General features: G+C 37.8%; 6 protein-coding genes and 1 long non-coding RNA gene across 9 annotated transcripts; 3 read left to right on the plus strand and 4 right to left on the minus strand.

Annotated features, from left to right (window-relative positions):
• The first annotated feature begins 2,704 nt into the window (after positions 1-2,704).
• LOC149102344 (uncharacterized) lies at positions 2,705-22,189 on the plus strand. Its single transcript, XM_089275269.1, has 2 exons — positions 2,705-3,016; positions 20,161-22,189. Exons 1-2 carry the CDS (start codon positions 2,711-2,713, stop codon positions 21,601-21,603), a joined length of 1,749 nt encoding a protein of 582 aa, XP_089131395.1. The 5' UTR covers positions 2,705-2,710; the 3' UTR covers positions 21,604-22,189.
• LOC149102345 (uncharacterized) lies at positions 3,642-7,270 on the minus strand. Its single transcript, XM_089275268.1, has 2 exons — positions 4,140-7,270; positions 3,642-3,933 (listed from the first exon to the last, which is right to left on the minus strand). Exons 1-2 carry the CDS (start codon positions 4,628-4,630, stop codon positions 3,918-3,920), a joined length of 507 nt encoding a protein of 168 aa, XP_089131394.1. The 5' UTR covers positions 4,631-7,270; the 3' UTR covers positions 3,642-3,917.
• LOC149102346 (uncharacterized) lies at positions 14,758-19,898 on the minus strand. The gene is made up of 2 exons (XR_016202543.1): positions 19,226-19,898; positions 14,758-14,923 (listed from the first exon to the last, which is right to left on the minus strand). It is a non-coding gene; the product is annotated as an uncharacterized LOC149102346 (long non-coding RNA).
• Positions 22,023-25,822, minus strand: LOC110064305 (matrilin-1-like). Of its 2 annotated transcripts, XM_020771341.2 has the most exons (6): positions 25,623-25,822; positions 24,741-24,774; positions 23,976-24,101; positions 23,425-23,664; positions 23,111-23,302; positions 22,023-22,578 (listed from the first exon to the last, which is right to left on the minus strand). In XM_020771341.2, exons 1-6 carry the CDS (start codon positions 25,710-25,712, stop codon positions 22,319-22,321), a joined length of 942 nt encoding a protein of 313 aa, XP_020627000.2. In that variant the 5' UTR covers positions 25,713-25,822; the 3' UTR covers positions 22,023-22,318. The 2 variants fall into 2 exon arrangements, with proteins under 2 accessions (XP_020627000.2, XP_089131396.1); XM_089275270.1 differs by lacking the exons at positions 23,976-24,101; positions 24,741-24,774; positions 25,623-25,822 and having other exon boundaries at positions 23,425-23,947.
• Positions 25,823-25,959: 137 nt separating this feature from the next.
• Positions 25,960-33,813, plus strand: LOC110064274 (uncharacterized). The gene is made up of 10 exons (XM_020771307.2): positions 25,960-26,018; positions 26,945-27,017; positions 27,842-27,921; positions 29,678-29,724; positions 30,095-30,165; positions 30,679-30,721; positions 31,200-31,265; positions 31,906-31,952; positions 32,824-33,011; positions 33,488-33,813. The coding sequence occupies exons 1-9, from the start codon at positions 25,997-25,999 to the stop codon at positions 33,008-33,010; spliced, it is 636 nt and encodes a 211-aa protein (XP_020626966.2). The 5' UTR covers positions 25,960-25,996; the 3' UTR covers position 33,011; positions 33,488-33,813.
• Positions 33,814-34,000: 187 nt separating this feature from the next.
• Positions 34,001-35,281, minus strand: LOC110064341 (histamine H2 receptor-like). Its single transcript, XM_020771384.2, has one exon. It carries the CDS (start codon positions 35,192-35,194, stop codon positions 34,145-34,147), a length of 1,050 nt encoding a protein of 349 aa, XP_020627043.2. The 5' UTR covers positions 35,195-35,281; the 3' UTR covers positions 34,001-34,144.
• Positions 35,282-38,511: 3,230 nt separating this feature from the next.
• LOC149102347 (uncharacterized) lies at positions 38,512-49,834 on the plus strand. 2 transcript variants are annotated; one of them, XM_089275432.1, is made up of 4 exons: positions 38,512-38,742; positions 47,853-48,025; positions 48,711-48,789; positions 49,424-49,834. In XM_089275432.1, exons 2-4 carry the CDS (start codon positions 47,879-47,881, stop codon positions 49,633-49,635), a joined length of 438 nt encoding a protein of 145 aa, XP_089131558.1. In that variant the 5' UTR covers positions 38,512-38,742; positions 47,853-47,878; the 3' UTR covers positions 49,636-49,834. The 2 variants fall into 2 exon arrangements, with proteins under 2 accessions (XP_089131558.1, XP_089131557.1); XM_089275431.1 differs by lacking the exon at positions 38,512-38,742 and adding an exon at positions 47,454-47,604.
• The last annotated feature ends 20,998 nt before the right edge of the window (positions 49,835-70,832 follow it).

Here is a 70,832-nt window from a genome sequence, read left to right on the forward strand (position 1 = left end):
TATATCTTTCAGTTTGAAAACTTGACGTCAACAGCAGTTATGCACGAGGAAACATCCATGCTCACATCAGCTGACATAAGCTAACCAGGTTGGAAAAAATTGCTTCCGAAAGAAAATTGTCTTTTTTTTGTGATTGACCAAGCTTGGAAGCTCAAGATGGCTGGACATTGACCGAACTTGATTCTTTTGGGTCTCTACGAAACTTGACTGCGTCTCGGTCCGTCACACGCAGACAGTACTTGGCCAAATATCCAGCTATATTAGCATCACACTTCAGTGGTAACCCCCTCTCCCTGATTTATTAGGGTAGGAGCAAACTGATGAGCAAATGAAGACAACGCAAATCTTTGGCGTGCGCAGTAGCAGTAGACACACTCCTTAGGCATGCCCTTTACAGCTTACGCAAAATATTGACTCTGATGTCTGCCAATCCAGACTTGCATATTTAACAGCACAGCATCCTTCAATAATATGATATAGGATCTTGTACTAAGCATAGAGATTACTTTCATTGAACTTTATTTACCTGTGGTTCCACTTGACTGATGTTGTATTCTCAGTTTCATCCGTAGAACACCTGAGTATCTTAGAGATTCTTACTGTACTTAATTAAAAAGTATTACAGTTATTTACATATCCCTCACTTAACAACGGCTACTGTGAAAAGGCACTTAAATCCGCTTTATTTCTTATTTTTGCCAGAAAGCAACGCACCAATAGAAATGTAAGCAACTAATTAAGTTCTTAACTTGAGCGAAAAGCTATTGAATGAACTATTAGCATATCAAAGAAGTTGACGATAGTTTGTGAAGAGCATGGTTAATTATAAAGAACGAACGGGCTCGTGCTATTTCATTTCAAGTGGCCGCGAATCTACAATTTATCTTTCGTGAGAGGACTCTACTGATGCCAAATACAGCAATTTAAGTTTGTTACCAAAGAAAATACCTTTTTTATTGTAGTGACAATACACAAGGCGCATTCAGAGTGAATTTAAAGAAGTTGGTTTGGTTTTTTATTCCGTACACTGTTGTCAGGTAAGTTGTTATGCAAACTTCAGAGTACAGTCTTTTCATACAAATGTTTGTTTTATTTTCAAGACTTTGCCGAAACAAAACATTTTTTGTAAAAGAAAAGTCCAGTGCAATGATTATAGGCTAAGGTTAGAATTAGTAAAAGATGACCGTGACTGTAAGCAGTATGATGTTGAGATGTGGTGTAAACAAAGGCTTGTAAAGTGAAGTTTAGAAAGTTACAAACTTACAGTGTTTTGGGTGGCCAATTTCTTGCGAATTTAGGGGAATGCGCATAGATCTCTGTAACGGACAGACTGATGAAGGTACTTTCTTGGTCATGTCAGTAATTAACTAAGTTTGTTTGCCAGACAAATATGTCTCGATAAAGAAATGACAATTCTCTTTGTGCCTGGCTGGTGCTAGCGATGAGATCAGTATTTGGACTTGCATAACGAGAAAATATTGCAATAACAAACAAATTAAGGGGAGCCTTACGCTATCAAGGGAAGAGATGATGGTAAAAGTACCAAGGAATATGTTTCACTGATCTACCATGCTGGTGCCACCGGCTCATAAACTATATTCTAATCTGCTAAGGACAATGTGAAGGGGAGACAAGTGTGAATGAATAATGGTAATAGGACTGAATGGAGTCCAATTCGGTCTGTAAGCATGCGAGTGATTAAGAAAATCGCCTGACATCCGCGAAGCGGGAGTCCGATTTGTTAATCACAAGTATGATTACAGACTGAATTAGACGACACGATGTCCTGTTACCAAATAATCATAACAATTACAATTTCCCACAAAAGTAAAAGTTTCATTTGAAGAAGAGCTTTTAATAGTCATTTTTACATATCACAATTGAAAATATGGAGAATAGCTTGCTAAATGGCTGTTAAGTTTCTTTCACAACAGTCACCGGAGATTAAACCTCCACAATTTTACAAAGCAAGTCTCTTGAATTGGTTACTAAAGTGATTGTAATCAATGTTGTGATTGGTGGATTTAGTGGAAAGGACTTTTCATTTTAAGAAAATGATTGGCTCCGATTACAGGTGTTCGATTACAGCCAACTGTCCAATTACACTGTCTGATTACACTGTTTACAGCGTAAACATTGCAGATTAATTAGAGCAAAATACTGTAATCTATCCACCAGTCATATCTGAGGAAACTGTAATTGTTATGATTAAAAGATGTAATAATTCACCAACTCATAATATACAGAAGGAACGACTGATCAGAGGGAAAATGAAGATCTGTACCATGGTAGTAAAATGAAAGACGGTGTTAAGAGAGAGTGTGATCTCTGTACCCCTAAACAGTGGGTTATTGATGCTCCTGTAAGGGACACGGTAGAGCACGTTAGCGCATTGGAGTCCGGCCGAAGCACTCCGAGTTCGAACCCTTACCTGCGTCACTGTACGCGTTGTGTTATAGGAAAAGACATTTAGCCGGGGTACCACTGTGATCTCTCATGGAAATCTGATGGGGGCTATCCTGCGATGGACTATAGCATCCCTTCTAGATCTAGGAGGAGCCTGTCTCTTCTTGCTATCGAAATCTGCATGGATATGCCCCAACACTGTCAGCCAGTAGCCCAAGTATTACTTAGCTTTCACTACTCAGTGTACTTAAAACGTTTATACAGAAACAAAAAATCTCGTTACGTTCCAATTTCAGGATCTAAAATGGCGGAGGAAGATCAAACAAGCCATTTTGACGATCCGGAAGAAGAACCTATTAAAGTGTTAGTGACGTTTAAACCACAAGAACAAGAAACGGACGAGAACCACAACAATTTTGATCAACCTTGCAATGCTGCCGAACCTTCCTCAGAGGAGCCACTAAAGAATGGTGACGACACATGTAATGACTCCGAGACTGAGGAGCCTAGCCTACCTGTCAATCCACCTGTCACTCCCATCCCTTCGTTTCTTGAAGCCGACAAAGCGAACAGCAGAGGCCATGACATAGAAAAACAGGAAGTACTTGAGGTAAACAGGTGTCAGTGGGAAATATCTTTGGATAAATCTTAGCTTGAAACTTTTTTATAGTCCACGTGTGGCCTGGTTAATTTATATTACCTGCTTTAGATGCTAAAATAATTCGCGACAAAGGATATGTAAAAATGTCTTCCAATGGACACAAAACAATGAAATTTTGCACAAAAAATAATATCACAGAGATTTAAACAGGCCTTCAAATTTTAAAGGACAAATGGCTTTATGGTCATTTACAGTCCAAAATCGGAAACAAGAAAAACGTGCTCTATTTAGTTTGTGCTATATTGCATACGTTAGTCCATAGGCCAAGACCCCCAAAAATGGTTTTTTTGTACCATGTGGAGGGACCAGTGCTATCACGTATTTTCTCAATCTACAATAACTGAAGTCTATTTTAAGGTATGATAGCAAGCTTCTATCAGTAGCTTTCTTGCTCTAAACATGTGATAAAATGACGTCATCTAAACTGCCTAATGACCACGGATCCCGTTAACAGCTTCAGATTCTGAGCGATGTCCATTGTACAATTCTCTTCAAACAACATTTTATACATTTTAGGCCTAGCAGAATAGGACATTGATTCAATTGCAAAAGAAGGAAATTTTTTTAAGGTGGTCTCGTTGCCATGGAGACGGAAATTGTCAGTGAGTCCACAACTGAAATAAAAGTCACTGAAAATAAGGCTTTTCACTTCCTAATTTTAAAAAATAACGGCAATATACGTTGTCAAAAAGTTCAATCATGTGTAGATCACTCTAGCACTGGCTTGGATTAAATATTCAGCTAATGAGTTTTAAACAGCTCCCTTAACGAGTCTTCTTTGTCCTGATATCATCCATTCTGAAGCCATACCAGTACCAAACACATTGGAGACTTGCCCTTTTCGCGTCAGTCAAGCATCATTTTCACTTAAATGTAAACAAAGACTCATGTTTAATTTCAGACAAAAACAACAGCTAAGTTATTTTAAAGCATTTAGCGGTTGCCATGACAACCAAAAACAGTTACTCGATACATTAAAAAGAGTACATCGCTCGAAACTAAACCTTACGAATGTAACAGCATGTATAAGAAAAGTTACTTCATATTTTTCCTATGGTTATGAGATTCTTACCTTTCGCTTTCTTCATCGTCATTGTCGTCAACGGATAAAACATCGTCGTCATCATCTGGTCTGTTTGTGCAATCTTGAAGCCGGCACATATCAGTACATTTCAGCCCATTGACAATACAGGAGCACGATGGAAGTTTGCAGGACCTACTGCACTGGCAAGATAGTAGTTCTAGAACAGCTTGCGGAGCTGGCTGACCACCCATCCAGTCTACGATCAGCTTGTCGTCTTCTATACACCAGCCAAATCCCACTGGTGATGGGATGGCTGGACATCTTTGTAAACTTCGTCTCCAGACAGCAGCCTGGAAGTTTGCTCGTAGCGAGTGTTTGTGCAGCGTATCATTGCAGGGTGGCAGCTGGTTGGAATCAACGTCTCCTCTCTTCAAACAGAACAGTCGATATCGCAGCTCATTGATGTCGCTTGTACCGGGGTTGCTGCAGTACATGGCACATGTAAATTTCTGAAGACTATGGTACAGGTGATCAGACATATTTCAGAACATACCCAAATGTTGGAACATCTCTTGAAATTCAGCATTTTGCTTTACAATTCGATAACCTGCAACCTTTCCCCGTCCGACAAAAGCACTAACAGTGTCGCACCCTGTGAATGCATGAAAGCCCGGCAGTGATCTGCATACACTTGCTCCAACCCTCTCAACTACTCTTGAGATATCGATGTACTTGACTCTGGTCTGTGAACCACTCTTAATGAATACTGAAGAAGGAATAAAGCTCTTGAAGGCCAAAAGAAGTACCAACACATCAGTGTCTTCGGATACTATGACGACCGAAGCAAACCTCGATTTAGCTGCATGGGCTGCATGTAAGATGACTCGGGTGTCAGCCTCCTCTTGGGTTGATTCGAGCTCACTGATAGGTTGCATTATTCCAGACGATAACTGGTAACATGTTTCGCCACACGTGACAACCAGAGTCTTTCCTGATAGCTTCTCTGTGTACTTTTCTTTCTTCCACTCGCTGGTTACAAACGCTATGAAAGCTTGTTTGTTCTTTGAGCTACACAGGAATCTTCTCCACTGTTTAACCTTGTGTTCGGCTTGAATATTGCGGTATTCGCTTCCTAAACCGTCACCCCTGTTCTCTCTTTCGGCGTTCTTTATGGATTCCTCTCTGTAATCATCGAAGACGACATCAATCCTGTCACTTGTTCCACCTTCGTTTAGAACTCTGCAAAGAAGAGTTTCAGCAACTGCCGCAAATGACTTCTTATCACCTTTCAAACACTGGACAAGAGCCATCCCATCTATTACACATGCTGAGGGTTGGGGAAGGGCATCTGCTGCTTCGACATTTTTATACAGTTCTTTAGCCAAGGACGCTTTGTTCGTCTTACGCATCAAGCCATCTGCGGTAGCTAATGACCAAGGGAGTGGTCCGAGAGGATGGGATAATACTTCTCTCATCTGTAAGTCTCTGCTCTCTGCGATGACAATCATTTGAGCAAACAGTCTTCTGTCGGCCTTGATGATCACTTCTTGGTTCTTACCAGCTTTAACTGATACCTTCTTGTTCAAGTGAGTAAAAGTCTTCAGCTTAGCTTTCGTGATTGAATCATGGAACTTGACTTTGGGTGGATTAGACTGAAGTCGTTGCTCTCGGAATGCTTTGTAGGCTTCCTCTCCTTTATCTTTAGCTTGTAGCAAGTCGTGCTCTACATCAGGAGTGGCAACTTTTCCTGTGGAAAGACAGACGAGGTCTTGAAGGTCAAGGCTGAATGGGTTGAGCCAAGTGTTTTCAAGAATTGACACTATGGATTGAACATCAGCTTCATCTCTTTGTATTCTTGTTGGTTGTAGATCTTTGTGTTGGGAACAAGAACTACTGATGTGCAATATATCTTTGAGTTGCCTCAGGAAGGTGCTCCGGTATTCAGCGACCAGGTAGAATTTGCTTACTGCATTAGGCCTTAGACTGAAACCTTTAGTTCCTCCTGACGTTTGAGTGTCTTTGTTGACAGTCTCCTCGCACGTCTGATCAACAGGTATTCTCCCAAAAGGGTTGTCTTCGCCAATCTGAACAGAAAATCCTCCAGATCGCAAGTATTCCAGGGTGTCCGGATGCTCTGCTGGTAGATGTGACATTTCATGCAGATATGCTGAAAGGTACCTGGCGTAGTTAAGGTTATCATATGCGAAACACCACGGGACAATTTCACTGATATATGAAAGGTGAAGATCCCAATCTCCCTCTCGAGATCCTCTTAACAGACCAAGTAATATTTCCACCATGTCAACATAAGACATCCAGAACTTCGATAGCTTCCCATTATGATGTCGGAGATAGCTCGTATACAAGCAGAACAGTTGCGATACTTCTTCAAATGAGGGACTCTCCACTGTGTCTTTGAATTCTTGTTCATATGTGTTATCACAGAGCGCTTTCAGTCCTTTTAAAAACGCATCAACAGTAGGCTTCTTCTCTTTATGATGTTCCTCAATCCAAGAGTTAAATCCCGTCCATGCTAGCCTGTTAAGAGCTTCATACATGAGCTTGTGAAATCGTACGGCGCGATTATATGTACGGCCTTCTAGAACACCAGCCACAGATCCTTCAGCAATTACTCCAGACTCGACTATTAGGTCTCTTAAACCAGCATCTTGGAAACGCTTTCCGATCACTGACAAGAAAGTACAAATGGTATGGAACACGCCCATTCTCAACACAAGGTCATTAAACTGTGCCCTGTGTTTCCACTTTATCTCAGTAGCTTTAGCATACAGTGCCTGATCAAACACAACAACTATGCTTTGGAGGTTTAAAGTTTCCTTAATCTGTAGGGACTTGGTGAGGACTTGGTACACAGCTGACATGTTCGTCGCTGGGGCATTGATTGTTGGAAGATAGCCCACGTTATCCTTGGCAACTTCGTAGTTATTACGCACCAAAATATTGAAACCAGTCCAACCAGGAACAGATTGCTTCTGACTTGCATGAATGCGTACTAAAACCCACAGCAAGTTCTTTCTCCATGCACATTCCATGATTTGATTTAACTTGACCTCCACATATCCTCTAGTATGGGGCCCACAGCGCTCGCCGGCATTATAGATAGGTACAGTTTCATCATCCACAGACTCGATACTTCTCCTCTTCGATTTCACAATGATTGGTTCTGAAGTTGACGGAGGCTGGGGACCAAAATGATTAGCTTGAACTGCAATTCCATTGATTCGGTGGGACGTGCCTTCACCAGACAAGGTCTCCTCGAGACGATCAATATTATCCCAGGCTAGAGTGGTACTGATGAATGGACGGATGTTGTGGGGGAGGGGAACTTCGCTGCATGAAGTTGCTGCCAACTTTTGAAGGCAAAGTGCAGTATTAATCTCTTCAAGTTGGGAGTACGCAATCCCGTGGCCACAGCGATTTAAAATTTGAATTAGTTCAACGTTGTTAGTAAGAGATTTTACAGCGTAAGGAAGCAGGACGTGCTTCGGGGGCTTCTGTCGTCCACCACTCACACCAAATACCAAGTCCTGTCCAAACGAGGTTATGAGGCGTTGAACGTTTTGAGAACAAGATTGCAAACCCGGAAATCCAGTGCTTCCAGTTAGCATAGTGAACAAAAACTCTTTGAGGTCATCTGGAATGGTCACGGCATTTTCAGATAGTTCGCAAGGTTGGGGTGGCCATGATGCCTTTATTTCTTGTTCCTGAATAGCTTTTCTGAGATGGAGGGCGGTCTTCGATATTTCCTTGGTACTATTTAAAGGACTAGTAGTTTCAGACTTCTCCATGACAAGTTTGGCTAAATCCAGTCGGGAAAGACTATGCGGAATAACAAAAACTCGCTTGTTGCCAGAAAGATCTTCAAAATCCAGTGTGCCTCTAAACTCCCCTTCAAGTTTCCTTCTGAAATGGGTTCTCGTAGATTCTTTGATTTCCATGTCTCCTTGAGATTTAAAAAAGGATGTAAATAAGGTGTACAGCTCAGCCATTCTAACAACCCTCGGGTTTTGCAGCAAATCTGTTTTGATGTAGGTAAACAGCATTTCATAGGCTTGTGATTCCGCATTAGTATATTGAAAACACTTATCTTCCTCTTTTGTATCACTGCTAAAAGCTTCTTGAATGTTTCGGATGTAGTCACGATAACAAGACTTGTGATAGCACGCTTCTGCCACGACAAGCTCTCTAGTGACAATAGCCAGTATTCGTGGATCGTTTTTACCCACAGCTGCTCTCCTGATCGTGTTATCAGCACGCAAGTCGATACATTGGACCAGTGCCTCTCTAGTTTTGGTTCCCCTGAGGTATTTGGTCTTCTCGCAAAATACACAAATTCGCTCATAGACTCTACTTTGCGTGGTCACGGTTTGTCGGACTGAAGATCTGCGGCTACTTGTGCCACGTTGTTCTTCAACTTTGAAACCAGAGTGAGACAAGTTTTGTAAATCCCTTTTCATCGTAAAGATACTGCGACATTTTCGATGATAGGAGATCTGGGGCACCTCTCCTTCCTTTAACGTTTTCGCGATATCGAGAACCTCTTCATAGTTACGAATAACCGCAGCATTCAGTAGTGATTTCCATGACTCAAGGTCTTTTAAAGAAGACAACTCTCCATTTTCGTCACTACAGTGAATTAAGCACTCGTTTCGTTTTCGTTGTCGCTTGTTATCTTCTGCATTGCTAATTTCTAGAGTTCTTCGTTTTGTTCCTTAAATGTTCAAAAAGAGGTAAAGTAAGGACAGTCAATTTAATATTGTTATTTTTTCTAGAAGAAATTGTTACACGCTTTAAAATGTTTGAAAGGCAGTTGAATTCAGAATTCATTAACACGGTGCATCAAAGTGTGGTGATATATACAAAGACTGAGCGACAGTAATATTTTACATAATTTGTGGTTCAAATTATCACAAGACAACCATCAAAACGCTGATTGTTTAGTTATGTAGCTACTTGTTATAGCTTTTATTGAGTTGTAAACACATACCGGCTTACAAACGATGAAAATTAATGATTAAGGCAACACAGTGCTGGGCTGTCGAGTCCATGTAGATCTCGAAGGACTGTAAGTTTTTATATAATTTGAGGTTCAAAATATCACTATATCGTCATAAAAATGCTTATTGTTTAGTTATACAGCTAATATTTTGTATATATTGTTGATTTCTAATCAGATCTCTACTTAAAGATTATCGAAATCAGTGAATAAATCAAACGTACTTACCTGCTATGAAGGTCGCCATCTTGAATTTCCCCATAATGCATTGCAACATTTGAAGTAATCCATAACTTACTATATCATCGCTTTTAAAGAGGTAAATTGAAATTTGGTTCTTCAAAAATGATTTGTGTTCTTTCTTGTTGTATTTACATGAGTGAAGACTATTTTTGATCCAGCTTAATATTTTTAATATGACTTTTGAAAACAAGCCTCGTTTTCATGCAGAAGCGAATTTCGGTGATATTTCAGCCAGGGGCGGGGGAGAACACTCTGCGATATGGGGCGCCGTTTGTAAATTTATTATTTAGACCGAATTTATGCCATTTTCCCCTTATTTATAAATAATTGGAAATGCCACAAAATTTGTTTATAAATAAGACACAAGAACTTGTCCGTTGATATGTAAATAATTATTTTAGGTACGTCCTGATTTATAAATAATCTTTTACCATAGAGTTATTATATATAAATAACAAACTAAACAACCTCAATTGTTTATAAATCAGATCATCTCTAAAATAGTTATTTACATATCATAAAGTTTGTAAATCCCATTATTTATAAAGAAATTACTTCGCCGGGAGTGTAAATTCATTATTTAGAAATAATAAATTTCACCTCGCCGAGTGTAAATTTATTATTTATAAATAATGAACTTCACTGAGTGTGTAAATTCATTATTTAGAAATAATGAATTTCACCTCGCCGAGTGTAAATTTATTATTTATAAATAATGAACTTCACTGAGTGTGTAAATTCATTATTTAGAAATAATAAATTTCACCTCGCCGACTGTAAATTTATTATTTATAAATAATGAACTTCTCTGAGTGTGTAAATTCATTATTTAGAAATAATGAAGGTTCACCTCGCCGACTGTAAATTTATCATTTAGAAATAATGAATTTAACCGTGTGTGTAAATTTATTATTTAGAAATTCATTATTTAGAAATAATGAAGTTTCATCTCGCCGAGTGTAAATTTATTACTTAGAAATAATGAACTTCACTGAATATGTAAATTCATTATTTGGAAATAATGAAAGTATGAAAGGCTGACCCAGCGTCTCTTGCCCGATCGATTTCGGAGGCTGTTTCTCGCGATATAAGTGAGACAGTTAATGCTGCCCTTGCTCAGGTAGGTATGCAGCCTGAAATTCAGCAGTGGCGGATCTGGATGAGGGGCCCGGGGGCGGGTTCCCCCCACCCCACCCCACGCCTCAAATATCTATTATGTCGTTCTTATTCACTCAACAATTCAGCAGCTCACGCTGCAACAGGAACAACTACTCAAAGGCCGAGGTAACAGGTAAATTTTAAGAAAAGAAACTGCTGCACGAAGAAAGTAAAAATCGCTTGGCGTGTTAAGTGAAAGGTCTGATTTCTATTGAAATAGACCTTTTTCGCTTGGGCGGTTTGTTGTTCCATTACAGACCACGTGATATTCTCTAGAGAATTGTTTTTTTATTCATCTAAAAATTATTTTTTCATATACGCGCAACTATTTGAAAATTTGAAAGGAAGAATTCTCAAGAGTATCATCACATGGTCTGAAATGGGGCAACAAACCGCCCAGTCGAAAAAGGTCTATTCAACAATGGTTTAAACGTAAATTAATTTAGCTTTCTACGTGTACGATCTTTGGACTTGCCTGGAATAGACATGTCTAGCCGTGACTTGATCAAGCCAAACAAAGTGTGTCACACAGCTATCCGTCCAAAGGTCACAAAGGTCACAAAGAATTTTTAAAACCTGCGAGCAGGCTCACGTTTGAGTCAAACGCGCGAGTGACGAAGAGGAATAGCGATCGGCGGGAAAGAGACGCCAAGAAGTGACTTTCTCCTCTTGCGGCTTCGCCCGTCGATTTCTCGCTCTCAGCTACGCCGAGCGCGTTTGTGCTCCAACGTGGGCCTGTTCGCAGGCTACAAAAAATTATTTAAGCAAGTAAATACATTATTCGATTTCCCGATTTTAAAAGCTCTGCATTTTCTTCATGCAGCAATTTCTTGTCTTAAAATTTACCTGTTACCTCGGCCTTTGAGTAGTTGTTGTCGTTGTCGTTGTCGTTGTCGTTGTTCCTGTTGCAGTGTGAGCTGCCGAATTGTTGAGTGAATAAGAACTACACAATAGATATTTGAAGCGTGATTCTCGTTTAAACGCAATTATTCAAAATAAGGGGAGGGGGGGGGGGGGGGGAGCCTCCCCTAGATCTGTCACTGTTGAATTTCAGGCTGCATACCTACCTGAGCAAGGGCAGCATTAACTGTCTCACTTATAGTGCGAGAAACAGCCTCCGAAATCGATCGGGCAAGAGACGCTGGGTCAGCCTTTCATACTTTCATTATTTCTAAATAATGAATTTACACACTCAGTGAAGTTCATTATTTCTAAGTAATAAATTTACACTCGGCGAGATGAAACTTCATTATTTCTAAATAATGAATTTCTAAATAATAAATTTACACACACGGTTAAATTCATTATTTCTAAATGATAAATTTACAGTCGGCGAGATGAACCTTCATTATTTCTAAATAATGAATTTACACACTCAGAGAAGTTCATTATTTATAAATAATAAATTTACAGTCGGTGAGGTGAAATTCATTATTTCTAAATAGTGAATTTACACACTCAGTGAAGTTCATTATTTATAAATAATAAATTTACACTCGGCGAGGTGAAATTCATTATTTCTAAATAATGAATTTACACACTCAGTAAAGTTGATTATTTATAAATAATAAATTTACACTCGGCGAGGTGAAATTTATTATTTCTAAATAATGAATTTACACTCCCGGCGAAGTAATTTCTTTATAAATAATGGGATTTACAAACTTTATGATATGTAAATAACTATTTTAGAGATGACCTAATTTGTAAATAATTGAGGTTGTTTAGTTTGTTATTTATATATAATAACTCTATGGTAAAAGATTATTTATAAATCAGGACGTACCTAAAATAACTATTTACATATCAACGGACAAGTTCTTGTGTCTTATTTATAAACAAATTTTGTGGCATTTCCAATTATTTATAAATAAGGGGAAAATGGCATAAATTCGGTCTAAATAATAAATTTACAAACGGCGCCCCATACTGCGACGCCTGGCACTTTTTGCGTATCTGAATCATCCAACAAAAAATGACGTCACATCCGGTGAAAAAGAGCGCTGAGCGGCGAAATCAAATTTGAATATGGCATAATCGTTCTCTCAGTAAGTAAAATGGCAATATTTTGCAATCGGCCGGATATTTTTAACGTTTTGTTTGGCCACGATAAACAAAATCTTGTCTTCTTTCTCGTCATATCGGTTTGTTTGAAGGACAGGGTAATCATTTATTCAAAAACACGCTGTTTTGAAGGCGGTTTTTTTACGAAATGTCGCCATTTTTTCCTCGCTGAATTCCACAGGAGTCATCGTTTGTGCGGAAATAATGAATTCTAGGTAAGTTGCACTCAATTCAAATATCCTATTCTCTAACGTAAGCATCTAACTAAGAAAAATGCACAATGACAGGTTTCTAGACATGGGGGAACCTTATTAACAGAAGCGCATTTTTTAAAATTTACTGTTGCCAACACTCGAGAGTATTTTGAGTGCTGTTAATCGTATCACTGCAAGAATAGACCCACACACATAACGCGCTTTGCAGAACTTTCTTGCCGATCAACACTAACACAAACTCATGTGTTTGCTCATGACTCAAACTGATGCCATAAAATATGTTACGATTGGTTAAGAACCTTAAACAAGATATGTTTTCCCTAAGCAATCCCTTAATTAATAAACGCTTCGTTACAGGCAGACCGTGAACCCTTAAAAAAAGCAAGAGGATTAGTTTTACCGGCGATGAAGTAATTTGGACATGTCGTGGTTTTTTCTCATTTATAATCAAATTTATTTTTCCGTTTCAACAGTGTTAAACGTCAGCAACACTAAGTTCCAATACCCCCCCCCCCCCCCACCCTCCACTGAGGTCCGGCATGCACCTTTTAGTTCTTCAAACCCTCTCATTTGCCCTGTTTGCAGACCAAGTTCCTTATTTATTAATCCCTGTCATATTGGCAACCTATTTCGAAAGGTTACTAAAAAATTGTGCATTATATTTCAGTGTGCTTTCTCTATGTAATCTTACATCAAGATATTTCAATCCCTAAGGGAATGAGAGAACACTAGCAATACTGACAATTTTCAGTAATTCATCACTCTTTCAATATGCCATCTAAACAAATTGTTCGTAAACAGTAGTGAAATTTCATGCCCCTACATCTAGTCATAAAAGGAAGTCTGGGAACAGGCACTAGCAACAGTGACACTGCCAGGCTGGTGAATTTTACAAGCTAATGAACTCATGTCTAACAATGATGAGTGATGATGAAGCATGGTGCAGTGAAACTGAAGAATCAGACTGTGAGTGACATTGATAGAGTCAGTGTCATGAGGGTGATGCTAGTGTCTGTGAACTTGGATCAGATCAGCAAAGAAAAGGTTTCCTACTAGAAATTTACAGAGAGTAACAAGTTTGTGCTAAAAAACTGAAGCTGGCTCAGACCAGTCTAGAGGCCAGCTTCATCACTACTTACAGTACTTGTCAAGAGTTCCTGACTTGTGTATGTGGGAAGGCTCTCTGTAATGACCTATATGGGGAGACTCAGCTCAAGATGAGTACCTTTTTCAGGCTTCAGGTATAAAATGATAGGTATTTCACAAGTTGAGGTGTATGAAAGGGTAGGAAAATCTGTCATTTAGGGATTCCATTCTTCTGGTTCTAAAATGTTGGTGAAAAGCTCTCATTTACTCTACTCAGCCAGAATGAAGAGATTCTATAATATTGTTTATTAACTTCTTTCCAAGGGAATAGAAAAGGGATGCAGTATTCTTAAATAGATTTGTTAAAGGGGTACATTTACCCTTTTGCAATGTAAGGTCAACAAAAGAGGTGCCATTTCTATGAAAATGGTACAAATGTATACAAAAGGGTAAGGGGTATTGGACCTTGAGATAAGGCCTTTCCATTTAAAACTTTGTAGAATACCCCTTCCCCCCCCCCCCCCAGCTTGTGTAACAAAGATGTTCAAATTATTGTTTTGTGAAAAAAGGCAATTATTAAAAAACAAAACAGTGCCAAGAGACTAAGTGATTGTCAATGCAAGTTTCCATTTGTATTTTGAATTAAAATGGGTATAACATTATCCTCAAGTATACTTTGCAGCTTTACAGAGAGGCCCAAACTGATAATGTAAACATATGTTTTAACACTTAAAGTTCTGTTTTTGCCCCTTCCCTTGCACCTTGTCATCTTTGTAGGGAAATTCTGAAAAAAGGTTTTGTACACCTGATCTTACAGAGTGCAACCTTTGGTTTAACTGGTTCACTTTACTGTTAAGGAATAATTAAATAAATCACACCAGAGTGGCTTTGTATCTTTATTATAATTCTCATTATCAGTAGAGAAATCACACTTGTACACTGGTCCACTGATACCCTTATGTGTATGTTAAACATGGGAAAGCAGTTTACATCATCTAAATCATAGCATTGTATGCCTGTGTGGGGTGTATATGCCAGGAGGTAACCACCTAAGAAAAGACAAACATAAATTATGTCATTGTTTCAATGACTCACTGTAAGTGGGTATTTGCTCATTTAAAGTATAATTTTTACCTCCACTTTAAACTTTTCAAACCTACAGTTTGTTTTCACTTTCAGAGAGGTTCTTAAATTCACAAGCACACCACCCACCTCCCTGAGACCCCATTCCTACTCTCCCATACCCAGGATCCCATTTCAACCTTCCAACATTTCCATAATCACATTAAATCAGTAATTTTTTTTCTAATTTTGGTCTGACTTAGATTCATCTCCACTCAGCCATGAAAGCAATGGTGGCAGATTTCTGTATATTTGTTGGTTTTCTATTGCTCTCAGATTCCCACCTCCCTTTTGACAGAATTAAATTTGGTTAAAAAATAAACAGTAGTTTAATCAAATTAATGCAGAGGCAAACACTGAACCAGAAAATTACTATAATTTTGGTATGAATGATACCTAAGTATAACTTACATAATTAATATCACATCTTTTCTATTGTAATTTAAGACAGTGTAGCTACTAATAGATTGACCACAAAAACCTAAAAACATGACTTTAGAAACACAGGTAAGTGAGAATATTGCCTGAGTTTTGCTTTTGCCACCAACCACTCTGCTTTTAAAAAAAATACATGGAAGATAATGACAAAGCAATAACAAAACCAGCCAAGCAACCTCTGGCAATTCAATAAACATACCAAATTCCCCTCCAAAATTCTCTTCAACACCTTACAGCACACGTAAATGTCAGCAGCATAAATTCAACTCAATGATTTGGCATGCTACTATCATCACATTTTTACCCCTTGATTCAGAATTTTTAGGAGTATCAAAGAGAATTCCACTATAGATTACAAATGCTGTTTACCTTAACAAATATCTGCATTAGTTCTGGAGATATTTCAGTTTAAAATGTGTAAAATAAATGCAAATGAGAAGACTGATGATGTCATACACCAAACCCAATATTACATCAAGTGCAGACCATATATACAGCAGAGATCATTGAAACTTGGTAGCCTTATAGTTCTACAGGCAACACACTAATATGGCTATAAAAATATGTTACCAATTGGCAACTCAATCTTTTCCAGTCCCCTCTAACCCAATTTCAATAATGCAGTGATTTTCAGCTTGAAAAACATTAATCAAGGCCATGCCTTCGACCTTACAATTCAATAGGCTTGCTGGATCATGCAGATGAAGCACCATTGGCAAATATCAAAATGGAACTCCAAAGGTGGCCAGAAAAGCCTAGAATATCAGGGAAGGTCTGAAATGCAGTCTGTTGCCATGGTAACAAAACTGTTAAGCTCATATTATGTAGCACTCTACAAATTGCATTGTAATAGCACTGTCCCTTCTGGAGCCCATGGTTCAGTAGTTTACTTGGACAATAAATTTCATAACTTTCCTGGGGGACTGGATGATCTAAATGGTATGTGGGAGACTCCCAGAATATTTGCAAGAATGTATGACTATCTCTTTACAGGTATTCATTAATAAATAAATAAATAAATAAATAAATAAATAAATAAATAAATAAATAAATAAATAAATAAATAGACACTAACACTACTAACATGATTGAGTCTGGAAAATATATATATTTGTTTAGTTTATGATATTTTGAAAAATTCACCTCTCCCATCTAACATGCTGATCCTCTTTAATTTGGTACTTGAAATTGACAACAAGGATGCTACACCTTGGCAACTCGTTGGCCAGGATATGTTGCACAGTCTTCACATCAGATAATGGGTCTGTACATATCATTTATGTATTTATTAAACAGAGATCTCCCCATCCCATCACTATGGAAATTCCAATTTTGATTAATACTTTTCTTTAAAAAGTTTGGCTTTTGAGACCCTCCCCATCCTTGGAATTTCCAATAATCTCCTTGGGGTGGGTATGGACATTTTCTAGAACCACACAATAAAACAAATAGACAAACTTTAAGATAGAATGTTAAAGTATAAGTCAGTGGGACATATATACATTGATTAACTTATAAAGACATGATTGATCATTGCAACTATACACAACTTAAGCAAAGGTGAAATTATAGCCTGAAAAAAAAATTAGGTGTGAACTGGATTCCAACCCATGACCTCTGTGATACCGGTACAATAACTTAATTAATTAAAGTTCTATGCTACAACATACCAAACTGCTAATTTATTATGAAGAGACACAGCTAAAGGAGAGTTGTCAAGATATCAACTTTTTTGTGAATTCTAAAAGATCAATATGAGTCTTCTAAATTTAAGACTATTATACCTAACAAAAGACATACAGTAGGGCACTGCACTGTGTGCTCTCTCTACACACTCTTCCAGGCAGGATAGTAATATATATATGTCTTTTTTTTTTTTTTTTGGAATGGTTACTGCATGGTCATGCAAGAGGTACTAGTTGCTGCTGAGTAGTCTTAAAACAAGTGAACTAAGTGTGACAAAATATAATGTATATTAAATCTGCACCAGTTCAGTACAATTTAATACTAAATTTTAATCAGCCGCAAAAAAATATTATTGTTAGCACCTGATATTACATGTACTTTGTGAAGGCTTCTGGAGGGGTTATACCTTTATAAAGTACCTGGCAGCAAGTACTATTTTGATTTACTAAAGCAAGACTGTAGTAACTGCTAAGAAAATGTGTTTGGTACATCCCAGAAAAACTGAGTGGGGTTCAGTGCGGCCCTCTTCACAAAAGTTAAACCCTTAACCTATTTATGACCATAATCTGCGATTTTCCCTACCCCATTTAGGACTGTTTTGACTGCTACAGTTGCCCTAAACATAAGTTTTGAAGGACTTTTGCTGATGGTCTTATCGGTAATGATGAAAATTGAGGTAGCTTATTCTAAAAAAACATACAAAATTAAAGACTAGAGGGCAAAAACCTTACCCTAGAGTATTTATGACCAAAACGGCTGAATAACCATACCCTTTGGGGCTGCACATAGCTATATATAGCATATAGAGGAGAGTTCCCCCCACCTCCCGCTGGAACAGGAATCAAAATATTACTACCTTGATAACATAATAAAGATAAAATCTCAAAATAATCAAGAGTTACATGTATGCATGGCACTTCACTATCAAAATGATGCCTGTTGCTTACTGTAAATTGCATAAATTACTCCTACAATGTACCAGAATTCTGTAAATCTGGTCACCAACAGGCCACAAAAATCTAACTGTATAATTAATAAATAAGAAAATGACCAACTGAGCTAGTTTTGTTTTAGCCAGAATAGAGTGGCCATAATAATGAGGTGGCTGTGTTAACGGGGGTGGCTGTCAGGTAAGGTAAATTCCACAGTAGTGATAAAGATGACACTCTCTAACACCAGTACCCATAAAGATTTTGGACAGTTTATTTCGCATAATCAGTTGGAAGAGGAAGAGGGAAAATTGAAATAATATAGAATGGCTCTTGTGTGCCAGAGACAACCCTTTCCCCAAGTTACCCTGGTGGAGCTAACTTTTCACTTATTTCTTTGCAAAATTCAACCAACCATTTACATTAGGATCACGAACCAGACTTGAGGGCGAGACAATTCAGGTGGGCAAGATGACTCGCCTTGGCAGGTAAAGTAACCAACAACTTTTCTTTGAGTATACATAAACACTTTGGCTCGCCTAACTGGAACAACTCTCGACATGGCAAGTGTCCCACAATGCCTAGATTTAAGATTTAAAGCAGCAATTTGTATCAAAGAAGAGAAAAGTAACTCAGCAAAACCCACTGTGATTAATTGACTGAGGGAAACTTAAACAAATAGGGGTAGTTGCACATTTGATTATTCAATAACAGTTACAAATAATCATGCAGGGTCAACTTTTACTCGGCCTACAGGGGTTACATTTTCACATACAAACACTTGATAAAGGTGCCTCAGGGGGAGGGTTATCTCGGGTACCCGAGACCACATAAATGGGATCTGCGTTGCCTCAAAGAACACCCCTTCGATTTTCAAAGGGGAAGGTCCTTAAACAGAACCTTAACTTAGGGCAGCTTCAATGGCAGATTTCCTCTGATGGCTTGGATTTGAATAATTGATTTAATTACTTTTAAAGAGGACTAGAACTTAAAAATCTTGCTCGAATTTCGATCCAGCGAGACATAAGCTTCCACGCCGTGAATCAAGTTTTTACTGGGCGTCTTAAATGCACTCAAGAGAAAGAGACTGATGACCCCAAAGTACCAATATATATGTACTGTATCTTACTGAAAACAACAATCTTTAACGAGAGATGTAAGAATGTGGGTACTGACCTGCAGCATGCGATCCAGCTTGTCTCTTCTACCAATGCACGTGAGCCAAGAGCAACAAAAGCTCTGGTGACAGCGACTTTCGGAGCTAAACGGCTTCTGTTAATTATGTTCCCGTAGTACACAGTGCAAACTATGGCCAGAAATACTTCATCCAGGTTGTTGTTAACATTATAGGCTATTGCACTTATTGTTATCACTAAATCACGAACAACAACAACCAAAAGTCGGAACAACACCAGTTTTGCAAATGTGTAAAATTCGCCCGACGATGACGGAAGGCTCTCCGTTATTTTGCTTCAAAACAATAATAAACTTTTCTCTTTTCCCGAAATTTTTGCTTAAAAAGTCGAAGTAATGTGTCTGCAATATCTTTCCATCCTCAATATAAAATGAAACGAAACTGATGGTTTACAAATAGAGGGAAATCGCGAGTAATCGAAACGCCATTTTCTCGCTTTGTGAAACGAGCCGCGAAGCGCAGTTTAAACCGGATGTGACGTCATTTTTTGTTGGATGATGCCTATACGTAAATTTCAGGAGTCTTCTGCCCCGCCCCTGTATTTCAGCCAATAAAATATACAAGAAAGCTACTCTTCAGGGGTTGCTATCATAACATTTTGTAATCACCCCCAACTTAGCTTCAAATTTGTCACACTCTCAGCTGGTCCCTCTGAGTGGTACATCTGAAAGGGTCTGGCCCATGGACTACGTAGGGCGGGGTCCCTCTGATGTCGGTTTTCTTGTAACCATCAAAACCCAAAAGCGATTTCGTTGCAACAGCGATGAGAAGTCATTCACTACTGCTGTGGGCTATTGTGTGTTTTGAATTTCATAGCCCATAGTATTAAGTTCAGAACACTACCAATTAAAATGGTTAACATGGCGAGCCCCATACAGCGAGTTAAAACTGATGCCGTTTTCTCTTTTATTTTTAGGGGTGGACAGGCTACAGTAAAAACATCTACATCCAGCCAATCATAGTTAACCATGCCACTTGCGAAGAGTGTCATTGTCAAACCAATAACAAAGCAAAGCGAAGACTCACGAGTGAAGATTTGAGAAAGCAGATGCGCCTTCGAGAAGCCAACAACTGGATCACGAAACACAACGAGCGAATACGCAGCACGGGAACGTTACGAACTAAAGCTCAATATCGGCAAGTAAAACAGATATCACAGCAAGAGGGAAAAGAAATTCCAAAACTGACAAAAGAAAAAGACACCGCAAAATTAAAACAGAGAAAATCTAAAACCAAACTTCATAAAGGATTTGTTTGCAGGACATGGGCTACAAATTACTTGTCGAAGGACGATCAAAAGAACGAAGACGACGAATTCATCCCATTCTTTGTACGAAAATATGTAGATAAATCAAAATCCAACACTCCCGATACAGACAAAAAGACTAGTAGTCCTACTGAAGAAGAAAACAGAAACAATTCAGCAACTACTTCGACTCAGATAGAGTCTGAAGATGCATTATCACAGAATATTGCAGAAGAATTTAAAACTAAAGAATTCAAATTACAAGAACAACCTTACTTTAATGCGCTCGACAATCGGGAGAAAGTAAGGCGTATTAAAACCAGCTCAGGCCGACTCCAGAACTCATCAAGAGATTCTTATGAATTTATCTGCTCCTGTGGACAAGCAATAACTCATAATAAAGAAATGGACAATTCTAGTAAGTCTGGAACTAAGCATCTTCGTAATGAAAGATCGCGGAATTCTAAGGTGAGGTTTTCGGTGGCGCTACCTATCAAGCAGTTTCCTCCTATAAATCCACTTCAGGAGATGAAGAAACCAAACTTTCCAGCCAGAAGAAAGCGGGAAGTTTTACCAACTCGCAGGCCACATACGGTGGATACTGCGCTTCTGTCAAAAGGAACCATCTTGGTGAACGGTCATCATAACTTGCCAAATTTCCGAATCGTAAGCCAACCAGCTTTAAACAGACAATACTGTGGTCAAAGAGTAACTGCATCATCGCTTGAAAACCTCAGCAAGGAAGGGCAGATATTTTCTCGTGTTAAATCTGAACAAAACCGTGGTAATGGGAGTAAGAGATTTGAAGAAGAACATAATAGTGGAGGAAAGTGTTGTCGACATCATTCTTTGAGTGACCCCAGAGCAAACGCCAAATCTTCGTCAAAGGACCTTGGCGAAAATGAACACAGTTTATATCAGGAGAGCGTGGAGTGCTTCACAGCTAACTGGCGTCGCGTGAGAACACCACCACACTCGTTAAACAGCGAAGATAACGATTCCAACACTGATTCAAACGACACTGGTTTGGGCAGTGAAATTGAATATTCCTTTGATGGTTTGGCGAAGCTAGATGTTTACCTCCAGTCCAGGCGTACACTGAAGTCTCCATGATTGATAACAAGCATTACCATGGCACAGTATAGTAGGTGTTAAGAGAAAGCAAACTTTACTTTACCACCATCTAGGATTTGACTGAACGCCGTAAACACCTGGAAACGACACTAGGAGCAAAAAAGTCAACACTAAACAAAGAGGAACTGGGGACGAGAAAAGGAAATCGCGCACAGTAGAGTTAGCTTTTGATTTCTTCATCACTGCTTTTTTTGTGTTTTTGAAATGTTTCCTTTTGAAATTGTTCTCACTGACAATTTTTGTTATGTGAGGAGAACTTAAGCCTGGCTAACCTGATAATCTCGGCATCTAGAAACAGCCCCTCAACCTATATATACACTTTATTCAAAGTTCTGTCTGTTGTGTATTCGGACAAGAGAACCGGAGTAATACTATAGATTACGCAGTGAATCGGGGCAAGTGTTCTGCACAACTGCTTTACTAGAACTGAACAAAACTAATCTATGTACAACGATATAATATTATAATCACGTGACTGCGGTTTAGGGTGAGCTAACCAATGATTACTGGATTACAGATTATCGAACAACTAAGGTATTCATATTAAAAATAAGAAAAAACACTACGCTGACAATCAATCATACTTGTTAACATGTAATAGGTAATAAGAAACTATTTACTGAAATGTTAGTTGATTAATGTTTATCAAATCTCATTGTGTATACTCTTTGAGAGAAAAAAAAAAGGTTGATTGTCACGCTCGCAGAAATTCCAACTCGAAGTAGACAGATCCATGATCAAACATGAAATCCCCTGGGAAGTCGATTCTCTTGGCGTTGCTGAGCTCGCAGAGACGAGAAGATGTGTGGAAATTGAATGAGTAGCATGATTTATGCCTGATGCACAGAAGTGCACATTTAAAATCGTCTGTTGTAGTACGTGACAGTACGGTGTGCTGCACAAGTGAGTGTTGTGTGACCACAGGAAAGATGATTGCGTTTGACGGTCTGGCAACTTAAAAATAAATAAAGAAGATAACAAAACAAACTGTTAAAATGATTCTCGTTTCAATTTGCTTTGCCTTACTCAACATTCAGGTTGATCAGATATGGGACGCCAAGTATATAAATTGTTTCAGCCGCTTCTAAAGTTCTGATATTACGATATCGTTGTTAAAAAAATAATAATAATAAAATGTGAACCAAGTCAAAGGGTAGTATATTGAGATCCTCTCTAACTTCAGTAAGCTGGATTCTCCTTTATAACAAACTGCTCGATTGATCCGAATTCTGCACAAATAAAAATGAATTTCTTTTTAGTAACATAGTTCCATAAACAAGTTGGACAACCTGTCACCTTCAAACTGCTATCTAGGCTATCTAGTCTACTCTCGTACCAAGATCTAGCAATATACGCCTACTGTTTTGAACTTCATAGCCGATTAACCAATTTTCAAGTCTAGGAGGACGTAAAGAGGTCGATAGCTAGAGATGGTACCTAGCGAGGTTTTTACTGGTATGATAACTCATCACAACTTATTGAGTACCTGAACAAAGAGCCAGTGCGATTTTTAAAGCGTTATCTGTCGGTGACATTTCCCTGAATGACGCGAAACGAAACACATGACTCTCGTCGGAGGCCAAAGCTTTGAGTTCAGCCGCGTCAACCTTGGAACCAATTCCCAATGCAAAGATGACTACCCCATCATCCTTCAGCTGTTTCGACTGTTGTTCATAACCTGCGCAAACAATTTAAAAGATTAGAGACAAGACGGCAAATACGCCCGATTTTATTTTGTTAAAGATACTGTTTAACGTACTGATCAGCTGTCTAATCTACTGGACATAAACATTTTCTCACCCTGATTGCTTTTTCCATCAGTAATCGCTAACAAGACATCGGGCATATTCTTTCTCCTTTCACCTTGTTTAGAAAATAACACTTCTCGAGTCTCTTTGAGTCCCAGGTCCATCCGCGTAGACCCACCGTCATAATCCATTTTCCTCACGATCGACTTAATTATTTCGACGTTTTGCCGAGACGTGAATGAAATCTCTGTTCTTGCGCTAGAACTGAAACTAACCACACCAACGTTTGTGTCTGAAAAGAACACAAAGAAGTGGCCGTAATAACGAGGTGACCGTAAGGGGGTGGGGTTCCACTGTGTATTAAGGGTAAAATTGAACCGCAACATACAAACACAAGAAAAACCTAATGGAGTCATCTCGTGAGGACAATTTTTGTAGGGATACTATGTCTCCTCGTATGAACAGTACATGATTTTATCTCTGCTGCATATGTCATAATGTCAACAACATGATTCCTCGTGAATACCTCACAGTTTAGGGACATTGAAAGCAAACTGATTTAAATGGATAGAATTGTAATCATCTTAGTTCTTCTTTAATTACCTGTGGGCGAGATTTGAAAACAATCAATAACTTCGTTAATAAATGTTTTCATATCTTGGTAGCTGACATTACCAATACTGCCTGATGAGTCTAACAAGAAAGCAATATCCAGTGCAAAGGGACAAACTGAAACAAAACACATAAGAATGAAATTTTATTCTAAGTTGTGGAAATTAATAACACTACTATAAAACAAAATTTTTGATTTATTAACATAGAAGCAATTGATATTGTAAATTGTTTTATTTATTCTTTGTATGTTAAACTTTTGATATTGACGCTGAAGGCCCTTCATCTGCTTAAACAGTATTTTCTTGGCGACCTTTATGATGGGCAATAAGCTTCAGCATTTTCGAATTGTCAATTTCAGAAATGCTTTCCAAATTTCATCTGAAACTTAGGAGAAATTCACTGATGTGAAAAGTGATCTAAAGATTTAAAAACTTTTTTAAAACTGGCTCATTGGATAACACAATTTAAGCGTTTTTATCGCCTTAGCCATAACGGTATATGAGCCATTATACCATGCCCTACAAATATGGATCAATATGATAAGCGTGCGCGTAATTTTTTGGGGCGTTTTTAATGAAAGAATTATTCCACTCACGCTTGTTGGATATGAGACTGATGATTAGGTATCTGTCATCTCATATCCAACACGCGCTCGTGGAATAATTTTTAAAAGCTGATCAGCATAGTGACTGAGCGATCAAAAGGCCGTATGAGTTGAAAAAAAAAGTGTTCATTAAAATTGTTGATTCCTACCTGCAGCAGATGTGTTCATAAACGTTACTTGAAGCTAGGAAAGAGAAAAGAGAAAACAAGTGGCAAAAATAAATAAATAATAAAAAAAAATGACTGGTGTAATTGTTGTTTCTGGCTTCAGTTGCCTTAAAGACTTGTCCCTGGTAGTCATTACGCTCTAATCTGCGATCAGACGTTCTTTTTTCGGCGAGACATGTGCCACAGACATGGGTCTCAATCCGCAGAGCGAAATTAATAATAACGGAAATGAAAGTTCCTCATGAAAACAGTGATAAATCCGAAAACTGGGCAATAGAACCAAGCTAAGATTAAAAAAAAAATAGTTGTTGATGGTCTCTTCAAACCGCTGAGTTTATGAATGGTAAATGCGGATGACTTTGATGTTTTTTAGAGAGAGAAAAATACCCAACGAAAGAGGCTGTCGAGTTTATAAGAAAACCTAACTGGACCTGACGGGAGATGCGCGCGGGAGTTGAGTAAATGTAAATCAAAATCTAAAAATCAGCAAAGCTGATCGAACAACATGCTTAGCTTTTTGTGTGTTTTTCAAAGCTCCATTGGAGTGAACAGTTTGCACTCTAAAGAGTAATCGAATTGGTTCTACTGCTGTGTAGTTTTGGGACCGCTCAAAAACCAAATAGTCGTCTTAAAGGTTGTCTGATCACTGAAAGTAGCAAATTACTTTTTTCAGCAACAACTTTTTTTCACTATCTGTAACAAAAGATGCAATGATAAGTTATATTATCTTCTGATGAGATCTCCAAATTTCACTCGCTCGAAACTGCTAAAGAATTTTTCTAGAAAATATAAACGAACGTCTCTGAAATATCATCTAAGTTGTTTGATTAAGGATCGAAGTGGCTTAGTTTTCTTACCACTGACCTGCAAAAGGAAGAGTGCTTTTTTCAAAGTCGCTTTAAATATGTCCATTTTGCATCCTGTTTTGGTGCAAGGCCTTCGATATTGTTGCATTGTTATTTGAACTGCTCGATGGACGCGAAGCAAAATCGAATAAACACATTAGTGCGTTTCCTTTGTATTGATACGCTGCAGTGTAATTCAGCTGCTTAAACTCAAGAAAAATCATAAAAGCAATTTGAAAAGGTGCGATTTCGAAGTGATTTGTATGTCAAACCCTGATTGGAGGGGTGTCAATTTCACATAGACAGTTCATTTACCTCTTTATGACGTATCAAACCCATTCCTTCACACGACATTACTTGTAATCGAGGCTGTTATGTAATGTAATATTCAAGATGGCGGTCGCGCTGTGGAGAGGTAAGTGGGGTTGCGTTCGTTGGTTTTTGGGTTTTAAAATGTGCTCCAATTTCCCACGATACAAAATTTAATATTTGGTTGCTAATGTAATAATTTTTGTATTAATACTGAACTCTGATTCTGCTACTGGTGATTTAGTCGATGTTTTGTCTGGTCTATGTGATCTGCTCTTTATCAGTAAGATTTTATGTGTTACGTATGTTCATACATGCTCGTTTAGTTAAGTTACTGACCACTTATTTAGGTATATTTTCCTCTCTTTTTGCTTATGTTATGTTTTTAACCACAGCTCGAATACCTTAAAGCCAAATATTACGCGATATTTCAGCTTTCTGGTGCCTTCTTGGCATGGGAAGAGAGTCAAAACACTGCTAAAATATCAAACTAATTTTTGATGCATATATAACAAACCCATGTCAGTGAGGCACAGGGAAGTAGGTATTATTGAAAACCTCGTAAATGGCCAGTGTTTTGAATCGCAATTTGTCATGTGTAACTTTTAATCTGCTTAAAACTGGTCAAAAACCATTACTTTTTAAAATTAATTTGTCCTTGACTGTGGAAGGTGGCTGATTAAGTGGTAGAGCCATTAGAGCAGAGTTTACATCTGGTTTCTCAATGATTTTAAAGAGAAGGGAATTTTTGTCGTGCAGGGTAGATGTTTGTAAACCATATCTCTAAAGTTTTTATTGGTTTTGAAGGCTGTAGTGTAGCTGTTAGAGCCTGAATACAGTGTATGTTTTCTTCGTTTGGAGAAATTAATCCCTGGGCTTATGTTTGCTATCAAAATGGGGTATAATTACGTAGCTTTAAAGAGTACTGTTTCAATCCCATACACCATTCATTGTTATTTTAGCAAAAGATGTCCTCGAGGCAATTCTTTTACCTGTACATGTATCTGAATCCCTGCTTCTCTATCATGCCAGGTCGCGGTGGCTTGCCAGCTTTAAGCCAGGGATTCTTGAACAGTGTAATGCTATGGAGGGCAGGCCCACAAGGGTAAGTGTGGTATTGAAAGGTTATAGTTTAGAGGTCACATTTTTCCAAAGTTGAAATACATTTCTTACATGCAGATGCTCACAACTGAAGTGGCATGGTTTTGGCTTTCAGTGGCAGAATAAGTATATTTTAAAACATCCCAAATTCTTTACGTTATCTTTTGTATGACTTGTTACCTCATCCCTGAAGTTTAAGTTGCTGGACCTTCCATGTTGTAACACAGTGTTTCATCACAGAATCAGAAATGTTTGGTTTTGCTTGTTCTCTGCATTGTGCAGGTCCAGAAAATATCCCTACTCCCCCACAGAAGGGATTGGAATTTCCCTGGGGGGTGGGGGATTCTGTAAGACCAAAAATTTAAAGAAATGTGTGAAGCTTTATTGGAATTTCCAGAGGGGTGGGGGGTCTTAGAAAAAATCCCTTCCATGAGGGAGGCATGGATATTTTCTGGAACTACACATTGTCAAATAATCCATGCTCCTATTTGCTGGTAATTTTTTAATTTATGTGAAATACAAAAATTCTATAAATTAGTTATTTTTTTCCATTGTGTATCCCCCTGTTGTCATTTGTACTGGAATAAAAATCAGTCAAACTTTCTTCTTTGTTTTTACTGAATCGAGCTCAGTCATTCTCCATACACAGTAGAATACTTTTCTGTATTTCCACACTGACATGTACTGTACCTTTCTTAGCTTTACACGGATGTTGCGGCATGATGTCCTAGAGCTCTCTCTCTCTCTCTTTGCGACAGCTACATGTAGTCCTCTTCAGCTTAAACTTGAAATCCCTCCGATGATCAGATTTTTATCATCTTTCTACAGACTAGTGGTTGTGAATAAAAAGCAGAGTATAACAACTGGTTTTTCTGCAAAGCCAAAAGGAAAGTTGGACAATGCTGCAGGTACATGTAGAGTTTTTGTTATTAATTTGGTATTGTATTAAATGCACTTCAATGCTATTTAACAAAGTTAACAACAAGGAGCTCAAGTCTTACCTTTGTGGTCAGCATTGTCTTGCTATGCACATGTGGCAGGATTCCTTGTGTTCTTGGACCAAAGGGCATTGTAGCAGTTTGCATGTAGTCAGCGTTTTCTTGAGCATTATCATTTCTTGGGTGTGGAGGCTCCTCTCAGAAGCTGTTCCACCCACCTACCACTCTGTTTCCCTCCCTTTTTTTCCCCACTGTTTTATCAGTGTGTTTGGTGCCTGTTTTTCCCCTTCCATGTGGGGGCCCATTGCTGGGTTGTTAGTATTTCAGTGATCCATCTAGAAAAAGGTACATGTATCAGTGAGTGCAGGGACTCACACAACCAAAAACATGTGAGACCCACACACAGGAGTGTTAGTCCCACACTCATCATTATATAAGTTGCACCTATGAATAACACAATCAATTAAATGAGCTTTGTATTTTGTTAGTTACTTTTTTTACCTTGGAGGGCCATCTTGTGTCCGAGGAGACCAGCATGCCAATTTAGAGTGGTGTTTGAAAGCTTCGTTACTCATTCCGTCCGATTTCCTAGCCTCCAAGCAGACTTTACAATACATATAATTTCCATTTTTCTCGTAGACCAGCCACAAATATGTTTTGAGCCACAGCTCGAAAAATCTTTGTTCCTTAGATTTCGCAGATTTTGCTTGTGCTGATTCTTCATTGTCTTCATTCGCTTTTGCATCATCCTCCTCTACTGCAGTTGCTGTTTCTTGCTCTTGATGTTTACTCACTTCAGGCCGTTTTGCAAATGAGAGCTGTGTTTGCCCCTCCAGGGGCTTAAGTTTTTTCTTCGGTCCCATATAACTGGAATAACAATGTCTGTCTTACGAAAGCAAGCAGGAAGAGACAGAAAACACGTGTATGGAATCGAAAACCATACACTTCTGTAAAATACCGCTGATCATTAAAATTGAGCCTGCAATGACCAGAACATAATGGCGTTCGCTTTACGATCACGCATTGCTTACTTTGATACGTATTTTGAGATTTTTCATAAATAGAGAAGAAAAGTCATCAAGTCATGACTGTAATAGAGAGAGGGTAATTTTTTTGCCTCTAATGGGATGCATCTGGGACGAAATTTGTGCATCTTTTAGGAAAATTAGGAGTCTGAGACGCGGGACGCGCAGGTAGATGGATCACTGTATTTGCCAGACATGGGAGTGGTCACTATCTAGGAGCTGGCTTTCAGTAGTGGAAACTCCTGGATGTCTCTGGCACTCAACCTTCATTTTGCAAGGCAGTTTTTTAATGATTGCATTTTTCATTCACAGCACTACAGTGTATGTCTGAAATATTTCAGAAATGACTTTCTATCAGTAATAATACTGTCCATGTGGCAAATAGGGTTTTCATTGTTAAATCTTGTAATAAAAGTGACAAAATTAGTAGTGAAAGATCTTTAAATCATGGAATTACATGTAGCCATGCAAATGCTGGCGCAGGCTTAAGAGCGAGGACAAATGTTTTTTGCTCTATTAGCTTTCGTAATCCAAATCCATGTCTTCTGAGATCTGAGTTAAATCCAGTCTCGGATGCAATAATCAGTACGACAGGTATGAAATTACATATAACCTGTATATTTTACATGTGAAATATTGTTATGTACATGTAGTGTGACTCTACTAGTATAATTATACATGTTTTTGGTTGTGTTCTGCAGAATATGTTATTGCCAGAGTTGATGACGTAGTGAACTGGGCTCGCAGGGTAAGCTGTCAAAATCAACAGCACAAATTAGTAGATATATATGTAGTTTGCTAGTACTTACTAATTTTTTTTTCAAAGGAACATATTTTTCGGATGAGAATTATGGTAATTTCGAGACCCCCTTTTAGGCATGTTCATACCATATTTTCTTGATAAGCTACTGTTGACATTGTCATTGAAATTTGGCCTTGTGGACTTGGCTTTTGTTTCACTTCAGTTGAGTCAAGGCAGATATTTATTTGAAAGGGTTTTCATTCAATATTTTTGGTGCAGCTCTATGTAAATGTATCTAGTCATTACACTAACAAGTACATTGTGAAGGTCATGAATAAGACAGTATTTAAAAGTTACTTTCTGTTTTTTTTTGAAGGGCTCTTTGTGGCCGATGACATTTGGTCTTGCCTGTTGTGCAGTTGAAATGATGCACTTTGCTGCACCAAGGTACAGCCTAAATAACTTCAACTTTTATATGATAAGTGCTATTGGAACTCATCAACAAACTGCTAAAGGAAAGATGAACAGCCAGCACAGAAACTAAATATTTGTATGTTCACAAACCTGTACTGGAGAAGTCAGGAAAATAAATGCTGGGTTTGACAAATATTGATAATCATGTTGAATCAATTATTCCTATCCAGTCAAAGATTAGCAACCTCCACCCTGAGAATACTTAGAAAGTTGTCATGTCATCATGATACAATCCATTTCTGTATAGCTTAAAGATGAAAAACTGCATGTTAAATCCATTCTTGGACCCTAGAATGTACCATCATCTGATTCTTGTTCCTCCAACCTTAGTGCTGTTTGTGCTAGTGTTAGAGCCCTGACCGAGGCCCTTGTGTTCTAGTTTTGGTAAAGATTTTTACTCTTAGTTCACAAACCATAAGTTGAAAAGTACAATAACCAAGTTTTTGCATATATATGTGCAACTTTTTTCTTTCTCTTTTTTCATAGATATGACATGGACAGGTTTGGTGTTGTGTTTAGAGCAAGCCCTGTAAGTACATTGTATTTGACATGTACACGTAAGAATACATAAGTTATCATATGTTGTGTGCATCCTGTTCATAATATCTATAAATGCTAGTACAAAATGTTTGGGCATCATCTTGTCACCATTATCAAAATTATGCAGATTTTTAAGTAGCCCAGTTTGGATATATATTAGTTTAGGTGTGAAAGAGTCCTAAATAATATTCATGTATGTATATCCAATCCATGTGACTTAAAATCTGCATTTGACAATGGCGACAAGATAACACCGAAACATCATGTACTGGCGTTCATGTTTCTTTGAAAGTGGTTCTCTATATCGTATTTAATCAAAACAGCCATAAACAATATTTTATGGTTGTACTGTACCAGGCATCCACATTCACATGTAATTTTTACAATAATTATTACTGTAAAAATTCAGTCTCTTTGTGGATGCTTAGTACTTATACATATTTATTTCAAACTTTTGCTTTGTTTAGCGCCAAGCTGATGTGATGATTGTGGCTGGAACTCTGACTAACAAAATGGCCCCAGCTTTGAGAAAGGTAAGGGAGCAGTGTGGTAACTCATTGTATCAATGGAAGGTGATATGCTTACAATGTAAAAGCAGTTCATTAAATTTGATTTTGCATAACAATGCTTCCTCTCTTGTACAAGTGCTGTCAAGGGTTTGCCCTCTTGTGAGTGTCATTTTAATTCCCCTGGACTGAAGAAAAAGTACAGGTCTCCATTTTAGTCATTGTAACCCTTAAACTTCCCTGTACTAACTGATAAAGAAAAGCTGCAAAGGCAACTTTGCAAAGGACTTTTTATCAACAGTCCTGTGACATTAATCAGTTTCTGGCTAGATAATAAAAATTATCTTAATGCATTCCAAAATTCTCAGTTTGCTGATATCCACAAGACCCTTGTTGATTTTAGAGACAGGTAGTGTGTTGGACTCTGGATTAAAAACTTCAAGGGCTAGCTGAGGAAGGTCTCGGACAAGACACTCTCTCAGTGCTTGTATCCGAACTTAACATAAAACCAGTTTCCCATCCAGGGCTAATGACAGTACTTTTAGCTCATGGTACAGAAAGCATGATAAGCTTCAGCAGTGTGTGCTGGTTTCTCCAAAGTGTGATTTTAATGTCCTTTTGCAAGAATCTCAGTGAGCAGCATTTAACCCAAATTTTGTACATTTAGGTATATGACCAGATGCCTGAACCACGCTGGGTTATCTCCATGGGAAGGTATATAGTCTTCATGTACATTTTGTGTTTTACTGGAGAAAGTTTTCCAACTACATGTATGCTAAACCTCTGCAGCTGTATGATCTCTGTGTTTCCACCTGTTTTTACAGTAGCTGTCATTTACTTTGATTTGTTTCATCGTACAGTGTACATACTGTATGCGGTGTCTTAAACTGGCTGAAAATTGTAAATGTAAAATGTAAACAAGTAATCGTTGATTTACATGTAAATTTTCCAGGAAGAATAACCTTTCAAAAACAGGTCCCTGAAAGTTTCCATACTATCATAGGTAAAGTCTGCATGCGAGCCTTATCCCGGTTTCTGTAGCATGAAGCGACTAGGAGTATTTCTACTCCCCCCTGGATGGGATGCTAGTCCCCCAGCATTAAGTTTGCCGGTACCCATTTATACACCTGGGTGGAGAGAGGCACTGTGAGTGTGTCTTACCCAAGAACACAACACAATGTCCCCGGCCAGGGCTCGAACCCGGAGACGAGCGCACTAACCATGAGGCCACCGCATGGCAATATAAAATCAGTATGCAGCATATTGCCCAGTTCATTTTGAGACACCGTGAGTTTCCTTGATAGCAGAATGCATAAAAAATAGGGGCAAATTGTCGTGTCCCCATCTTTAATACGTTGCTTTGTGGACCAATTGAAAAATTTCAATGAGACAGGCCAACCGTCAACTTTCTCTAAGAGTGGGCCGTGTGGCTCAAGCTGTCCAATTCAGAGAGGCTTCCCCCTTAAATATTTAGTAACTGTATAGAGAAACAACTGTCCACTTTTCAATGGTGTCTGCTTAAGAGAGTTGATTGTACATATATTTATTACTGACATATTTCATGCTCCTATTTTGGTCTCATCAGTTGCGCTAATGGCGGAGGCTATTATCACTACTCCTACGCAGTAGTCCGCGGCTGTGACAGGATTGTTCCAGTAGATATCTATGTCCCAGGCTGCCCTCCTACAGCCGAGGCACTGCTGTATGGAGTCCTGCAGCTGCAGAAGAAGATTCGCCGTAGTAAGCCCATCAGGATGTGGTACCGAAAGTGAGGTGTGTAGAAGTGTTTACAGTGGTAGCAGTACAATCGCTGGCTTGTACAGCTGTGCTAGTGAGCAACCCTGGAGGGAAAGACGATGGGGGAAGGCGAGATTCCCACATAATAGTGTTTACATATACATGTACGACAGAAACAAGTTGTCGGTAAGAAGTGGTTCTTAGGGGGTGAAAATGAACTAATGCTGTGTCCATAAAGACGCTATTTTGGTGCCTCGCGGGGCCCTTTCAAAATTTTCAAAGATCACCCTTGTCAATTTTATGTCCTGGTTCTCCCTCCCGTTATTATTCAAATCGTCTTAGTCTGTTTTATATTAATCCCAATACGTCAACAAGAAACCAGTAATTCAGAGAGAGACACGGATGGTTGTGAGAATGGAGGATTACGCAGAAATAAACATAAAATAAAATTAGACTTAATTTTTCGAAAAGCGCCATAATTTTCATTTATTTTTATTTTTTTGTTATTACAGGCGACGTTTTGGAATCAAATTGATCCTGTACTACGCGACCGTCAGTTTTTCAAATATTTTTTTGTATTGTAAATACAAGCACTTGTGGTCAGTTACTAACAAAGCGTATCAAAGACCTTGCTGATTTTGTAAAGTATTGTAGTCATTCCCTCCTGTAATTTCCATGTTAAGGATGTTGTGTTGAAAAAAAAAAATCGCTTCCTGATAATGTCGGGCGTATTGTAATGGGAAAAAAACTTGTAACTCGTGAATGACCAGTTACAGTTGCGCGAGCTAAGTGTCTCAATCTGTGGAAAAAGAAGTGTTACAATAAATAATGAACTGTATCATGAGTCTTCCAGAAGAAACGAAACGACAGTAATTTCGCTTTTCAAACAGGCCTTTGCCTTAAAACGGTTAATCTCTCATGCTAAATTTGATGCTTTCACAGCGTAAGATGAGAAAGCAACAGTGTTGCGCTTGACAGTTGGGCTCTTGTGTCAAGATCGCACGAATCCCGACTTTGCTGCGCATCCGGGTCGCATATTTTCGACTGTTTTAGTTCCAACCGCACTGTTAACATTGTGCTAAACGATGGATGCATTTTCCATAAGAGTTTTATGGCAATGTACTGAGAGTTTAACATCAGTGTTGGATTCCATATGAAATGGAAAGACTTTACAGGGGAGAAGTAGAAAGCCTCGGTTTTGGAGCGCGCAAGTTTCTTTTCTCTATTTCTGCAATCTCGAAGACGATAGTGCAGTTGGAAGGTTTCTGGAGTGAGTAAACAACTCCTTGTGTGGTGTCCCTATCCAGTGTTACGTGACACCTGCATCCGGGCATCAAAATCCTCAGCGCGTGGCGAAAGCTGGGAAGGCGCCAAGCGTATAGGAATGGGTTGATGGCAGAATTGCAAGTCACCGCTAAAAACGTCGAGTCCCGCAACCAATGGATAGTATTACAAGAGCACTTGGTGCATAAATTCATTGTATAAATTAAGAGGCATGGTGTCACGTAGCAAATTGCAAACAGAATCAGAATCGAAGTAAACGTTCGGGTCAGTTTTTCTTCGTACAGCGTCACTTGTCGGTTGGCAATAAACAGCCCCTGTAAGCTGTCCTGGCGAATGTTTTTCCTGCGTTGAATCGTCTTGATAATCTTGAAATAAGCGTAAATCACAGTACACAATGTAATTAAGATCACGACATTGGCGAACACCAACGAAAAAACACGATAGCCCATCACAAAGTACGGCGTTATAAACCCGGGCGACAAAATCCATATCATACCCGACGCCAGAAGTACTCTAGAGTTTGTCACACTCTGCCTGTACTTGAAGGGTTTAGAAATGGCATAGAATCGCTCTAGGGTTAATGCCAAAATGCTTAACACGGAAACCGTGCATGTGAGAAAGTAGAGCACTTGTAAAAGCCTGACTAAACTTGGCGAAGAAACAGACCTCGCTTCCATGAGGTGATACACCACTGAAATCGGCTCCGTGGCTGCTCCGACGAGAAGATCTGTCAGAGCGAGGTTCAGTATGAAGTAGGTGAAAGGCGTGCGGAGTTTTTTTAATCTGGGCGGGCTTCTTAGAATGACCAGACACACCAAGATGTTACAAGGAACAGTCACAAGCGCTACAACACCGGACACTGCGGCGGTGAAGAGAGACAGAGTTGTGGACGCTGGCACCGCCGCGCAATCATCTTTAACTTCCATCTCAAACATGTCGTCGCAACTTTTATCATCGACTATTGTAGCGATTAAATGTTATGCTAGTCGCGAGAGGTCTCTGAAGACTGCGTCAAATGTGTTGTTGCCTTTGTATTCGGAGGGCTGTGCGTTTAGTGAGTGAATATAACAAACTGTTCTCCTGACATCCAGCTTCCGTTATAAGCGAGTTTTCGCAAGTGACTCAGATTTTGGTCGTTATAAGCCTTTCTTCAAAGCAGGTTTTACTCCGGATACAATCTTCAAGGCTTAAAACATGTTCCATGTAATCCCCCCTGGGGCATTTCCAATTTTTCATGTTAAACGTTTTAAACAAATCGTCTGAACAGCACGTACTCTAAAAGCCGATTTCGTGACCATCACTACATGAAAGCATAATCATTACTGACCGTTTTAACACATACGTTCTCTCAAAAAACTGTCATTTAAAAGCTTTTACTAGTAACTTTACCGACAGACTATCGTTTGGTGAATCTGTAAACAGATCGTATCAACTTTGTCATTTCCATAGGCTAGGTCTCCTCTTGTTCAAAAACGTGTTCAAGATCAGTTCGGCTGAATAGTAGCGCTTATTTTATTATATGAATATGGATCAGTGTAGCGCTTGATAGTGCTTTTAAGACAGTTTGGCGCTAAATCGCTGTATACGTGGGCCATAATTCCTTTTTTTGGTTCAATTAAAAATTTCCTTGAATCAATTAAGGTTGGAATGGCTGCAGTTTCCTCTCGTGTAAGGACCATAACTTCCTATCCGTGGGTATTTTGAGAGTTTACTCTTCAGACTTAATTTGTTAGTTGTTGTAAAATTGAAAATGGCCTACCAGCCAATTTAAATTGGCATTAAGTCCATGTGACAGCAAACATCGTATACAAGACATCCGTTAAAAGTTAAAACACATTTTAGAATGAAATATTATACTTCATCATCTAGGTATTCCAATGTTTTTAAAAAGCCACGAATATTTAAATTACTAAAACTCCTTTTTCAAGCTTCTGGGTAAGCTTGAGGGAATTTAAACCAATTTTTAGGGAAAATATTATGTTAATCATTGCGTACCACAAGTCATTTTCTTTTTCAACCAAAGGAGCCGAATGTAATCATATGAAAACTTTGGTTCGTCTTCTTTGATTATGAAGATAAAAGCGCACAGCTATCAAATAAACGGCTGAATGCAGCTGTGCTCTGTTTGCTTTTTCAACAAGGGTTTTCTTGTCATTCGCCCCCAAAAATATCTCGTTAACGAATCAATTAACACGTTTTTTTTTTTTTAAAAAGGATGCTATAAACTCCTCCCTCCCCACGGTATAAAGCCTCACCCAAGAACAAAAATAAAATAGCGCCACTTTTTTTAATTTGTGAGGCCAGAAGCGTGCGGTTTGGGAGTCACGTGAAGCCATTTGTTTTTCTTTTTCTCAATTGTGGTTTGAAATATTTTTCCGGTAGAAAATGTACGTCGTCTTTCGATAGAGCAAATAAACGAAAATGATTCTTGGTAGATGTCTTTCAGCTATAGGATATTGCAGGGAAAGGAGTCAATAACAAATAATTAGCCAAAATTGCGCCCCAGACAGAGAAAGCTACTTACTCTGCACCTAAAATACACCTTCCGCTTGCAAGCTCTCCTTAAGATAAGCCCCCCATTCTTTTCAACAAACACACGCTAATAGTTTTTCTTTCCCTTTTCCCGTAATTTTGTGGGTAAACACGTTTGCTTCTTGAAGTTGGTCGCACAGTAACTGTACTGAGGTATCGGTTCGTAGTTTATGTCGTACCCAGACCCTCTGACCCTTCAGGAGCTAAACTTGAGAAATCCACAGAGTTTTACGAAAAAGTGGAAAAGCGAACAAGCAATTCAAAAACATTGAATTTGACAAGGTGGCCAAACATCAGACAGACAGTGCTAACTCGTGTTTGTTGAAAGAAAACAATGAATAACAAGTTTTCTTTTATGTGGCAGCTGTCGCAGTCCAGTTGGACGGGAAGAACGAGAGTCTGGAAACGATGGGAAGTATCTGTGCATGCCCGCAAATGATCTTTCTAGAGCCCGCGTTACCCTTATCCAGCGAGCTTCTCCTTTCGTGCCCAGAGTCCTTCGTTTCGTTTAGTCTTGTAACCCTGACAACCCTGGGTACCGAATGACACGTTACCAGGAATATGTACAAAAACGGTCACAAAAACGGTGGAGTGAGAAGAGTTTATTCTGGAATAGTCTTTTGCATCCCCGCGTAACGACCATTGTTTATCATATACCCATCTTTGCTTGTTGTAAGGATATCAGAAGTCCTGTAAATCAACGAACTGACAATGAAACAAAGCAAGATTTTCGCGATAACACGAGATGACTCTAATACTTCAGCTATATGCGCTATCCCTTCTTCTATCGTGATTTTATTGATTTCTTCGTTAGATCAGCAGTCTATCGAGCGATATCTCTCGCGCTGGCGGAATCGAAACGCCTTTAGCGCCATTAACCTTTTTAAAATGTGTGTACAGATTCTCAGGAAAAGTGTCGCCTTACAAATCACACATTTGAAAGTGCAAGTCTCTCTCTCTTGGTTGTGTGAACCTCGACGATAATCAATAGACATTTTTCAGGACTATGCTCGCCTTCCACTTCTCGGTTCCTTAATAGCTTGGTTTCCTTCTTTTCTGAGTTCTCATTGTCTCAACGATTAATTTTATCACCTCATAAAATGCAATTGTTCAACAATTTAGGTACCGTTTTGAATGAACCTTTTATGAGTAGATGACTAATTTATTTTTTCAATAGTACCGTCGGAGTATTGTCTCGTGTATCCCCCCCAAAAGAAATGAACTGCTAAATTTTTAACTTGTTTGAAGGACGGCAAGAAACTTAATGCAAGTTGAGAGTTGTTTGATGGTAATTTTGTAAATGATTACAGACGCGTAGACACTACTAGTCAAAATATCTGTTGTGTCGTAATTGACGTGTGCGTCCAACTGTTAATCCTAGGGTGATCGAAGTCAAATTTCTCCTGACAGTATCATGCACTCAAGAAGATAAATACTGACACTTGTAACTGACGTTAATAAGAGTAAATGTTTGTACTTGGACCTGAAAAGTTAAAAATTGAAGATAATATAATCGAAGTGGTAGATTTGAAAGTTTTATTCTCACGAAACTTGATTTTCGCTTACACAAATTGAAATTTTACACTTCCTGTTGCAAGTTTAGAGAATTCAGTTTACTAATTAATTAAGCATTAAGAAGACGTGATAGAAATGAAATGCAAATTCGGTCACAGACTCTTTAATTTGTTTATGCTTGGAGTGAATAGTATTTGTGTAAAGTTTAATTATTGTCAATAGTGATCTACATTCGTTGGCAAACAAACTTCGTGTGTTAAGCGGTCTAATCTCCAAAAAGAATTAGCGTCTACAGTAATGTCAGTGTTGAAAACTGTAGGAAGAGTTTTATGTTCGAGTTGTCAAGCCTCTAAGTTCGATAGACATGTTTCAAATCCATCTTAACGTCGTCCATCGCGCAGCGACCGTGGTGCTGGAAGTGATGTTGTATACTCAGGTATGTCTTTACTGTTTGTCTCGCACAGTCGGTGACTCTTCTGTCAATTGTTCTCAATCCATTTTCGGCGGAACCGAGTGACAGTCGGAAATACGTCTGCTTTCGCAGGTTAGGAAGTCTTAAATCATATTTTCAAAACACTGTTACTGTAGCACTGTACTTAACATATCCACTAAGGCAGTGCTTCTGAACAATTTGGCGATGTTTCTATTCTCGTTCTTAACATTTCGGCTTCTTTTTAAAGGAGCAATGTTGAGGATAGATGGCGGAAGTTCATATCGACACCAATTCTCAGTTATATGTCAGTTGTTTGCATTGTAGGGACGCCGTTAAGCATAAGAATTCCGGAGCATTCGTCTTTTACCGAGCTTAACTGACCTAGTTTCGGACAAAGCCAAAATTTGTCGCCACCTAGTGTAACAATTTTAGGCCCTTTCTGTGCAGTCGTAGGATGGAGTTCAAACTGATCTCGGTGGTTTTATTCAGTTGGATTATGTAATTGCCAGTAATTTGTTGGTTTAACTTTTAGCCGTTTGTTGGCTCGGAAAAAACCCAATTTTTCGTTTTGCCAAGTTTTTGAAATATATCTTTAGCTTCGATGATGAAATATATTAATCTAGAATACCTGAAGTTTGTTTGAGTTTAACCACCTGAAACTGTTGCCACATTAAAATGTCTGGCTTTCGATTTAATTTCTTTTCAGATTCAATTTTCTCCAAGAAAATTTCGGACTCTCTTTAGACAAAAGTGCTGAATCAACTTTTGGTCTCTTGGGGAGTTAGTATTCAAATCATCTCGAAATCGCATTGAAGTGAAGGAAGGAAGTGGGCTAAATTTCAGTTAGGTTGATGAGGTTATTGGCATTTTTTCCGTTAAAATTCGGCTGATTCAGTGCTGTACTTGGGCCATTTGTCTGCTGTGCTAGTCGATGGCACGTTAGGCAGGTTTTCAGTTTGGAAAGTGGCTTTTATTGCTTGTAATTTTGCAGTTAAATGTAGTTGATCTGGATGGCGAATTACTGACATTTTAGCACTTGCAATTTTTATTTTGGTTAGTTAACGAATTCGAAGCAGATATCTTTTCGTGTATAGAAAAAATTCAGACTATATTAGACTAACAAAATACACGATGTTTCGCAGTGGATGTTTAGTATAGGCTATATTTTGTGCCATAGAACATCTTTTCAAGCGTTTTCAAGTTCAGCAGCTTGTTTGAAAGTTAGCTTATTTATTTTGATTGCACTTTCGTGTTTGTCATGCTTGGCTGATAAACTGGTCATTTTGGAGCGACAAATGTCCACCGCGTAATGAGCGACAACTGGCGAAAATTTGCTAGTTTTAAATAAAACGTCTTGTTAATGACCGTTATCCGTGTTAGGTTATCCGTGCTAGGTTAAAAAAGTGTTAAAAATACGGTTGATATCATTTGATCGAAGGAATCTAGGGGTGCGTCTCTTTGGGATGATCCAAGAACATTCAGATCATGCAGCATATAAATGAACCGGCGACGAATCCACTCTGGGCACGGATTCATCGATTCCTTTGGTGTACCATGATCCAACTGACTGATCTTGATCACTGGTACAAGTCTGAATCATTTCAAAGAAACGTAGCCAAAAAATCCCACCACATTCTCAAAGTTAAAAGTAGACTGTTGATATGTCTATCTCTACGCCACGCGTTCGAGTCTCTTTCGTGGTCTCATTTTCAAGAAGCAGATCTAATGACGAGATCAGGGCCGATGACACTTATTTTGAAATCAGTATAATTTTACAGTTTGCCAGCATGAAAAACAAAAACAAAAAAAAACAAAACAAAAAAAAAAAAGAAAAGAAAAAGAAGTAAATAAATAAATCACTGCGACTTGATAGTATGTGCCAGTTGCAACGCCATTAGATTTCTTGGTAAATGCGATTATTGTTTATTTAGTAGCAACATAATTTGCTCAAGGAAACTTAGTTTTCAGTGGCAAGTTCTGTGAATTGTTTTATTCTCTTTAAAACCATGAATTAGCTTATTTACCTTACCGTTTTGTTCAGAATGTTGAACTTGAACTAAATAAAAAATTGTGTTCGGCGTACCTCTGCTAGCTGGCCGATTTTATAACTCACATGCTAATTGAGTGGAATGAGAAATCAGTACAAATTTTATTTGTTACTGCTCTTCAAGTTAAAAACTATTTGGTTGAGCATGTTTCTAAAACCGTTCACTGATTGCGCATCGTTATATTTCTTTCCAAATAGCGACGAAAAAGGTGTCCGAATTCTAGGATTGCAAAAGAAGTCCATCAGTTGTCATCCCATCTCTCTTATTGTTAAGGAGGTCCCCCATATAATGGAAATTTCTCGTTTTTAGGTAGCAAACCGAATTGAACAAGGCCCGCCCAAAATACACTGGACGTAACAAGCCATCTTTAACGCCGACTGATTCAAACGGCATTTCTGAAGGGAGGGAGAAACTAGTTTAGTCACATTTTTAACAAGTTCAGTTGATAACAAATTTTGGCCATTTGCGCTTATTTCACAAGGAACAATAGCGTATCTTTGAAAAACATTTCTTGTTCATGATTAAATAACTATAAGTGCACTACTCCTAGAGATCAACAGTCAACACAAAGCGTTAACTGATTTGCGATCGCGCGCGGTGACTCTCCTCGAAGCCTCTTTATTTTATCACACCCAGGCCATCGGGGTTATTTCTCACAAATGAAAATGTAAAATGTATTGTTTTGTAAAAGATAAAACCTACCAAAACTCGACATGCAATGCATCCCAAAAAATACTGAAAAAATATTTTTTTGGATCAGTCACCACTGGATTCGCTTATGGTTTAAATTTTTCTTTATTTACAACCACGTGCACACATATATTTGCTTCAAATATACTGTTGTCCCTATCAAAACTGTGCCTTAAATGTTTCCAGAGGACTAAAACAACTGGTAGGCTGATGGGTAAACTACTGCTTCGACTCGATCGTTGATAATTGAATAATATTTTAGAAGCCCAACATGTATGATTTAGGCCAAGGTTTCCTGCTGACCTAAGTAGAGTTGCCAAGTAAAAATTTCTGTTGTTTGCCTGTTTTCAGTTATAAAAACACATTTTCAGTAATTCTCATTTCATCGTTTAAAAATGCTCGTATATTTTTTCGGTTTATATGGAAAAATAAATGGCACAGTATTCGAGTTCAGAGGCGTTCGTCTATCACGAGTTTTCTTAATTTGCCCTTGATCGGAGTTGTGATGATTTCGGTTTCCATATACTCGTACTATATTGTGAATATTATTTTTAGAGCTTAACATTTTGAACCATTTCTCTGTAGTTGTTAGTTTATTAGTCGAGTTGGCAAAGATTTGATTTTTTCCCAGGAAGGAAAAGATAACTCAGCCGTGCGGCATGGCCTGATATGTAGCGCCTTCCGGCCCTAAGGTTACGCGGTGTTACGTAGAATGCAAGCAGGTTGATATAAACCTAAAGCTCCTGATGAACTATTTGTTTAAGAGATGTGTGTAAAACTACGTAGATTTTGAAAAAGTTATAAATTTTTTCAGGGAAAGCTTGCCAACGGTCACGAAATAGGTTATTTATGTTAAATTTATTCAAATTGTTATTAACTCGAATCGAAGTGAATTTCGTGTTCGTCATACCTGGTTGAATTTACAGTAAACACATCTTCTAGACCAAAAATTGTCTGCTTTTTCAAATGAAATAAACACTGAGGAAATGAAAAAATATTTATCGATGTTTGCCGTTACAAAGGAGTTTGTGAATAGTCACATCAGAAAATTTAATGGTCAAAGTGGCACTTTATTTTAGTTGAGACATATTGATTGAATAATACCTGTAATCTTTGACTGGAAGACATGATTGATCATCCCAGTTATACACTCATAAACGTCTTTCATATATTCACTTGAGTCTTTGACTTGGTCATCAAGTTAAGCGAATAAAGGAAAACGAGTTCTACTGACTAAAGCGGCCCCCTACATCAAAACTCCTTTGGAATATTGTGAGGTCATATGAAAAAAGGTACTGACATACCGATCAGCACGTAAGAGTGTCGCCGCAAATTTGTGATTTTTCAACGAATGTTTGCTGTTTGCTGTTTGCTGTTTTCTTTTTTAGCACATATATAAAGAATGGTTGTGAAATGACCAAAACCGATAATAAGAGAAAAACATCCCTTATGATAAAACTGCCTAGTTTGACAGCCGAAAAAGTTTTCCGTTTATCTTTAGTCATGTTGATGACGTTAGTGACACATTTTCTCTGTTGAACTTCAGCTGACTCGGTTCCGGGCTCACTAATGTTTGGGCCTTACCGCTTTGCTCAGAATGTTGAACTCGAACTAAATTTTGTGTTCGTCATACCCCTGATACCTAGCTGATTTTATAATACGCATTCTATTTGAGTGAAATGAAAAATCAATGTAAATTTTATTTATTGCATTTTACCGCCGTTCAAAAAGTATTAAAACCGATATTGCTGAGCATGTTTCAAAAAGCACGACTAGGTCGTTGTTAATTGAATAATATTTAAGGATCTTATTTAACAAATTAGGCCAAGGTTTTCTGTTGACAGAACTGGAGTTGCACAATAATTTGTCACCCTGTTTGATCTATTTGTCTTTTGTCAGAATTTCGGTGGTTTGCCTGTTTTCAATTTGCAGGGCTGTATTAAAAACACCTTTTCATTAATTCGCTTTTCATCGTTTAAAATTGCACATACGTTCTTTCGGTTTATATGGAAAATTAAAAGGCATTCTATTCAAGTGATAATTTTGAGGCTTTGGTCTGTCATGGGTATACTTCATTTTCCCCACGGATGGAAGTTTTGGTATTTGTATCCTTACTCGTATCATATTTTGAATATTATTTTTAGAGCTTAGCTATTTGAACCATTTCTCTGTTGAAGAGATTACAGTTGTTAGATTTAGTCTTATTCGCAAGGATTTGCTTTTTTTTCCGAGAAAGGAAGAGATAACTTAACAACAGTCGTGGGGTATAGCCTGATATGTAACGTCTTCCACAAGGTTACGCGGTGCTATGTAGAATGCAAGCAGGTCAGGAATATAAACCTAAAGCTCCCGACTATTTGTTAAAAGATGTGAGTAAAACAACGTAGAATTTGACAGTTATAAATATGATTTCAGCAAAATCATACCAACGGTTGTGAAATAGATTGTTTATCTTAAATTTATTCAAATTTTTATTAACTCGAATCGAAGTAGATTTCTTGTTCGTCATACCTGGGTGAGTTCACAGTAAACACAACTTCTAGACCAAAAATATCTACTTTTTCATATGAAATAAAAATTGAGTTAATAAAAAAAATAATTTATCGATCTTTTTGCCGCCCCAAAGGAATTTATTAGTCGACACATCCGAAAGTTTGGTGGTCAAAGTAGCACTTCATTTTAGTTGAGACATATTGATTGATTAATAATCTTTGACGTGGTCATCAAGCTAAGCGAATAAAGGAAAACGAGTTTTACTGACTAAAGCGACCCCTCCATCAAAATTCATTTTTGTTAACTACGATATTATGAATTCATACGAAAAAAGCCCTTTTTCAACGCATGTTTGCTGTTTGTGTTTTGTCAGTCTATCTTTTTAAGAAAGACACGAAACATTCTTTACCACTCTGAGCAAGCAACTATGAATTGATATTTTCGGATTTATATTTAAGTGCAGTCATACGTGATGAACACGGTTTTGATGAACATTACATGTGGCTCCAATGTTGAATTTGAAAATGTAACTCTTTCCAGAAGTGTTAAAGAGTAGAGGTAAATCGCAAAAAGAAAAGAAAATCACAGTATGACGTTTTTAATGCATTATACTAAAAAGATGCTGCAGTGTATAGACGAATTTTCTGATATGTGGAAGAAATATAGTTCGGAGTAAAAAATAATTCTAACTAGCCGGGAATATTAAAATCTTACGCCATTGACATTTGAGACTAAAAAAATTGAAAAGAGGACACTGGAAGTTTTCATTTTACTTTATCTAGAAGAAACCTTGGGTAAATAGAAGTGACGACTCAAATATAGTATTGCGTTGATATTTCTTGACCATTTTTGTCGACTCGGTGCGCACCATAGCTTAGTAAGCCCTCTTTACAGATAAACCCCAACAGTCATTCGAACAAATTAAAATTGACACGATGGCTTTTTTTGGTTAAGAAAACAAACGTTGTTTTTTAAGATATGGAATAGCCGACAAAGTTTTCCGTTTGTTTTCAGTCATGTTGATGAAGTTCAGTAGTGACACATGTTCTCCGTCGAAATTCAGCTGATTCGCTGCTGAGCTAACTAACGTTTGGGCTTCATGATCACCGCTTTGTTCAGAATGGTGAACTCGAACTAAATTCTGTGTTCGTCATACCTCTGATAAGTAGCTGATTTTATACAAGCATTGTATTTGAGTGGCGCGAAAAATCAGTACAAATTTTATTTGTTACCTTTACTACCCTTCAAGAAGTAATAAAACCTGTATTGCTGAGCGTGTTTCAAAAACTGAACACGACTAGATCGTTAATAATTGAATAATATCTAAGAATCTTAACAAATTAGGCCAAGGGTTTCTGTTGACAGAACCAGAGTTGCAAAAGTTGTCACCCACCGTTGAAAAAGGACAATTTCGGTGGTTGCCTGTTTTCAGTTTGCAGGGTAGTTTTAAAAACACCTTTTGATTAATTCAGTCGCATTTCATTGGTTAAAATTGCACATATATTTTTTCGGTTCACATGGAAAAATAGAGGCCATTATTTATTTGAGTTACAATTTTGAGCAGAAGCGTATAAAACCATTAAATGCTTCTGTTTTGAGTCGTTCAGCTGTAACGAGTTTTCATAATTTGTGTGGCCTGATATGTAACGCCTCGCGGTGTTATGTGCACTTTAAGCAGGTTAACATGAACCTAAAGCTTCTGATCGACTATTTGTTTAGAGGATGTGTGTAAAACAATGTAGATTTTGACAAAGTTATATATTTTTCAGCGAAAGCTTGCCATCGGTCACGAAATAGGTTATTTATCCTAAATTTATGCAAATTGTTATAAACCCGAATCGAAGTGAATTTCGTGTTCGTCATACCTGGTTGAGTTACAGTAAAAACAACTTCCAGACCAAAAAATTTCTGCTCTTTCATATGGAATAAAAATTGAGTAAATAAAAAAAGAATTTCTCGATGATTGCCAATACAAAGGAGTTTGATCAGAAAGTTTGGTGGTCAAAGTGTCACTTTATTTTAGTTGAAACCATTTGATTGATCAATAATCTTTGACTTGCTCATCAAGTTAACTGAATAACGGAATGAGTTTTACTGACTGAAACGGCTCCTCCATCAAAATTCCTTTCACGTTACTGCGATATTATGAGCTCAGATGAAGAAAAGGTTGACATACAAATCAGTACTAAGGGTGTCGCAAATATATGGTTTTCAACGAATGTTTGCTGCTTGTGTTTTGTTTTTATCTTTTTTAGAAAGGTATGTAAATTCAAATTAAATTCAACCTTTCAGTTATGTTTAATACAATCCCAATCGGGCCAAAGCGTTTACCCGGTAAACGCTTTGGCCCGATTGGGATTGTATGATTTTACTGGTTAACGTTTCTTTAGCATTGAGTGAAACTAAACTTAGTATGCGACAGTGCGCTTTTTCATTATGCAAATATTTGCTGATCTTTCGTTAAAAGAAACTTTGTATATTGACGTTTATTAATTTTCAGAACATTGTGTACTAACAGAAGCAACAACTTTTATATTTATACCAATTTTCTTTTATTTAAAGCCGCCAATTATTTACAGTGACTTCAAATATTCCTACATTGTAAGCTATTGTACTCCGCAGTTCCAGTGGCTGGCCGAGAAGCTGTGAACATCCTGATTGAAAATTTCTAGGTCCAAAATACAGAAAATATAAACTCGAAATATATTTTTCGATCTTCAATTGTTTAAATGTCCAGCACAAGCAATTACGCTGCTCAAGCTAAGTTACAGGGCGAAATTGTTGACCTAATTTGAGGTCTTATTTAGCCGCTCTTTCCTAATAATATATACAGTATGCCAAACAAGCTGTCCGATTTTTTTTGTGAAGGTCGTACGGGTGAAATTCTACGTTGCCCGTCGTCACTCGTCAGTCCTTTCGCAACATTTGGTTAACGACCTCTTATTGGAATGTGCCTTTCCAAGAAAGAGAGAGAGAGAAAGGGAGAGAGAGAGAGAGAGAGAGAGAGAGAGAGAGAGAGAGAGAGAGAGAGAGAGAGAGAGAGAGAGAGAGAGAGAGAGAGAGAGAGAGAGAGAGAGAGAGAGAGAGAGAGAGAGAGAGAGAGAGAGAGAGAGAGAGGAAAAAAAAAAAAAAAGGAAAAAAGAAAAAAAATGACACGAAGCATTTGTTTTTCTCTCCACCTGACTCAGGTCTTGAAACTTTTCGCTGTTTCGATCGAAAAAGACATGCTTTCGGGGAGGATATACTTCTATTATTCCCGTTTTAATCATGAAAGGAAACATTTACAGTATTTTGTGCTATACATTAATTGAATGTTTTCGAAGGCCTCAGAAGCGAAACAGTGTCGAGAGTGAAAAACAATAGAGACAATAGGTTGTTGTGTCTTGTGCCTTGAGGCTGTATCAAGTTACTCGAAGGTTTTCTTGTTATTAAAAACATTTTTAAAATATTCATCGCTGTTCAAATATATTACCTCTGTCTTTGTGGCTGCAAATTGACTTGTTTGTCAAATTCCATTTGTGCCAAAGAAGAGTGTGTCAAGGAATACGTTTTGAATTTCAATTCCAGATGAAGATGATTTGTCAGTTGACCTCAGTCCTAGTAGGCTTATTTTTTCTTCAGTCCACCGTTGTCAGTAAGTTAACTCGAAGTTAATTTTAATTCTCCTTTTTCTACATGCGCCGTTTTTAGCAAAGTCCTGGTAAAATCACAAACGCAAACAAAACTACTCCTGAAAAAGAGAAGCCATCGACATAGTCTCTTTATCCAGGGGAAGAGTAGGTTCCAGCCGTTTTGGCAGTCCTTCTTGTTTGTCAAGAAAAGCGGGCTCAAAAAAGGGCCGAAAGAAAATAACGTTTTTCGTCATTTTGTTTGTAATCACAGATGCGAAGACAGACGAATTCTTGCAAATGAAGGTTTTCAATCCAAACTTTCGAGTCTCTGATTCTGAGATGCATGCAATGCTAAAGAAGGCAGACCTCACGGGTCATGGATACAAAAAGGAAGTTACCATGAAGCAGAGGCAGAATTCTGATAATGGCAAACTACAATACGAGGTATTATTGCAATTCTGTGTGTGATTTGTACGACATGAATGTGAAATGGCTAAGCTTGTCAGTAATGTGTTCTTTCAAATCAATATCCATAACACGATGCGTGAATTTCTAAAATTACACTCTTTCTTTCTTATAAGAATATTTCTAGTAAGAAATCGAGGCTGAAATTTGCGAAATTTTAAGAATGTTTTAAGAATAAACTGGAGGCCGAGATTTTGAAAAGAAGATAATTTTGTGCGTTGAAAATTTGTAAATACAATACAATTATATGTTTTAACTAAACCGTTTAAAATTCTTCTTTTCTTTCAAAGGCAAAACTAGCCAAAATGCAACAAAAACAGCACTAGCCGTGTGTTCGATGCTGGTAGGCATTTCTGCAAGAGGTTATGTGCGTCATATAGGCTGACTTCAAAATTACTTTAACGCCATCCAGGCATCAAATACATTCCGAAACAGAAATGTAATACGCTATAATCGAAGAATATTCACAAGAATATTTTCAGTCTTAAATCGGCAGAAAAATGACAATATTCAGCCTCGGCCGGGAAAACAATATTGCTATAAAAAAAGGGTACAATCGTCTCATTTCCTTATTTAGTGTTATTGTAATTGTATTATTTCGTTGTTAACTTACTACGTTCGAAGTTTTGAAAAAAGGCCATGTCCTATGTTTTTTCTCTTCCAGAAAGCGTACTTCTTCTACAAGGTAGTCAACTGCACCCAAATCAAGACAGTTGAACAAGAATTGGACAATTTGTTACCAGGTAAAAAGAGCTAGCTACAAACTGAGTGAATGATCTTGATAAATGATAACGTGATTGTAATTATGGAAATTAACTTCACTCTGGAATGTGTTATGAAAAATAAAACCTTCCACTCAATGTTGCTTTTCTCTAGTTGCCTGAAGTAGACAAGGAAAGAAACAGAACAAAGCAAAAAATAAAATAAAATAAAACAAAACAAAACAAAACAAAACAAAACAAAACAAAATAAAATAAAAAAAAATAATAATAAATAAAAATAAAAACACCGTAAGAGTGCATGGGACTCGGTTGCAAACCTTAATAGTAGTGAGACAGAGGACCGTAGGTGCGTGCTGTGCAATTATTTGCCATGTTCTATCATGCATGATTAGTGGTATTAGACAACTGGATCATGATTGAAAGTCCAAGATCAATGTGAGTTCATGTTGACAGATGCAATACTTCACACACAGAGATTGAGAGAAGTTTGAGTTGGCCTTTTACAAAACTGTAGCCGGGTCATTTTTCCATAGGAATAATTTACTTGATCCCTGTAGATCGGAAATAAACTGGGTACTGGTCAACAGAAAATATTCGATTGTTGTGAAATCATGTAGGTCGGTGTGATAACATTATATTTTTCCACCCTTACCAGGCGTTCTTGGGAAAGATGAACAGAACACGTTTAAAAAGGAAGTTAAATTCAGGCACCTGAATAACATGGGGATGTGCAGGGTAGGAATGGAGATTCATTTCAAGGAGTCTGAGGGCTGCTCTGCCGATAAGAAAGTTTCCCGACGACGCAAGAAGCGTTGGTTCGATTGCTGGTGGTGCGAAGGTTGTGTGGTCGTCCAAACAGCCCGATAAAGCGTTTCGATCAGACAACCCTAAGCACCAAAGGAACAGCTATTGCATAGAAACCGTTAGTATCGACAACGCAGAGAAAAGTAGAAACTCAAAAAAGATTTTCTCTCAATTTTACGCCGTAAACTTTTATGGAGAAATTAAGCATTAAAACTGTTGTAGAACTGCTTCTAAGCTCGAATAAACTCAGGGTTAAAGTGGATCTTCATTTCACGCGTGATTATTGGGTTGGCTCACATTTAGTTTGAATTAATTTTGTTTTAAAAAATCCCACAGATTGTTATAAAAGAAACCTGAAAATTGCATGGGTCTCCTATTGCCCTTTTGGTTTATTTGTCGTTTTTCTATCAACAATTACTGGCAAAGAGAGCATCCACCCCTTTAAAACACCTAAACCTACTTTACGATGGGTCTTCCCTTTTTACTACAAAATGTTTCTGCAGTGTGCTGATGTTGGGGGAGGAAGGGGTTAAAGGGCGCGAAGTGAAGATGAGCTCTTTTTAGGGATGAAGATAGCGAAAAGTTCTCAGAAAACAAGATAGACTGCAGCGCAATGTCACTAAAAATACACGTTTTACTGCGTGCGGAATAGACTACGAGACTAGCAGTCAGAAAACAAGATAGACTGCAGCGAAAAATATCACTGTAAATACATGTTGTACATGTTGTACTGGGACTTGGAGAACAAGATAAACTGCAGCGAAAAATATCGCTACAAATATATGTTTTACTGTGTGCTGAATAGACTACGAGACTAGGACTCGGAAAACAAGATAGACTGCAGCGAAAAATATCACTGTAAATACATGTACTGCGTGCTGAATAGAGCACGAGACAAGAACTTAGAAAACAAGATAGACTGCAGCGAAAAATGTCACTGAAAATACATGTTGTACTGCGTGCTGAATAGAGTACGAGACAAGAACTTAGAAAACAAGATAGACTGCAGCGAAAAACATCACTGAAAATACATGTTGTACTGCGTGCTGAATAGAGTACGAGACGAACTTAGAAAACAAGATAGACTGCAGCGTAAAATGTCACTGTAAATACATGTTGTACTGCGCGCTGAATAGAGTATGAGACAAGAACTTAGAAAACAAGATAGACTGCAGCGAAAAATATCACTGTAAATACATGTTGTACTGTGCGCTGAATAGAGTACGAGATTAAAACACAGAAAATAAGATAGACTGCACTGAAAAATATCACTATAAATACATGTTGTACTGTGTGCTGAATAGAGTACGAGATTAGGACACAGAAAATAACATCATGGGACTGCAGCGAAAAATATCACTAAAAATACATGTTGTACTGTGCGCTGAATAGAGTACGAGATTAGAACACAGAAAATAAGATAGACTGCACTGAAAAATATCACTATAAATACATGTTGTACTGTGTGCTGAATAGAGTACGAGATTAAGACACAGAAAATAACATTATGGGACTGCAGCGAAAAATATCACTAACAGTACATGTTGTACTGCGTGCTGAATAGAGTAGAGATTAGGACAAAGAAAATAAGATAGATTGCAGCGAAAAATATCATTAAAAATACAAGTTGTACTTCTCGGGAAAGATGGAGAGAACACGTTTAAAAACGAAGTTAAATTATGGCACCTGGATAACATGGGGACGTGCAGGGTAGGACTGGAGATTCATTTCAAGGAGTCTGAGGGCTCCTCTGCCCATCAGACAGTTTCCCGACGACGCAAAAAGCGTTTGTTCGATTGCTGGTTTTGCGGCGGCTGTGTTGTCCTCCAAAAAGCCTACTAAAGCGTTTCGATCAAGCAAATCTAAGCACCACAGGAACAGCTAAGGCATAGAAAAAGTTAGTATCAACAACGCAGAGAAAAGTAGAAACTCAAACAAGATTTTCTCTCAATTTACACCGTAAACTTTTGTGGAGAAATTTAGCATTAAACCTGTAGTAGAACTACTAGAACTGCTTCTATAAGCTCGAATAAACTCAGGGTTAAAATGGATCTTCATTTCACGCGTGATTATTGGGTTTGACATACATTTAATCTGGGTCAGTTTTGTTTTCAAAAATCTCACAGATTGTTGTAAACGAAGCCTGAAAAAATCCATTTGTCTCCTTTTGGTTTATTTGTCGTTTTTCTATCAAGAATTTATTACTAGCAAGGTGAGCATCCACCCCTTTGAAACACCTCAACCACCTTAACAACTTTCCTTTCCTTTTTAGCACAAAAGGTTTTTGTAGTTGGCGTTGAGGGGGGTATGTGAAGATGAAGGGGTGGGGGGGGGGGGGGGAAGAGGTTAGGGGGCCCGAAGTGAACATGAGCCTTTTTTAGGGAGGATGTGGGAAAAAATTCTTACCTATCTTACCTTACATTTTCCAACAAAAAATGCTATGTGGTAAAAATTTTATTGAACGATCTCTGGCTGAAACGATTAAAAAAATACAAGCTTTCGACTCCCTGATCTACAGTCTTCGACGGGTAAAATGTGAGTGACAAGAAACGAAGAAAACGAAAAAATTTGAAGAAAAAACTCTTACGGGCTCTTTTCAAAATCTCCGATGAGCAGCCCCGTCCGTTTTATATGAGAGTCCCCCGGGGTATTCCTCTTAAAATGCACCCATCATGTTTTGAACTCGCCACTGAAGCGAGCCAATGGTCGTTCGCGAGGTCTTTCACCCTTAGACCGCTTGCCTTAGATTATACAAGGCCCGATCTGTTCTAGATAACCGGCAGTGGTTTTATCATTTAAGACATAGGACTCATAGACGTTTCCATCAGAAAACCGAATAGGACTCTTATCTTCAAAAAACTGTTATCATGAACACTCAATACAGTCTTGGTAGGATGACGTAGTAAAGTTGATAGAACCCAATCATGGATTGAAGAATGTTCTACTCAGTCAGTGCATGTTCATTGTGAGCTATTGTAGACTGTATTATGCTACAGTGCTATTTTATCTGTCTTGTGAGACTTAACTTGCGGACAGACACAACACTGGGTCACACGCATGTGTCTTCCTTGCTTCCTTTTCCACCGCCTGAACAGGTTTATTTTAATACCTGAATCTTCCTTTACATTCTAGTTTGGTAATCCCACAAAAAGCTCAAGTTCACAGTTGGCCACTCCACTCCTTACCCGTTTTTCAGCGTGAAATCTTTTGATGTATCCCAAGGTAATCAAACTGGAATTTTAGGTCTGCTGCTCATCAAATTTGGACGGTTTGTTTATCCAGATTTTGCATTAATTTTCTTTTTAAACCCTTCATTTTTGTGGTAAATTTAGAGCAAGTGCACAGAAAAATCGAGCAAAATGCAAAAATCGCGGCCACGGTCAAAAATGAAACCAATCTTAATTTTCAATTTGTAATGAGGTAATAACGAGTTTTCAAAGATTTCGGGGTTTCTTTCTCAAAATACAGCCGGATTTTCGAATTATTTGAGAAAACCGATTTTCGCACTCTTGCTGGCGAAAGATAGCAGAATAATTAGCATAAATTGGCATTCGCGTAAATGTCTTTGCGTAAGTAGTTAAGCCCGGCTATAACACCGGGAAGAAAGAAACTAAGTTAAAAGGGGAAGTATCTGACACTTTATTTATGTCTACCTTTTGGTTCTAGATGATGCTTCTTGCTATGAGAAAACACATTCTTTGATAAGGCAGTTTCACCACAGTCTCAGCAAATCGAGTTTCACTTCATAATTACAAACCAACTATTCGATATGTGGCCATTGTTCAATCGGGCTCGTTTTTTGGCTATAACGTGTCTTAGTGTTCTCCTTTCACACCGTCCTGTCCATTTTAAGTCCATTTTATGAGTTGCTGGTTAATTTTTAAACTGCCTAGAAGACCGATGAAATTATTTCTTTTAAGGATCATTCCCTCACACGTTTTGGGGTGTGGTACCTGGGAGTTCTGTTTGCACCAAAGGGCGAGTTCTTCTAGAGCTTTGTTCAGCATTGTTCTCGGGCCTGGTCCACCGGTTCTCCAACACAGTACATGGTAGTATCGTCAGCCTGCAGGAACGTCGTTGCAGTGTTGACTGCTTTCGGTAGATCGCTTGTGTATAAGGCGAAGAGTATTGTCCCAGGTACGGAGCCCTGTGGCATGCCGTATGCAACTTTGGTATTCTCAGCGGGTACGCCATTAATAACAGTGTACTGTTCTCGTTCAGAACGATAATCTCTTAGCCATACCAGTAAGTTTCCCGTGATTCCAAAGTTGTGTTCTAGCTTGTGAAGATGGTTTGGGTGTGAAACGCAATCGAACGCCTTCTGGAAGTCAGTATGAATACGACGGCCACGACTAGTTTGTTATCAATTGCTCTTCGCCAAGTTTCAGTCAGATGGATGAGTAATAGCTCTGTCGGTCTCCCTTTTCGGTAGGCCGACAAGTACATTAAACTACTTTCCTTAAATATACGTTCTAGAGCAAATAATTGTTCCTTACCTGAAGGGAAAAATTCTCCACTCAGCCTCTCAGTCAAGCTTTCCTTTAAGTTTAATTTGGGAGCTTCTTTCATTTCCCGCGATGCAGTAACGCAATGTTTATTTTCAAAGCTTCACTTGTTCGTTTCACTTAATTGAATTAAGACGAGGTTTGATCTTTCGTCCAAAACCTTCTCTTCTCGAGAATTACCGTACTACCAAAACATTTATGCCGCTGGACTTGCACTTTAGTTCAAAAACGTTTTGCATGGGTTTACTTTCGCTGGGGGTACTAGCGGAAAGAATATTGTTTCAAAGCCTGGAAACAATGTAACGTGCACAGTATGGGAGGGGGAGTACTCCCGTACATGGGCCATATAGATATGTGGGGCCCCAAAGGGTGGGGTTTTCAGCCCTATTGGTCATAAATAGGGTATGGTTTTTGCACTCTAGTGAACTGGCTATGTTTTTTTTTTAAAGGGAGCTACTTTTTCAGGTCATAAATAGGGTGGAGGAAATTCAAGATTTTGGCTGTAAATAGGGTATGGTTTTTGCACTCTAGTCTTGAAATGGGTATGTTTTTTTTAAATGGAACTACTTTTTCAGGTTATAAATAGGGTGGGGGAAATCGCAGATTTTGGCTTTAAATAGGGTATGGTTTTTGCACTCTAGTCTTGAAATGGGTATGTTTTTTAAAAGAAGCTCCTTTTTCAGGTCATAAATAGCGTGGGAAAAATCGCGGATTTAGGCCAGAAATGGAAAGTGGACCGCATATCCCGACCCAATTTTTCTGGGAGTACCACCCCCCCCCCCCTCCTTCCTCGGGACGTATACATAAGAATACTGCATAGAAAGGTAATTCTCAAAAATAATGTGAAGGGCAGGAAAAGTTTTATACGTGAGCAGCATGTGCAGGCATTTTACCTTTATAATTTTCGGGGTCAAATTTCCCGGGGCACAAATGGTGGTTAAATGCCTCATCTTAGGGTCATATTAGGCGATCAAATGGCCCTTCACGTGGTTAAAAAAATCACTTATAGAACACAAATCTACGTGATTTGAAAATGCCATTATATTTTTGGACACTTCAAATGAAGCACACGGCGTTTAATTTGCAGGCCCTTTCACACCAGCAGCCATGTCACTGACGGACATGATTTTCCCTTAGAATTCCTCTTGATCAACGTAAAAAACGCGGAAATTTTGCTCAATTTCACCCCACCCCACCCTTTCCATACCGTGGCAAATTCATCACCCGATAAATTTTGAGCAACGTTGTAAAATTCCCCCGTCCCTGGTCACATTAGCGAATCAAATGCCCCAGGTATGCCCAGTGAAGGTGTTGATTTTTTTATTTAATTGATACATTACTCAAAAATAATTTTATGCACTGGTGGATCCAGAGAAGGTCGAAATAGGGGTGGGGGGTGGGGGGGGGGGGCTAGTGTAGAAATTCTCAACCTTTCGGGTGAGAGATTTTTCAAAAGGCAAAGCAGTTTGTCCTTACAGTCATTGTATCTTTTCAGCACTTAAGATGGGGAGGAGCATTAACAAGTAATTAAAACCTATTTTAGTGAGTGGAAGGAATTCTGTACTCGATGAGCTCTGATAAAAAACTGAGAAAAATGTCTTTTTCTTGTGAACTGTGTATGGCACCACAATCGCAATTTTCAGTCGAGATTAATCAAACTTTTCAAACCTTGTGTGAAAATTAAAAAAAATAAATGAATAAAATAAATAAAATAAGAGCTCATATCGATGATTTTATTGTTGCACTTTCATACTTTGCTATCTGCACCTCTTTCCGCAAAAATCATGTTGAGGGTCAACAAGGAGTCTGTGATAATCCGTGAAGAGAACAATTACTTTACTTAACCGACACTCTGTGCAATAAGGACGAATGAATTGGGGGGAAGATATTATATGTAATTGAATTAACGTGAAATTAAAGTGCGGCTTGAAAAGTAAATATTGCGTTTGTAGTGCGTCGTAGAAATGAGAGTTCACACGCTGTTTAAAATTTATGGGGTGATGAATTTGGCACTGTATGGGAGGGGTGGGGTGGGGTGAAATTGAGCAAAATTTCCGCGTTTTGTTACGTTGATCACGGGGAATTTTAAGGGAAATTATTTCCGTCAGTGACATTGCTACTGGGGTGAGAGGACCTGCAAACGCCTGTGCTTCATGGGAATTGTCAAAACAAGATGAAGAGAAGGGTTTGGACAAAAGCTCGTCTTATTCAAGTGTAGCTTTGAAAATAAACATTGCGTTACTGCATCGTGGGAATGAAAGAAGCTCCCAAACTTAAAGGAAAGCTTCACTGAGAGGTTAAGTGGAGATTTTTTTCCCTCAGGTAAAGGAGCAAATATTTTCCCCAGAACGTATATTTAGAGAGGGCTGTTAAATGTAGTAGTCGGCCGACCCATAGCAACACAGACTCATCCGGCTACAGTAATTTGCATATCGATGGTGGGAAGGTAATCATCGTTTGTACTATTTAAAAGCCGCATGAAGGTAGATTTTTCTCGAAACAACGGCTAAACCGAAGAAAATCTATTTAAAATGTACAATTTGACCTGCAGTGGTGATTATTTTATTTCCAAGCATTTGCGCTTTATGTATATTGGCTACAGGTGCGACCGTCGTTATCTTTGTTTACAACTAAAATGGCGAATATTTGGCAAATCTGTGGAGCTCTGTACGGCGCGCAGTGGAGAGTGCCCACAAATTTTATTCTATTTAAGAAATAGAAAACATGTACCGTGTTTCTATCGAGCTGTAGTATAAATGTACTACCGTTCTATCACGAATGCCGTTCTCTCTTGGCTACGCTACTCACTATCTATTCTTTATAAAACAGCCCTAAGAAAATACGCGCGCTGATTGGTTAAAAATCGTGTTTCTATATAACTCGATGGAAACACAGAACTAACACGAGCTGTTGACGTAATGATGGCGCGAGCAAAAAGAATTTTAATTTTGATGATCAAACTAAACAAGCTGTTTTTCTTTTTTTCGTCGCGGTGTTTTCTAAAAGAAATAGAAAACATGTTCTCCACGTTTCTATCGAGTTATAGAAACACTCGTGAAAGTTTGGGAGAACTCGACAAAGCTGTGGAAATACTCGCCTGCGGCTCGTGTTCCCACAGCATTTCTCGTTCTCCCAAACTTCCACTCGTGTTTCTATTAAACAATTAGATTATGAGCTCGAGATTTCTATCGCGTAATAGAAATCGAGAGCGAATAATCGAATAAAAATAACGCCCGCTTCTTGGCGTTTTCGAAGTGTCTGTGAAGAGGATTTCGATAAAGTTTGAACGACTAGTAGATTTATACTAAAACAATTAGATTCTGATTCGCTCTCGATTTCTATGCGCGATAGTTGACTCGGGCTACGCCCTCGTCAACTATCACGCAATAGAAATCTCGAGCTCATAACCTAATTGCTTAATAGAAACACGATTTTTAATCAGTTAGAGTGCGTATTTTCTCAGGCCCGTTTCCTAAACATATTTACATTGATGTTAGTACTTTTCAGTTATCATAGACCTGATCCTAGATCAGGTCCCACATTTGCGAAAATAGCTTTTAACTTTTGGTATGTTACGCTTCACACGTTCCGGAGTTCGGCAGGAGGTATTTTACAAAAATCACAACTACGTCAAAGGTTGACAAAATATAATTGTTAAACCTTTAAATTATTGAAGAAAGGTGAAACTTTTGCGTGTGAGACATTCAGCTTGTTGGAATAAAAAACACTGTTTTGGCAGCGTCGGACATTTGTAGCTAGAACGGTCAGAGTCTCCCAAGGCAAATTAGCCTGTTTTGAGGTCACCTTGAAAACCGTTACCGTCTCGCAAAAGATGAAAAAAATTGAATTAATCCAAAGAAGGGTGACATTTGTACACTGGATATAATGATTGGCTTTCACTGAAAAAAATGAGGCCAATCGGTAAAAGTCTAAAATTTGGCTTATCCGTTCTTACGCGGACAGCCTCTTAAGATGTTGGCTAGCTTTGCGCCTGTTTTCCTGTTTTGGAGCTCTTACCCAGATTACGTGGTGTATTTTCTAAAGTACTCGCTGCTCGCAAAACAATTTTTGGTCACTGCTTGTGTTCGCAAAAATAAACCCGCTGCTCGCATGGGTTCAGCCCCCGCAGGGGAACTCCGTTTTTGTCTATATTTGTGTTGGACTCCATTTATAGTTTTTCGTACAATCTTCTATTTTTCCCTTTTGAACAGAGTTAGGGGTGAAAAGACCTTTTAAGTAAGGACATCAAACCTGACTGACGGCAAAAGTACCCTTCTAGCGATAGCCATGTTTTTTTCCATTTAACATCGAACTTTTGCAGGCCTTTGCCAATTGGATACAAGCTAATAAAGAGAGTTTAAATGAAAAAAGACATACCAAGAGGAGTATTGCTGGTTTTCAGTGTCACGCAATTCAAAATGGATCAAAATAAAAATCAAAACCGGTCAATAGATAAAGTCCAGAACCTGGAAAATGAAAGAAAGTAATTATGCAAAGACTCTCGCCAAAATTCTGGTCACAGCAAGTTTTCTTATGCGAGATATGCGGAAAAATTTTTTACCCAAATTTATAGAGATTTGTATGGAGACGCCATGCTGGTGCCCATCCGTATGGGCACCAACATGGCGGCCGGAAACCAACAGAAACATCTGTCACTGAGTTTTGCTACAAAAACGTGAATTTATCCCTCGAGAAACTCTAATACATTAAAATATACTTTTTCTAAGACATGAACTGTTCAGATAGCCAAGTTCCCCGAAATAAGACACGTTTTTAACCATCATGACAGCTCTCTTGGCCGTCACGTAAATGCCGCGTCACGCAAAAGCTTAGAAATTCAAGCGTAGTGTATCATAAAACCAAAAACCCATTCGGAGCGAAAATTTGTATGAATATTAGTTTTCAGCTGCTCTCATACATCATTTAAGTAAAATCTCAGGAAGATCAATAGTTTTGTAGTTCGAATTTTAGTGACGTCATGTGAAAACCAGCTATATTATGCGATAAGCCAGATTTTATGTCCCTTGTTCAAAGGTCTTTTAACCCCTTAATATGATTCAAACAGAAAAAAAAATTGTAGGGAAAAGATAAATGGAGTCCAACACAAACATAACAGAACCGAGTCTCCCTGCGGGTGCTTAACACCATGCCCTTCCGAACCGAAGCTTGGAAACGTGACCAGTGGGCTACAGGGAGACTCCTTTTATTAGGCAGCAAATTTAACGAAACCCATACGCACATGAAATGTAGTTTTTATTCACAACCTCATCCTGATTTGGAAAATGTACTACGAAAAAGTTAAAAGAAATTTCATAAGTTATCGCACATTTTCCAATTCAAGGAGTCTACCTGTAGCCCAGTGGTTACATCTCCGAGGTTCGGTTTGGAAGGGCATGGCGTTCAGCCCCCGTAGGGAAACTCCGTTTTCTTATAAATAGTTATGTTGGACCTCATTTATCTCTTTTCTTACAGTCTTCCTTTTCTCCCCTTTTAAACCAACTTAGGAGTGAAAAGACCTTTTAAAAATGGACATCAAACCTAACTGACCGTAAAATATAACCATCCTATTGTGTCTTTTTTCATTTTTGCTCTCTTTATTTACTTGTTTCCAAAAGGCAATGACCAGCAAAAAAACGGATCTTAATGGAACTGTTATTTTTTTTCGCTTGAGATAGATTTAATAGTAAATTTTTTAAAAAATTCAAAACTTAAGCAAGGTCTTCAATTCTTGTCATAGCACATTTTCGAAAGCAAGAAGAGGCTGTAAAAAAACCTACATTTAATGTGCAATTAGGTACCGTTAAATTTAAGGACATCAAACGTGGCTGACCGTAAATTATACCAATCTTTCCATGTCTTTTTTCATTTAAGCCGCTTTTTATTAGCTTGTATCCATTAGGCAAAGATCTGCAAAAGTACTGATCTAAATTAGGAGGTCAGTTTTTTTTTTATTTGGGAAAGATTTAATAATGGATTCACAAACAAATTCTATAACTTAAGCAAGGTCTTTTAGAAATTTGAAAACGCGTATTCCAAAGCAAGTTTGGGCTGTCAATAAAAACTACATTTCATGCATGTGCATAAAGGTACCGTAAAATTTGCTACCCACTTCAAGGAGTTCCCCTGTAGCCCAGTGGTTACATTTCCAAGCTTTGGTTCGGAAGGGCATGGCGTTCAGCCCCTGACGGGGTGCTCCGCGTTTTTTTTTTTTTCATATTTCTGTTGGACTTTATTGAAAATTTTTCGTATGATCTTTTTTTTTATTTCCTTCTGAAGAAATTTACGTGTGAAAAGACCTTTTAAGGAAGGACATCAAACGTGGCTGACCGTAAATTATACCAATCTTTCAATGTCTTTTTTCGTTTAAGCCGCTCTTTATTAGCTTGTATCCAGTAGGCAAAGATCTGCAAAAGTACTGATCTTCATTGGGAGGTCAGTTTTTTTTTTCGGAAAGATTTAACAATGCTTTTCTAAAAAGATTCTATAACTTAAGCAAGGTCTCTTAGAAATTTGAAAACACGTATTCCAAAGCAAGTTTGGGCTGTTAATAAAAACTACATTTCATGTGCATATAGGTACCGTTAAATTTGCTACCCACTTTAAGGAGTCCCCCTGTAGCCCAGTGGTTACATTTCCGAGTCCTGGTTCGGAAGGGCATGGCGTTTAGCCCCTGATGGGGGACTCCGCGTTTTCTTTTTTTTTTTGTCATATTTCTGTTGGACTTCGTTGATGTTTTTTCGTAAAATCTTTTTTTATTTCCTTCTGAAAAAATTTGGGTGTGAAAAGGCCTTTTAAGGAAGGACATCAAACGTGGCTGACCGTAAATTATACCAATCTTTCCATGTCTTTCTTCATTTGAGCCGCTTTTTATTAACTTGTGTCCAGTAGGCAAAGATCTGCAAAAGTACTGATCTTCATTGGGAGGTCAGTTTCTTCTATTTGGGAAAGATTTTAATAACGGATTTTTTAAAAATTTCTATAACTTAAGCAAGGTCTTTTAAGAAATTTGAAAACACGCATCCCAAGGAAGTTTGGGCTGTCAAGAAAAACTACATTTCATGTGCATATAGGTACCGTTAAATTTGCTACCAACTTCAAGGAGTCCCCTTGTAGCCCAGTGGTTACATTTCCGAGCCTTGGTTCGGAAGGGCATGGCGTTCAGCCCCTGATGGGGGACTCCAGGCATTTTTTTTTCATATTACTGTTGGACTCCGTTGATGTTTTTTCGTAAAATCTTTTTTTTATCTCCTTCTGAACAAATTTAGGTGTTTAAAGACCTGTTAAGGAAGGAAATCAAACGTGGCTGACCGTAAATTATACCAATCTTTCCATGTCTTTTTTCATTTAAGCCGATTTTTATTAGATTGTATCCAATAGGCAAAGATCTGCAAAAAGTACTGATCTTCACTGGGAGGTCAGTTTTTTCAAGTTATTTTGGAAAGATTTAATAATGGATTTTTAAAAAAATTCTAGAACTTAAGCAAGGTCTTTTAGAAATTTGAAAACACGTATTCCAAAGCAAGTTTGGGCTGTCAATAAAAACTACATTTCATGTGCATATAGGTACCGTTAAATTTGCCACCTACTTCAAGGAGTTCCCCTGTAGCCCAGTGGTTACATTTCCGGGCCCTGGTTGGGAAGAGCATGGCGTTTAGCCCCTGATGGGGGACTCCGCGTTTTTTTTTGTTGTCATATTTCTGTTGGACTCCGTTGATGTTTTTTCGCAAAATCTTTTTTTTTCTTTCCTTCTGAACAAATTTAGGTGTGAAAAGGCCTTTTAAGGGAGGACATCAAACGTTTTTAGCTGCCATGACGCTAGATAAGCCTAAGTTTTGCTAAGGAAACTTTTTTTAACTAAAAGGAGAGATTTTCTGAGGATTAGGTACAAAATTGAGCAACATTTCAATTCCGGGCATGCGCATAAGCCAAAATTTGGACTTCTTGCCATTAACTGTTCTCAATTTTGTTTGTTGCCCCTTTCCTTTCTGTTTTTCTCGGCCCTTTTACACTGGCTACCTTTTGCGTTGCATGTTCTTTCTGGTTGCCGTGAAAAGTTGGATGTTAATAACGGGCGAAGCCTAGAAATGGACCTTGATCAATCATAGGCGTAACGTAGTGGACCATTTTACCACCGTTTTTGCACCAAAACTGATAACGTTGTTTTTCGATTTTTGACGTCGGAATGTCGTCGATACCTAAACCTGACCATTGTACGGAAAGCCCTAGCCTAGTACTACTATCTGCTTATCAAGAATATCTGATGAGTTTAAATTGATGACGTCACAAGTGATACAAAAGAGCACGATATGCGTAATTGGGGATCAAAGGGTTAAAAAAAAATGAGACAAAGCTTCGTAAGAAGATAAATGGGTTTTGAGCTGAATTGTGGATGATTTCACTTGCCCCAGATTTACGCTTTCAGTGTTTTGGGTATTCTTACTGGGGATACCCAAAACACTAGGGATATGGGTACGGGGGTACCCAAAACACGGGGATACCCAAATCACTGTGACATCGGTTTTAGCCAAGCGTAAAAGATCCCGGCAGGAAGAGGACTGGGACTCAAGGGAAACACGAAACATTACACGAAACATGATCAAGAAAGCTACAAAAGGCTCGAGTTGGTAGTGAATACTAGTCTATTTTTGACAACATCGGTTAAGTTCCTGCAGCAATAAGAAACCTGTTGAAGGTAGCTATTCTTTGTCGATTTTTAAGTACCTGGGTCATCATGATTCATGAACTGGTGGAGAAAACTTTTATGAGGGCTGGCTTACCCAATGGACGTCAGACAGCTTCGTGGATTTCAAACCGCTTCACTGAGGTAAACAAAGTTTAAGCATTTATTTAAGCTCAAGTTATTATTTCTTCATAAAGCCATACTGTACAAATGCAATGTGCAGGGTCTAAGGTCACCAGTAATTCATGGTTCCAAGTCTGTCACGTTAGCCTATTAAGTCTTAATTGTTGCGCCTCGCGCCTTGTCTTTCCTGCTAGTTGCAAAAATTAACTAAAGGTGATTTTGTATGTTCTGACTGTCATGTGCCACTCAATGCCATTGGATTTCAGTAGATATCTGAACTTCTGAATGTGTCCAGAATAAATCGATCCTTAAGCCCAAATATTGAATTTTATGTTCAATACTAGAATTGAAATTTTCCATGTGAATCCATTTAACAAATCGAATGTGGTTTAGCGTGGTCTGTACTGTTATCGACAACGATACGCGTCATCACAATGGTCAAAATGTTGTGGACTCAAACAACAAATTTTGACCACTGTGATGACTTGTATCATTGTCAATAAGAGTACAGACCACGCTAAACCACATTTCGTCTGGAATCTTATTGACAATGGCAAATTAACCAATCAGATTGCGAGATTAGTAGCAACTGTGGTAAAAAAAACTTCTCAAACTCATTAAAAATTCATCAAGTTAAAACAAAGAAAATCACAATCGTGAAGGTTTGGATATATGGTCTTAGTTAGCATAGATTTTGACAATTTTACCTCTCCATTTACTCCTTAGTTTTTGTTTTGATTGAGAAGATATATCAAACACTCGAGACAGTGTTTCATTGGCTATCCAATGTATGTATCCAAACACCTCTAATTTTGTCAAAAATACTCCGCTGCGCGTCGTATTTTCAACTCTCTTCTCGATGTTTGGATAATCCCGATGAAACACTGTCTCTCGTGTTTTATATATTACATCTTGCACAAATTATAGTTTCCTTTATGTAGACTACATACGTAATATATAGATTTAGCCAAGGCTAAAAGGGAAGTTCTAGGCCGCGTTGTTCAAAGCCCGATTAAGTTAACCCAGGTTAAGCAAGAATTTTGATTGGAGTTTGTTGAGTTTGAATAATCTCAAAATACACAAAACATAAGCAGTGAAAAACATTTACATACAAGGAAAAACTATACTTCAGTTAACTTTTAATCCTGGGTTAGCGTTAACCGCCTTCCGCACAACCTGGCCATGATCGTTAAATCTGTTACATCGCAATTTTTCTGTAACTGTGTTTGTCTATCAATTGCATCTTTTATTCTGGTTCTAGCATTGTTAAATTTATGTTTGCCACAAATTTTAGGGTGGTCCATTTATAAATTAGGGTAGTCCATGGGTAGTCCATTCAAGTAGTTACCAGGTCCATCGGGTTAGTCCATGGACTAGGGGTCAGCAAAATGTACCATTACACGGTCAGTATAAGTATGGACTGTGAACTATGGACTTAGGTATAAAAGGCGGACTAAGCATTACGGACTGGGTATAAAACACGGACTCAGGTACATGTATAAAACGCGGACTAAATGCGGCCTACTGACTGCAGTCCGTGTTTTTAACTGACTGGTCGTAACCAATTTTACATAATACAGGTAAAAACGAGAACAAACCCTCTCATGTGTATGTGCTTTGTGATCAATCCATTTGTTTTTGCCCCTGCTGAAGGGAGGCCAATTTCACATCTACCCAACAGCTCAGCTGCTACAAAATGCTGTTGCTAGAATTTTTGCTTTTGTAACATACCAAACCTACCAAAACTCGAATGCACTCTTTAATTGTACATTGTACAGTAGCAGAAATGCCCGGTCAGAGTGTCCAACCAGGCTAAGCTTTTACCTGTCAAAACCTCAAATTTACCGTACACTTGTTCGATGACCGACTGTTATTTGCAGGCTTGACAGTGATATGTTTTTGATAAGCATCAATTTTTTTTAACAATAATTGCCAAAGGTACAATATTTTCAAACATTTTGGACGTTTAATTTCGGGATCAGTTTTGCTAGAACAATTAGCTTAGTTAAATTTTCGCCTACAAAACTTGCGTCAGACTGGAAAATTTATGCAATTGATCTACATTTCATGTATGTTCTCATAAAAGAAACAAAAATTTCCTTTCAGGTGATAAAAACAACAAGCAAATCCTAATTCAAGTTCTTGCTTCATCATGCATGTGATGGTGCTGCCCAAGAAGAAAATAACTATGTACTGTAAATATTTTGGATGCTTAAAATTTCAGGCACTTACAAATTTCAGACGGTTACATTTTTGGACATTTTGTTGTCTGAAATTAACGCTGTCCAAAATTGTTTGCAAGTAATGTATATGCAAACTATTTAAATTTCATGTTGTCATAATAAGAGAGGAATGAGCAGAGAAGAGTCTTCATTTCATTGAGATGTCCCCCAGTTCAGAGCATTTTAAGTTTCTCACTTCAAGCTTATTTATTCCTTGATCAATAGTATTCCTTGGAATCATTCAGAATTTCTTGCGTCTGGCTTCAGAGTTAATGTCTGACTCAGAATCATTTATCCCAACAATGAACATCTTTACGCTGCAGGCTAACATTCTTCCGCAAAAACACGTTAAGGAATTAGTTTGTCTTGGTGGGGTAGAAATGTTTTGGGTAATCTTTTAGGAGGTTGTGAAATTCGTAAGACTCTGAAGCAAAATTTTAAGAGAAAAGAACTATTTGCACAGTGTTTTTATGCAAGTTTAGCAAAAGTCAAAATACTTACTAGTTACATATTGGATTTGGAGGCAAGTTGTTAGGGACATGGATCGCAGGATCAAGGACCGTAGACCCAGGACGACCCAGGACAGAGGAGCCAGGACAGAGGACCAAGGACAGAGGAGCCAGGACAGAGGACCAAGGACTCTGAACAGAGGATCAAGGAGCAAGGATAGGACTGAGGACTGAGTTCTGGGAATCAAGGACAGTGGATGAAGGCAAGCCTTGACTGACGAACTTTCATAAGTTGAATTATAGATATATTAAGGTATATGACATATTGCCGGTAGCAGAGATGGCACAGTGCACCTTGTCCTGAGGGTTTTTCTCCGGGTACTCCGGTTTCCCTCACTCCTGAAAAACCAATATTTTCAAATTCCAATTTAACAAAATTGGCGACTCATTGCTGTGGGCCAATTGAGATGAAAAATTCTTTGATTATTCAAGGTAACCATTTGTAATACCAATTTATTACTCTCTGTTCATTTCCTAGTTACATGTGCACACGTGGTTTCGCAGTCTCCTTTAATTTGCAGCTGTTATTTTAGTTAATGAACAAATTGGGAAGAAGCTTTATTTGTTTTCTTTCTTTTTCAAAGATCTGTTTTTTAATCATAGGTAAAGGGAAATTCCTGAGTCAGACATTCAGTCAATCAGTCAATCAATCAATCAATCAATCAATCAACCAATCATTTAATGAATCAAAAAATCACTCAATAACGTAATTAATAGTTAAGATAATAAGCCCAGGATATGCAACTAACTAAAATTAACAATTACCAACCTTTAAATTTATCTAGTTGCAATTTGAAGATCTTTAACATTGTATTCCAATACCACTTGGATGCACATGTAACTAATACCCATGTAAACAGAGTATTGAACTGACCAGTGTGTTGTGTGGGTGTCATTCATTTGCAAATAAGTGGCTTGCTTGTCACATTTTCCATACAATTCATTATATCAGAGCTGGTAATTATGCCAATAGCAATCATCAAATGCAAAGAATTAACTGAAACTCAATTATGGTTAAATCTGTTTCAATCTGTGAATTAAAAGTTTGGTACTTGTTGTATTTTCATGCATACAGACATAAAACGAAAAAGAGCTGACATTTTATTCAAATCTGCCTTAAATTTTTGCAATTATTATTGTCGAATTCAGAAACGGATAGTGAAATTTCAAAAATCCATGCAGAAAATAAACGAAAATATATTTCAATTAGAAATAATTTATGAAATGCTGTTTATCCAAGAAAAGAAACCTAAACTGAACACTCAATCTGATTCAATCAGAGCAAAACTATTTAGTTCTTATATTAATTGACGTTCTCTACATTCCACATTGAAGTGTTTTTGATCAGATGCAACGAGACTTTCACAGGCATTCTTAATATTAAAGAATTCATAAGAATCTGACTTTTAGCTTTTACGAATTTGACAATGATGAACGAGTCATCAAAAGGTCATTTAAAGTTATTATCGCTAATTTTTATCTTAACTGTTTGTCCAAAGCCTCTGTTACTAAAAATTAAAGGCAAAACTTATTTTACCATGCTATTTGTTTTTTACACGTCTACAGACATTTTGAGTGCTCATTAAAAATTCTCATTTTTAAATTCTAGGATGCTCTTAAATGTAAAGCTAAAAATATTCCTTTTGAGTTCTAATGACAATTTATTTCAGTCCTAAAAAGAAACTGAATTTACACTTTTTTGATATATATGTATGTACAGGCATCTTGGTGTACATTACAGTGAATTTGATTTTACAGAAGCCACTTATTTGCGCATGAAAACCTAGTTTCTCCTTCTCACAAGATTCCTATTGAGCAGCTTTATGGTGAAATCTGTTCATTTCCATTGGTTTTCCTCGGAAATCTTAAATTGAGTTTGCAGTTGAAAAACAATATTCTTTTCCAACATCAACATAAGAAACCTTTTAAGGTTCTCCTCATTTTCATGTCTGATTTTGAAAGAAATGTATATGTATGTTGTACTTAAAATACCGTTGCCAAAATGCTAAGCTATTTGCTTTTCTTTAGAAAAATTTTTCTTGTCTTTACTTTAAAATAATATACCTTTTTGTAATCCAAATAAACTTGTTTGGGAAAGTAGCTGCTCAATACGGAACTTGTATATACATGCATACATTACTTTATTTACCCTCGGATTTCAGAGTAGCTTGTGCAGCTATTCGAGAAAGTATTTTACTTGTTTTTTTTTTTTTGTAGTTTCAACGTGCATCATGCTCTAAATTCATTGGCTTTTTCAGTTCTCACTGATCACAATTATTTTCTTTGGGTGAGCAACATTTTCATCTTTGTCACTGAGTTTTTTTTTTGCTCAGATCAAGAGCATGATGGTGCTTGAAACTATGGTGTTGTTTTTTATCACCTTTGAACAAAGGAAGCTTCCTAAAACTATCCTTTTGTGGTAATGCAAGTAAATTTGATTGGCTGATCAAGAAATTATTAATTGAATGCAATACCAATCTGCCGCTCTTTACAAATTTATTCAATTTACTAAGTGTTATACAAAATTGTTATTTATTACTCGATCAGTATTACAAAAAATTCTTAGCTATGTTTTTCCAAAATAATGGATTTAAAATATATTCAATTTTAGGATTAAGAAAATATGAAATCAATGCAATACCAATGTGTAGGATTTCGCAAATTTATATAACCAACATGCATTTATTGTCATATAAAATTGTTATTTCTTACTCGATCAGTTTTTAAAAAACGAATTTTTCTCTACGATAGGTGCCACAGCAAGCTCATTAGCACAGAAGTAAACGATTACTAATTAACTCAGCTAAGAAAACACTACAAATTTTGGTGTCGTTAGGTCTTCACATTAGCATTGACACTAACGTGTTAAAGATAAACCAAACGTGGGGATAGTCAGAAGAACAGGGATGTAGAACAGACCAAACGTGGGGATAGTCAGAAGAACAGGGGTGTAGAACAGACCCTTCAGATCTAGTGAGCGTTCCTAGTCAGCCATAATATTGGCATCATAGTACATGTATAATAGAGAGAAAATTAACCCCGATGGCTATTTTCGTTAAGGTTTCAATACAGTAGTTTTCAGTAGTTCAAAACCACTTAGGGAATCGGTTTTTAATCCTACTTTTCTCCAACAAGTGTTAACTAAGGCAGATTGAGTATGTCTAAGTATTATTACTACTTAAGTATCAATTCAATAGCAGAACTAGTTAGTTAGAATATAAGTTTCTTTTAACTCCAGTGAATACTTTTTTTTACTGTGCTAATGAGCTTGTTAGTTTTTTCGTTGTGGATTTGATATTTTCCACTGAACTTAGTATATTTTAGATTATTTTCAGGAACTGAGATGGCCCATACACCCGCACACAACACAAATGGTCAGATTTAAATCTAGCCGATCGATGTCCCTGCAGGGTTGTGGAAACTCTTGCTCTGAGGACGGTGTTTCTGACATTCCTCTGCAACATTCCAACTGAGAAATCCTGGTGAGTTTATCTGTTCCGCTCATTTTTGATGAAGGCACTTGAACACTTTGATGGTGTAGTCGTTTGCTCTCAAGTGGAGAAGGCATCATAGGGGAAGGCGAGGGTTTGCTTTTCATGTGTTTTTGGCTTTACTTGACTACGTCAGAAAACCACACCTTTATTCCAATTGGCTTGAAAGATGTTTGCTTTCAATCAGTGTTTCTAGAATTTTTCTGTTGTCGAGGACGTAAAACAGTAGTGCTTTAGTGCAGGTCATGGGTAGTACATTTCCAGGATGCTGGGGTTGGTTTTGAACAATGAAGGTCACTGATCTGGCTTGACTGGAATTTCACAAGTGACACTAGATTGAGCTGATAGTCATCTGGGATTCTTCTGAAAGAGCTGATTCTCGTTTAGAGCTTTTCTTAATTAAAAATAATAATTTTCTTTTCGTTTAAATTCTGAAGATAAAAACAAATTAGGTATCGAATAAAAATGAATTAGTCACAATTATCTTAAGAACAGAATTTATGAACACTATCAGTCTACAGTTCAAAGAAAAATTAATAACATCAACCGCTTAAAATATAAATTAAAATTATCTGGAATTACAACTTTGGCTTTTTTTTTTGATTAACTCCAGGATAGTTAACCTAAAACAACTCAAAAGCAGTCTCCTGCGCTGGCGTTACTTGAGTTATCACGTAACACTTCTTCCCGGAGTGTTGCGTGACGATATAAATAACGCCTATGAAGGAAGCTTCTTTTTGGAAAATTTTAATCTCAGCTACTAAACATATAGTTACATTTTCCGTGATCAAAATTCAAAGCGTAGGCCAATTGTTCATTTTGACGTCCAAAACGTTTAACTAACTTCGTAAACTTTTTTTTGTAACCAAACATATTCATAGTTCGATATTTATTTTTTGTACGCCTGTTGTTTATCTTGCCTTCTTTAACTTACTTAATCTTGAAGTTGGTATTTAATTTTTTTTACTAAACTGTACGTTTAGGGTTTATATTGCCTTCTTTAACTTACTTAATTTTGAAGTTGGTATTTAATTTGTTTTTTCACTAAATTTTGGCCAATTGCTCATTTTGATTTCCAAAACCCGAGACTTACCGCCGAAACTTTATTTTTTGACTAAGTACATAACTGTAAACAAATTATCAATATTGCGTTCCAAAACTATAAAGTCAACTTTTAAAACCAAGCAATTTTTTTTCAATTTTGTAGACCAGTTGTTCATCTTTACGTCTTAAACAAACTAAACCTAGGAAACATTTCTCATCGTTTTTTTCCAATACTTGCTTAACTTCATTGTTATCCTCGGGGATGCAGCGGCAGTTAATCGTGACGAGACGAAGTAAACCGAGCGGTAAAACCTTTGGTCGGGTCGATTTTGCCGCTCGGTTTACGTCGACTCTTCCGACTAACTGCCCTAAGTTTCCGAGGATCCTTTGTTGTTTAATGTTATTCAAAGCCAAGATTAACAATAAATAACATAAGCACAAATAAATTTCAAAATTCCACCGTGTTTTCCTTGTTTTAAGACAATTTTAACTGTGAATATTTAATAAGATTTACAAGAATATTTAAACTACGATTCTTTCGAAAAATATTGGGATTTTTTGTAAAAATTAGACTCGATCGATTTTAAGTAACTGAAATTAAATATCAAAACAAAGTTAACGCAATTCTAGGTGATGTAAACGGACAAAAATCGCCCGTTTGCTTTCGCATTAGTATTTATTTACTT

This window comes from Orbicella faveolata, unplaced genomic scaffold (assembly GCF_042242905.1).
Source record: "Orbicella faveolata isolate gen_17 unplaced genomic scaffold, um_ofav_v1 contig_36, whole genome shotgun sequence".
Classification (NCBI taxonomy): Eukaryota; Metazoa; Cnidaria; class Anthozoa; order Scleractinia; family Merulinidae; genus Orbicella; species Orbicella faveolata.

Excerpts from the sequence above, each read along its gene's own strand:
- LOC110064274 (XM_020771307.2), top strand. The coding sequence starts at position 25,997 with ATGGCGGTCGCGCTGTGGAGAG. Across the intron at positions 29,725-30,094 it reads TAGTGAACTGGGCTCGCAGG|GGCTCTTTGTGGCCGATGAC; the intron begins GTAAGCTGTCAA and ends TTTTTTTTGAAG. Across the intron at positions 30,166-30,678 it reads ATGCACTTTGCTGCACCAAG|ATATGACATGGACAGGTTTG; the intron begins GTACAGCCTAAA and ends CTTTTTTCATAG.
- LOC149102345 (XM_089275268.1), bottom strand. The coding sequence starts at position 4,630 with ATGTCTGATCACCTGTACCATAGTCTTCAGAAATTTACATGTGCCATG.
- LOC149102344 (XM_089275269.1), top strand. The coding sequence starts at position 2,711 with ATGGCGGAGGAAGATCAAACAAGCCATTTTGACGATCCGGAAGAAGAA. Across the intron at positions 3,017-20,160 it reads AAAAACAGGAAGTACTTGAG|GGGTGGACAGGCTACAGTAA; the intron begins GTAAACAGGTGT and ends TTTTATTTTTAG.
- LOC110064305 (XM_020771341.2), bottom strand. The coding sequence starts at position 25,712 with ATGCAACAATATCGAAGGCCTTGCACCAAAACAGGATGCAAAATGGAC. Across the intron at positions 23,303-23,424 it reads TGATGGAAAAAGCAATCAGG|GTTATGAACAACAGTCGAAA; the intron begins GTGAGAAAATGT and ends TTGTTTGCGCAG. Across the intron at positions 22,579-23,110 it reads CGCACTGGCTCTTTGTTCAG|TTGCCAGACCGTCAAACGCA; the intron begins GTACTCAATAAG and ends TTTATTTTTAAG.
- LOC149102347 (XM_089275431.1), top strand. The coding sequence starts at position 47,538 with ATGAAGATGATTTGTCAGTTGACCTCAGTCCTAGTAGGCTTATTTTTT. Across the intron at positions 48,026-48,710 it reads ATGGCAAACTACAATACGAG|AAAGCGTACTTCTTCTACAA; the intron begins GTATTATTGCAA and ends TTTCTCTTCCAG. Across the intron at positions 48,790-49,423 it reads ATTGGACAATTTGTTACCAG|GCGTTCTTGGGAAAGATGAA; the intron begins GTAAAAAGAGCT and ends CACCCTTACCAG.
- LOC110064341 (XM_020771384.2), bottom strand. The coding sequence starts at position 35,194 with ATGTTTGAGATGGAAGTTAAAGATGATTGCGCGGCGGTGCCAGCGTCC.